The 70,665-nt window shown below is 42.8% G+C and overlaps 5 protein-coding genes and 1 pseudogene across 9 annotated transcripts; 1 reads left to right on the plus strand and 5 right to left on the minus strand.

Moving 5' to 3' along the window:
• Positions 1-1,574: 1,574 nt before the first annotated feature.
• LOC139830118 (costars family protein-like) lies at positions 1,575-4,672 on the minus strand (annotated as a pseudogene).
• Positions 4,673-5,382: 710 nt separating this feature from the next.
• LOC127293391 (costars family protein) lies at positions 5,383-8,038 on the minus strand. The gene is made up of 2 exons (XM_051322992.2): positions 7,848-8,038; positions 5,383-5,715 (listed from the first exon to the last, which is right to left on the minus strand). The coding sequence occupies exons 1-2, from the start codon at positions 7,935-7,937 to the stop codon at positions 5,533-5,535; spliced, it is 273 nt and encodes a 90-aa protein (XP_051178952.1). The 5' UTR covers positions 7,938-8,038; the 3' UTR covers positions 5,383-5,532.
• A 4,346-nt stretch (positions 8,039-12,384) lies between these two features.
• LOC127293394 (uncharacterized) lies at positions 12,385-18,319 on the plus strand. The gene is made up of 13 exons (XM_051323004.2): positions 12,385-12,890; positions 13,007-13,105; positions 13,209-13,310; positions 13,958-14,101; positions 14,257-14,351; positions 14,458-14,587; positions 14,656-14,760; positions 14,910-15,016; positions 15,104-15,155; positions 15,481-15,570; positions 15,649-15,733; positions 15,819-15,883; positions 18,110-18,319. The coding sequence occupies exons 1-13, from the start codon at positions 12,627-12,629 to the stop codon at positions 18,197-18,199; spliced, it is 1,428 nt and encodes a 475-aa protein (XP_051178964.1). The 5' UTR covers positions 12,385-12,626; the 3' UTR covers positions 18,200-18,319.
• A 562-nt stretch (positions 18,320-18,881) lies between these two features.
• LOC127293392 (plasma membrane ATPase 1) lies at positions 18,882-25,915 on the minus strand. The gene is made up of 21 exons (XM_051322994.2): positions 25,574-25,915; positions 24,602-24,721; positions 24,379-24,477; positions 24,136-24,273; positions 23,912-24,046; positions 23,640-23,819; positions 23,328-23,534; positions 23,117-23,236; positions 22,925-23,044; positions 22,722-22,844; positions 22,523-22,627; positions 22,301-22,445; positions 21,304-21,468; positions 20,995-21,233; positions 20,848-20,880; positions 20,548-20,629; positions 20,294-20,454; positions 19,934-20,119; positions 19,666-19,848; positions 19,386-19,564; positions 18,882-19,256 (listed from the first exon to the last, which is right to left on the minus strand). The coding sequence occupies exons 1-21, from the start codon at positions 25,625-25,627 to the stop codon at positions 19,160-19,162; spliced, it is 2,871 nt and encodes a 956-aa protein (XP_051178954.1). The 5' UTR covers positions 25,628-25,915; the 3' UTR covers positions 18,882-19,159.
• Positions 25,916-29,643: 3,728 nt separating this feature from the next.
• LOC139830493 (plasma membrane ATPase 1-like) lies at positions 29,644-34,105 on the minus strand. Of its 5 annotated transcripts, none has more exons than XM_071818704.1 (12): positions 33,728-34,100; positions 32,758-32,877; positions 32,535-32,633; positions 32,292-32,429; positions 32,068-32,202; positions 31,796-31,975; positions 31,484-31,690; positions 31,273-31,392; positions 31,081-31,200; positions 30,372-30,437; positions 30,225-30,274; positions 29,836-29,993 (listed from the first exon to the last, which is right to left on the minus strand). In XM_071818704.1, exons 1-12 carry the CDS (start codon positions 33,779-33,781, stop codon positions 29,969-29,971), a joined length of 1,314 nt encoding a protein of 437 aa, XP_071674805.1. In that variant the 5' UTR covers positions 33,782-34,100; the 3' UTR covers positions 29,836-29,968. The 5 variants fall into 5 exon arrangements, with proteins under 5 accessions (XP_071674801.1, XP_071674802.1, XP_071674805.1 ...); XM_071818703.1 differs by having other exon boundaries at positions 29,864-29,993; positions 30,163-30,274; XM_071818700.1 differs by having other exon boundaries at positions 29,644-29,993; positions 30,225-30,437; positions 33,728-34,105.
• A 3,876-nt stretch (positions 34,106-37,981) lies between these two features.
• Positions 37,982-40,939, minus strand: LOC127293395 (plasma membrane ATPase 1). The gene is made up of 11 exons (XM_071818705.1): positions 40,911-40,939; positions 40,688-40,786; positions 40,445-40,582; positions 40,221-40,355; positions 39,949-40,128; positions 39,637-39,843; positions 39,426-39,545; positions 39,234-39,353; positions 38,525-38,590; positions 38,378-38,427; positions 37,982-38,146 (listed from the first exon to the last, which is right to left on the minus strand). The coding sequence occupies exons 2-11, from the start codon at positions 40,754-40,756 to the stop codon at positions 38,122-38,124; spliced, it is 1,110 nt and encodes a 369-aa protein (XP_071674806.1). The 5' UTR covers positions 40,757-40,786; positions 40,911-40,939; the 3' UTR covers positions 37,982-38,121.
• Positions 40,940-70,665: the final 29,726 nt, after the last annotated feature.

A 70,665-nucleotide genomic window follows, 5' to 3' on the forward strand; every position in this document is an offset into this window, starting at 1 on the left:
GTAGGTGAGGAAGGAGAAAAAGGAACAAGAAAACAAAAATTAGAAAAAGCTAAAACGGTCTACAGAGCTAATTATCTCTAGTTACTTTTGGAATGTATGTTCAAAACTCATCTCTTCGTAATGGAGGTTAAACATCTCCTAATCTGGGTTTCACAGTGAACCTCACAGACTTCAACAACACGTTCAACACACACGCGAGGCGTGCGCGCACACACGAACATTGTGATATTGTACTGTCAACGGGGCAGATTGGGGAGTTATGTTTGTACATTTCCAACATTTAGAATTTTATCTCAGGCTTCTTTGTCAATCTCAAGTCAGAATGTCTTTGGGGTCTGCAGGGGGAGGAACTGAAGGTCCCATCATTATCTGAATGGGCTGATGAATTTATCCTGATGCCTCCCATTCTTATATGGATACACGAACTGACAATGCAAAATGCATGAAAAACTAGACTTCCAATACTAGCAATCGATCTTGAGGTGGCTTCCTTCTGCGAGAAGTATCCTCCAAGTCTCTGCATACTTTTGTTTGACCTCTGCTAGCTGGTTCCTTATACTTGGCATTCGGATGTTTATATAAGATGGGGAGAAGCCATAGAAAAAAATATGTAGCGATAAATGCCTTTCTCTTCTTCCAGAGGTGAAAAGGGTCTAGTTCATTAGACTAGCCATAATGGGAGTAACATGCAATGCTACTTAGACATTTTTATGACATAGCATACCATTGAATCAAGATAGATACGATTTATAGTAAGGGCTAGTTGTGTTAGCATAACATCACACTTTTTAATACAGAATGAGTCAGTAAGGTAATTAATGTATTCACCAATGCGTGGAGTATGCACTATAAAGGTAGTAACGCCATACTATGACTACCCTTAAGTTAGTAATACACGCGCTTGGCATGCGAGAGATCATTGGACCAATCCGCCTTGCATATATGGTTGGCAGTATATCAATTTAGTCATATAATCATATGATTAACTAAACCGATCTGATGTTAGGCAGTCCCCTTATTTGGTAAAATCAAATAATATATAACAATTCAACCAAAATTTCAGGATCATGACGAACATTTTCATTTGACCCAACTTGATTCTAACTATTGCAGTGGTATATTGTATAAATTTACCATCAGAGTTTCAACTGATCTTTAGTTTGCCCTGAATTTCTCATACAAAGGCTCTAATGCATCGAAGGTACTAGATAATGTTATAAGTAGAATCAGATATGATCTTAAATTCTACATCACCCCTATCATGTGCTATCTTGTCATGCTCTTCTTCACGTTTCTGATAACCATGCACATTACAGGGGCCCACATCACAACGTTGTGGATCGCTACAACAAGTTTATCATGCCGATTCTTACCACAAACCGACTACCCTTTGCCTGAGCAAAAATTGATGACGCTAACAAAGACTTCAGTGTCTTTTCTCGAAGGTTGTCGCTGTATATTTTCTTCCCAACATCTCCCATTCTTATGACATGAAAAAGTATGTCAAAGGGGTTCCACCCCCTCTGGTCTGACAAAAACATGAAGAAAAGCTAATCATGCAGCTATACACACAATTGCCCAAACACCAATTTCACACTTATATAATATGGTGAGAAGAAAGGAAAGAAAGTACAATAGATTTCATTGTCAAACAAGGAAGTATTTGCCCCCGCAAAAAAAAAAGCAAGTGTTTGGTACGCTCTCAATAGCTCATGGCCATTACTTCCAAGCTGGTACTCCTAACTGTGTCTTTTCCGACATACATATAAGCACTAAGTTTCCAACACAAAGATACAGGCAGCATAACAAAGCAACTGCATAGGTCAGGAGTTTATACATCACACAATAGTACTCTTCTGGGAAGACAAGATAGTTCATGGGAATTTAAGCTCAACAAATTATAAACACGCCGGCACAATGACATGATACTTTCCGGTGCTGCAATCTTCAAACAGCAGCTACAGCAGGAGGAGGGAAGAGGGTTATCTCCACATTGTCATGAACACCCTGCAGAAGCAGTTCACCTTCGTAGGTGACAAATTTCCTCTTCTTGGCGGCACGCAAGGTGCCAACTAATGCTTCAAATATGTTTGCGCATCGGTCATCATTGAAGAGGACACCAAACTTGACCTGTAAACCACGATTCTTCAATTACACAAGTTCACATTCTTGAGTATGTTCTCGAAATGCAGGAAAGCTAAACTACAAATCTACTGGTGGATAAGTTTCTTTAGTTCATGTAAGATCATAGAAATTTGTCGTTATAAGTCTAGCGATTGAACATGTTACTAATAGTATACATGCTTAGAACACACAAACACAACTCTTTTAGCAAAACAAAAACTGTATTTAGGAGTCTTAGAGTCGTCACCTACCTGTTATTTGTTATTGACAATGTTACTAATAGAATACATGTTTAGTACTCACATACACAGAACTCTTTTAGCGAAACAAAAGTGAAAATATTGCATTTAGCAAGTCTTTGAATAATCGCCTGCCAGTTGAAATGTGGTGCTTCAATAATATACCATGTCAGCATTAGCATAAACCATCAAGATTTATGCAGCTCTATGAAATATAAAATAATGATGCATGCTAAAGTATTTGTGTTCATTTGTCCACTCTGATGTCAAAACTTATTTAGAGTCAAGGCTGGAACATCACAAACATAAAAGAATGCGCGATTAAAAGGGCAAATAGTACACACAATAGGTCTCCCTCCCCAGCCCAGAAGTATGGGTGGTTTTAGCCATTTTGTCCAGAAGCATATGTCGTCTTACAGTTTCTAGGTAGCATGGGTAGTCATAGCCAATCTCAACTTGTCCAGAACTGTAGGTTGTTTTCAGGTGTTTTTCATTAAACTATTCCTGTCATAAATCCCATGGCATAGCTCTCTCTTGTTGATGTTGTTCCTTGGTGAGAGCACACAAGAATTGAGAGACAAAATAGAGCACATAGGAGTAAGAGAAGAGAATGATGATTATTGTGGATATTCCTTAACTGTTGTGACCATGGTAAGATCAAAATACATTACTGAATAGAGAGAGTACTTAGTTTAGCCTTCATTGCCAAAGAGAGGGATGGGGAAATCAAGTGACAATCCCTTTTTAAGCCACTATATGCAATTTAGAACTTTACATGTTTAAGAAACAAAAGGAATATGTGATTCAAGCTTATAACAAATAATACTTGGCAACCAGACACTTCTAGCGAAAGTGCAGCGCCCATTAGATGGCACGCTGCAGGCTATAACCATCTTCTTGAAATGGTCAACAACGGATAAACTCTACCACAATGTTAGAAAAACTGAACCACGTTATACAGAATTCTGGAAAAGAAGTGCACAGTTATGGAGATACTGTTTGTACACTCTTTTCTCATAAAATCGGAGTGGATACCTTCATTGCCAATTGGGCATTCCCCTTGCGTATCAAACTACAGTCCCATTTGTGGCGGATTGGTGGTTTCTTGATACTTGTGCGTCCAAATAGTTCAGTGGATAAAACGCAAACACATCGAACTGAATATACAGCAACCATAGAGAAAATATGAAATTTACAGTGAATTCTACCACACAGGCAAAAATGGGAAATTTTCTTTGTGATTTCGATAGGATCTGTTCATCTTATGAGTATCCAGACCATTAACCGTGTTTTAAAATGCAAGTAGATTTCATTAGCTATGATTCATGATCCTGTACTACTGGTCTGAATTGTCTGAGAATGATAAATTATGGATCTGAACTTTCACACTTCATGTAGGGAATCAAGCGATTCGTTCAGACAAACGCATCATCTCTTATGAACAACACTGATGTATAATAGGCACATCAACGAAACCACAACGGCCGGCACAGAATCCAGAAAAATGGGCAATGTCAGGAGAATCCACATCAGATGATCGGTAGCACACACCAAACCGCGAATCGGCGTGAGGCGATACAGAAAATGAAATTGAACCCCTCCCATCCCAGCTCAGGCGATAGCCCACAGGTCGAAAAATGTGTTGAAGGCAGCGGGGATGCCAGATCTGCGTTTGTTTTCCGGCAGGAAAAGGCCTAACCTTGTACGAGCCGTCGGGCTGCTGCTGGCCGAGCCTCTGGATCTACTCCTTGAGCTTCCCGACCTCCTTTTTTTTTAGATTCAAGGCTCCACCAGTCCGACTTTAAATTAATAAAGCCCACAACGGCCAGAGTTTACAAAATGCTGAAAAGCAGCTTACAGGCAACGGAAAACAATCACTAAAAAGAGAAAAGACATTGAAGCGAAGCTTGATCATCGACGCTATTGTCCCGCGCTGCGATCTGACTGAAGAGGAAGCGAGGTACTGGAAGCACGCCACGGAGGACTCGTACCATCGTCGAACACCATAGGAGAAAACACAATGCCAGTCGCTCCACCTCCGAAGAAAACCCCTATTTTCTCGCCCCGGATCGGGGGGCGCCGCACCCGTCAAGAGGGGGATCTGCTCACCTTGAGCACGCCTGGGCAAAGATATGGGATTGGGAAGACGCTGAACACCGCCGCACTGCGACATTGCCAGAGACCGCCACCGCCGCCACAGCACCCATCACCACGCCGCGACCCAAACTGCCAGAAAAGAACACACCGAAGCTGCCGGAAAGATTGTGCCACTGCCCATGGTTGGTACCCAGGTCGAGGAGGAGGTTCATGGCGCTCATAAGCTTGTGTTATCGCTTGTAATACCTTAAACTCTGAACTCGTCAATGGTAACATTACCAAAGTGTGTACAAGGTTACTGTATTGAGATTTATGTGAGCTGCTAAACATTTTGTGTTGCATCAACGAAGCCGAAAAACACAATTTGTGGCCTACCAATTAGTCTCTCCTTTACTTCTCCGCTGGTACAACTTCCAGCATCCAGCCGAGCAACCAATCACATCCTTACTTGTCAGAATCCGGAGAACCCCATGCAACGCTGAGTCTGGCATGCGAACGTTGTGGCTCGCTATAACAAAATTAGCATCTCGGCTTTTGCCACAAACTGATTGCCCTTTGCTCCACCAAAGAGGGATGATGCTAAGAAAGACTACGATGTCTCTTCTCGGTAGCAGCTGCTGGATGTTTTCTTCCCAACATCTCCCATTCTCATGGCTAACATGAAGAAAAAGAGTCACACCACATTGCCAAAACAAACTAGTCATATAGCTCTATATACACATTGCTCCTACAACTATTTGACACCTTATATAATATGGTCTGAAGAAACAAATGAAAGTACGAATAGATGTCGCTGTCAAACAAGCAAGTGTTTGGTACACTTTCACTAACACATGGCCATTACTTCCAAGCTGGAGCATGCGAGTGTGTCTTTCACGAGATAGTATATCAGCACATGTTTCGAACACAACCATGCAAGCAATAGAGCAAAGCAACAGCACGGATCATGAGTTATACATCACACAATAGTACTCTTCTGGGAATATACCAGAGTGTTTTGTAGGAATTTAAGCACAGCAAATAATAAGCACATCAACAAAATGACATGAGAGACATTTCAGAGCTGCAAACTTCAAGCAGCAGCTACAGCGGGAGGAGGGAAGAGGGTTATCTCCACATTGTCGTGAACACCCTGCAGAAGCAGTTCACCATCGTAGGTGACAAATTTCCTCTTCTTGGCGGCCCGCAAGGTGCCAACTAATGCTTCAAATATGTTCGCGCATCGGTCATCATTGAAGAGGACACCGAACTTTACCTGCAAACCACAATACTTAATTACACAAGTTTCGCATCCTTTGAGTATGTTCACGAATGCAAGAAAGCTAAACTACAAATTTACTGGTGGATAAGTGTCTTTAGTTCATGTAAAATCATAGAACTTCATCGTTATAAGTCTAGCGATTTAAAAATGTTATTAATACGATGCATGCTTAGAACACACAAACACATAACTCTTTTAGCGAAACAAGAACTGCATTTTGCGAGTCTTAGATTCATCAATTGCCTGTTGTATACCTATTGACAATGTTACTAATAGGATACATGTTTAGTACTCACATATACACAGAACTCTTTTACCTAAGCTGGAAAAACTGCATTTTGAATTATTGCCTGCCTGTTGTAATGTGGTGCTTCAAAATATACCATGTCAGCATTAGCATAAATCATCAATATTTACACCGCAATATTAACTATACAGTAATGATGCCATGCTAAAATATTTGTGTCCATTTGTCCACTGTGATGTCAACAAATTTATTTAGAGTCAAAGGATGAAGATCAGATGTATAAAAGAATATACGATTAAAAGGTCACCATAGTACACACTATAGGTCCCCCTCCCCAGTCCAGAAATATGGGTGGTTTCAACTATTTTTTCCAGAAGCGTATGTCGTCTTACAATTTCTAGGTAGCATGTGTAGTCATAGACATCTCATCTTGTCCAGTAGTGAAGGTTATTTTTAGGTATTTTCATTAAACAATTCCTGTTAAAAATCCAATAGCATGACTCTCATTGACAAGTATTTCTCCTGTTGATGTTGTTCCTTGGTGAGAGCACACAAGAATTAAGACAAAAAATAGAGCGCATAGGACAATAGTAGGAAATTGGCTATAGGTGTCACACTACTGGTAGCACGCCCAAATAGAGCTATGCTGCTGCTACTTAAGTAAGAGAGCATGCGGCCAAAGGGTGCGCTACCAGTAATACAATACCGGTAGCGTAGGCTGTAAAAGAACACCCTACTAGAATGTGGGCCCCATCCGCACACGGGGCCAGAACTTACCCACGCTACCAGTACGTGATTGTCGGTAGCGTAGGTACCACAGGAACACACTGCCAGTATTTTGGTGCCTTATCCTAACCGGCCCTGCACCCTCTCTCAGCTCACTTTCTCTCCACCGCTGGCCGCATCCGGAACTGCCACTCCCCCTCCCCCTCCCCTTCCCCATCCACATCCACATGGTCCATTGTATTGTCCCTCGACCAGCAGCACCACCTCCTGCTCCAAATCCACGAATGTGGCATCGACCGGACCCCCACCCACCTCCCCTGTCATCCTCCGCCTCATCGATGGCGGCGAGGTCGACTCGGACGCAACTTCCTCTTCACGGCCGCACGCTACAGGTAACCTAATACCACTGGCGTGATACCAGTAGCGGACCTATTTAGACACGCTGCTAATGTGGTTTTCCCTATTAGTGGGATAAGAGAAGGCAACGATAATTATTGAGGATATTTCTTAATTACCCACATTTAATTGACCATGTTTTAAAATGCAAATAGATTTGTGTCGAACTGGCGGTTTCTTAGTACTTGTGCGTCCAAATAGTTCAGTGGGTAAAATGCAAATATATCGAACTGAATATACAGTAACCATAGGGAAAATAAAATAAAAACTACAGTGAATTCTACCACACAGGCAAGAAATGGGAAATTTTCTTTGTGATTTCGATAGGATCTGTTCAGCTTATCAGTATCCAGACCATTAACCGAGTTCTAAGATGCAAATAGATTTCATCAGCTATTCATGACCCTGTACTACTGGTCTGAATTGTCTGAGAATGATAAATTATGGATCTGACCATCAAAATTATTTTTTATGGATCTGAACTTTCACACTTCATGTACGGAATCAAGCGATTCGTTCACACAAACACATTATCTCTTATGAGTTATGAACAACACTCTGCTGTATAATAGGCACATCAGCGAAACCACAACGGCCGGCACATAATCCAGCAAAATGGGCAATGACAGGAGAATCCACATCAGATGATCGACAGCACACACCAAACGGCGTATCGGCGTGGGGTAATACAGAAAAATGTGTCGAACGCGGCTGTGATGCCAGATCCGCGTTTGTTTCCGGCAGGAAAAGGCCTAACCTTGTAGGAGCCGTCGGGCTGCTGCTGGCCGAGCCTCTGGATCTCCTCTTTGAGCTTCCCGACCTCCTCCTCGACGTGGCTATTGTTCATGGCGCCTCCTCCTCAGGTCTCCGCTCTCTTGTCCCTTTTTCTTTATGTGATTTTGGATCTTGCCGCGGAGGGATAAACTTTTTTATGGGAATATTGGGGGAGATGGAGAAGAAAGAGAGTGCTTGGTTGGTTGGAGGCTCCAGTGGCAGTGGCGCCAGACGTTGCCGGCACAGCGAATGGACCGTTCGATCGGCTATGGACGCGCGAGATGGAGGAAATGGCATCCCTGCATAAGGGCATCTCCAACGGGGCGAGACCGTCTGGCACGGCGCGGTTCAAAACTACGCGTACACCCAGTCCCACCGGCTTAACACATAGTAACCGAGCTGTCAGCGAAAACGCAAATACGGGCCAAATATGTACCTTGGATGTGTCTCGGCGGACGCTGCGCGGTCGCGCCGAGTGTTCTCGTATTCTAATCTGGTCCCGCTAGTTAGGGACATCGAAATCAACCGTACGAATTTGTTTTATCTTCCCCTTATTTACTGCCCTAGTGCAATGCCGCCACCCCAACCACACCCGCTGCACCACCGTAGTACCCGCCATCTGTTCGGGCCTCGCCGCGCCGGAGAACTGGATCGGAGTCGGGATAGATTTTTGACCGCATCTGTCGCGTCTTTCGGGAGCCAAACATGTTCGATCAATTGCGCTGGTAGTTTTTTTAATTCATTTTTTGGACGCTTTTGTGGGCGACCACTGATCCGCAGTTGCTACCCACGCAGATGGACATGTGGAAGTCGCTCGAAAAGTTTCGTAGTGAGGTCACTGACTCCTCTTCCGACGACGAGTTAGAGCAGACGACGCAGAACATGACTTCAGTTGCGGCCTCCATCCTCCACGAGCACAATGCCAGCCAGACGCCGCTGCACCAAGGCTTTATGGAGGTCCGCTCAAAAAACCCTGCCGCACAACAGAGTGAAAGGGCACCTCCGGCTCCACAAGAACTACTTCGACCGCACCGATCTGGTGTACCCGGAAAAATTATTCCAGCGGCGGTACAGGATGTCAAGGGACCTATTCATGGTCATTCTATGGGGCATCAAAGACTACGACTCGTACTTCCAATCCAGGCCCGATGCCACATGTGAGCTAGGCTTCACCTCTTACCAAAAATGTTCCGCAACTATTCGCATGCTATTGTATGGAATGACTGCTGATATATTCGATGAGTATCTTCAAATGGGTGAGAGCACCTGCCTTGATGTCATGTACCGGTTTTACCGAGCCGTGATTGCCGTGTTCGGAAATTATTACTTGAGCGAGCCAACAGTTAAGGACACAAGGTGACTGTTGTCTCGAGTCTATAGGGTTTCCAGGCATGATTGACAGCATAGATCGCATGCACTAGGAGTGGAAGAACAATTCATTTGGATGGTAGGGTCAATACAACGGTCATGCGGAGAGATGCACTGTCATTCTAAAAGCAATGATATCTCAAGATTTATGGATTTGGCACTCATTCTTTGGCATGGTCGGTTCCAACAAAGACATCAATGTGTTGCATAGCTCTCCGTTTTTCAACAGACTTATGCAATGCAAAGCTCCTCAGATCTATGAAAATACATACGACAAGCCATATTTTCTTGCTAATGGCATCTATCGTGAATAGGCCACACTGGTGAAGACTGTCCGTAATCTAAACACAGAAAAAACGAAGAGGTTTGCCATGATGCAAGAATCTACCATGATAGATGTGGAGCGGGAATTTTGTGTGCTCCAACCTCGGTGGGGAATTTTCCATCACCCGGCAAGAACATGGTCGCTGAAGACTATGCATGAGATGATGACTTGTGCGTGATCATGCACCATAATCTTTGACGATGAGCGTCCTGATGGTCGCAATGAGCACATATGGAATTTCCATGACGAGTTGGTTGCGCCAATCCCTGGGGCATCAACCTGGCAGCAGTATCTGCATATGAATGTTGAAGTCAATGACAACATGTCCAAACTCCTATATAAGGATTTGATCGAGCATCGGTCGGCATTGGCTGGCCATGAAAGACAATGCATAGTCGTCAATATCATCTCATTTTCAAGACTTATAAATATTTTGATGTAATAACTAAGTACTTTGAACCTGTTTATTTTGTTATTTAAACATCTAAATTCGTGTCCGCGGGCCAAATGCGTCGGGCTACTGGGCACCCCAGACGCAAACAGACGTGCGGTAAAAAAGGACCATTTTCGTGTCCACGGGCTGACGCAAACGGACACACGCGACCATTTTGGACGTTAGATTTGTGTCATCCCGTTGGAGTTGCCCTAACGGAAACGTCATCCGACTTTTTCACTGTACAAACATAATTGTACGACGACCTGGCAAGCATGGATTAAGTCTCAGCTAATACAACGAACTCGTTCCGTCTCTCCTCTCAGCCGCCGCCTCAACCCGAGCCGCCTCCAGTTCATCCTCCTCCATAGATTGGTTCCCCCTCCTCTGGTCGGCTTCACCGGCGTCGGGAGGAGTGGAGAACCCGATCTATGCGTGGAGTTTCGAATAAAAGTACTGTTTTCATTAGATTATGTTAGGATTTTGGTAGCCGCCTTCTTGTTGGTTTTCCCTCAATGGAGATGGCATCGTCTGCAATAAGTGATCTTCGGCCTTTCGTTCGGCGACGAGATCTTCTTCCCGGCATCAATGGTGGTGTTGAACGATCACAATTTTCTAGGTATGGGCCTTCGGATCTTGCTTCGCCACATCGATTTTGGATCTTCTGTCGTTGTTGCCGCGAGTAGGATTATCCTCGCAGTTTTTGTCCTGGCTGCTACATCCTCGACAATGGTGTTTCGTACTCTCGACTCTCCATCGACAACGACAAAGCTAGTCGGTTATTATTCCCTGACATACTGGTGTTGGTACTCTTGCCGATGTTGTATGACTGCTTTAATGGTTGCGTGCGTGCACGCAGCCTTGGCATTGCGGGTCAAAAAATTATGGGAGAACTTTCGTCGGTATCTACAGATCTATGGTTCGTTATCTATCTTTGGCTGACTTCAGAAGAGTACAAGATTGTGTCCTGGAAGAAGAAAGAAATTAAATACCTCGAAGATTTGTTACTGTCTTTTAGACTTTATTTTGTAATCGTTGGAGTCAGTTCATGTATCTCTACCATGTACTATTTGTTACTATGAATATATGTGGTATTGACTGTAAAAAAAGGTCTCCATAATCATAAAACAAAAGTGGATAGGGTTGCGACTCTTTTTGAAACACCACTCTCTTTTTTTAATCAAAAACAAATGTGTACAATCAGCTCGTAAGCTATGACTAAGTAAATATGGAAGAGCATCAACCCTATCCACGTTTGGGGGACGTCGCTCTCTAGCCGCGTTTGGAGGACGTCGCTCTCTAGCCGTTCCCCAAATAAATAAAAGTGCACGAAAATAAAGATTTTCATTCAAATTTGATTATATATTATAAGTTTAAATGAAAACGGCTAGATTTTATCTAACCCTAGCCTACTGGCCGCCCGGCGGTGCGTTCGACGGTCCCGCCCCGTCGTCGCCTCCCCTCCGCCGCAGCTCCTGCTCCGCGCGCCGCCTCTCCTTGCGTAGGGTGGCGAGCAGACGCTGCTGCTCCAGCAACGTGACATCGCCTGCCCTCCCCTGCCGCGCCGCCTGGAGGGAGAGCTCGACAGCGCGGCGAATCTGCGCGTCTTCGCGGGCACGGACGTTGTCCTGGAGCTTTTTCTCCGACTCGAAGGACTCGACGAGCGCTCGTTGCGATCCGCCGCTTCGTCGGGTGCGGCCCGTCGTCGTCGGACCACTCGAAGTCGTCGTCGTCGTCCTCCTCCTCCTCCTCCGCCTCGTCCTCCTCCTCCTCCATTTGCGCCGCCAACGCATTCGCCCGCACCCCCCAGGCCGCCTCCGTTGCCGCGCGGCGCCGACTCGCGATGCTGACGCTCCTCCGCCGCCTGCCGCTGCTGACGCTACACCGCCTCCCGCCGCCGCTGCTCAATCGCCTCCATCCGTTCACGGTGCTGGAGATGCCGCTCCATGTGCAGGCGATGCCGCTCTGCACGCCACCGCTCGCCTATCTCCTCCGTCCAGCGCCGCCGCGCCTCTTCCGCCGTGGCGGCGTCGAACACCGCTATGTGCTAGGGTGTCTACTCGCCTCGAATTTCGTTGTGTCTGACGTGCCCGAAGCGTCCCCTGTGTAGCAGGGACGGGCTCGGAGCACCGTACACCGTATTTGGTCGCGCCGGATGGAAAGGGCCTTTGGCGCACGCTGAAAACGAAATTTTGTTCTGGAGATTGCTCTAATGTACTACCACCACACTCCAAATAAAAAACGGAACTCTGCCACCTCACCTTATCATCGTTTTCTACCACGCCGGTCACGTGCCGCCGGCGTCGGCATACGGCGGCCGCTGCGAGGCGCCTTGGCATGGGAAGAACCACAATCCACGAGCCGAGCCCAAAATCACTGACGCGCGGGCCGACGCAACGCAACAGACGCGCCGCCCACCCCGTGCTGTCTGTCTGACCGGCGAACCACCACGCGCGATGTGGACGTAGCCAACCCAGCGGTGGCACCACGGCAGGCACCACGCGGCCTCTCGACCCTTCCCACTCCCAAAGCTCCACACGCCCACGCGACGCCAACCCAGCTGAGCAGCCCACACCCAACCAGGACGCGAGTCACCGAGCACAGCACTGCCAAACGAGCTCGGCAGGCGGCGGCAGATGGCGGCGGAGGCGGCGGAAGCGGAGGTGAGGAGGGACATGTGGGGGCAGGAGTACCGGACGGCGTCGGCCGACTGCGCGGCGGCGCTGGACGACTACTACGCGCAGACCATGGCCTTCGGCCGCCACCGCGGCCGCGCCGTGCTCCGCGCCGCCGCCGCCGACCCGTCCTGCGCGCTCGCGTCCGCGCTCGCCGCGCACTTCGTCGCCCCGCGCGACCGCGCCAAGGCCGCCGCTTTCCTCGCCGCCGCCGCCGCCAGCCTCGTAAGCCCACCTCCTCGTCCGCTCGATCGATCTCCTCGGTTCTTTTTCCTCCTCCCAATCCCCCGTTGATTGACTCCCCTGCGCTGTGTGTTCCTTCGTTCTTCTGCTTCATCAAGGACAAAGGGACGGGGTACGAGAGGGCGGTGTTCCGGGCGCTCTCCGCGCTCGTCGGCGAGGAGAGAGACGTGGAGGTGTCAATCGAGCGGCACTTCGAGGTTGGAAACTGAAGCTCCCTGCTGTTGGATTCTGCTATCGCCCAAGAGGGCAAGAGAGTAGCAATTGACTGACGAGTAGCGTGCCCTGTATTGTGCGTGACAGTTGCTCAAGGAATTCCCCAGGGATCTCATGTCCCTCAAGAGGGCGCAGCTCATCTGCTTCTACGTGGGACGCCCGGATACGTCCCTCAAATTTGTCCAACAAGTAAGCTGAGTACAAGAGGTGTGGTTTCATGCCTATAATTTTCCCATGAACGGTGATGCTGTTTCTTTTGTTCATTGGGTGCACTTGTATTAAACAATTTTTAACAGTATCCAACAGCAGCTTTTTGGCGACAAATCAAATCAAGTAATCGCTTAGAATGCGCACGATTTTCTAACATCAGGATAGCGCAGTCAATGAAACTCAACGACAGTGTAACAGCATCTTACCATTTCCATTTGAAATCGTCTATTTGTGCCGATAGCTCGATGCACAAACTTCTTATATCAAAGCAGCTCCTCATATGAAAATACTACTGTACTAGGTACCTTTTCTTACTAATTCATGTTGCTCACTGCTGTTCATTGGGTTCACTTGTGTTACACAATTTAAACAAATATCCAACAACAACTTTGGATGGAAGCAATTGTTTCAAAGGAGTAGAATGCCTAGTTTTCTAACATTAGAGTATCTCAGTGAATGAAACCCAGCGATAACGTAATAGCATTTTACAAATTCATTCGAAATTATGGCTCTGCCTGTCGGTAACCCAATGCAGGAACTACTTCAGTCAATGCAGCTTCTCGTATGAAAATACTTCTGTCATATGTATTATGTCTTACTAATTCATTTATCTCATTACTGATCAGGTTTTGCCACAGAACCAAGATCAAAACTTTATATACGGCATGCTCGCTTTCCCTTTGCTAGAACTTGGAAGAATGGACGAAGCTGAGGTAGCTGCAAGGAAAGGCTTGGCTATAAACAAGAACGACTTCTGGTCACAGCATAATGTATGTGGATGATTTGTGATTTGGCTATATTTAGATTCAGTGATTACATATAGTTGCTGACTTGTCAGTATTATGAACCTTTCATACCTGGACACATGAGTATTCAGTAAACCAGTCAGTGGAGTCTAAGGTACATTCTCCATTCCATCTTGCAGATGTGCCATGTTTTCCAGCAGGAATGTCGCTTCAGAGAAGCTACTGAATTCATGGAATCATGTTCTCCATCATGGACAGCATGCTCATCATTTATGTATGCAGTTCCACACTTGATACCCTTTCTATGATTTCTTTGAAGATACCCTTTCTAATAATAAAAGACATGATTTCTTAGAGAATTATTTCCCTCTCCCTTGTAGGTTTACCCACAACTGGTGGCATGTGGCAGTCTGTTACTTGGAAGGTGAATCCCCTATTAGCAAAGTTCTGGAGGTATATGACCAAAACATCATGAAGGAACTCGATAGAAGTGATAGTGAGGCAGCAGAGGTATTATCGTTTGTCATTTTTCCTAGACATTGATGTCTCAGACGCTAAGTAATTTATCATGCTGTCAGGTCTATTTGAATGCTCTTGGTTTGCTACTTCGTTTATATGTACGCGGTGAGATAGGTCCAGCCAAGGAGAGGTTAAAAACATTGCTTGATGAGCTTAAGAATGAGGTACTATTTCAAATTGGAAACATTTTTTATATCCGTTAGAAGTTGTAGATTTTATTGGGATGCCTATACTGTGGAAGAGCATTTTACGCATATAAACTGAGCTATAAGAGATTCATTCTACTGACAGTTCCAGTTTGAACTTTGCTCAGTCCATTTGGCATGCGGAATGGCTCCTTGATTTACTTATATTATGGGCATTATCAACTATGAATGAAAGTAAAGCAGCAGAAAATCTGCTGGACTCGCTGAGAAAAAGGTCAGATATCTGAATGGTTCTCTTTTGTGAGAAACATAATACTCTCTTCTCATAAAGGTTCTCAATATTGGATTTTATTTCTTGCAGAGTCTCTTCGATGGAAGCAAAGAGACAGAAAGTGATGCACAAGGCAATTCAGGTGTGCTAAATTATTTTTCAAGGTCCAATGCTATTGGAGAGATACCAAATGTACAGTGTAATATCTAAGAAAACATTGACAGTACGAATTAGAAAAAGTAGTAGTATATTTTTCCAAACGTGGAGTGATCAGTTTTGGTTCCTGAATATCACTGGCAGAGTAATAGGCTCATTTGTGGTGACTTATATCGGATATGTTGCTTTCCTGTATCTCTTATTATTTTGGAATTTCCTTTACTTGCATGTGTGTCTATTGCATCATTTCACAAATTTTCACTGGGAAAGTTGATCGACTTTTCTAATGTTTGTTGCTTTCTTTGATACAGCTAGCAGATGCTGTTTCTAAATATGGAAAAGGAGAGCACAAGGCGGTGTTTGACATTTTGGGTCCAGACTTCGACGGGCTTAGCTATAAAGTAGGATCACTGAACCTAGTGTTTCCAAACAAGTAATTATGAATCTGCTCTTACTAAGCATAACAAATGTATACTTAGATGATTGGTGCATCAGATGAGCAAGTGGACGTCTTCAATGAAGTTTGGTACACTGTCCTAATAAATGCTGGAGAAGCTTCTACAGGTATTTGGTCTTCATTGCTTAATAAATTTAACTCATGTTTTATTGCCCTTTATGTGAGGAGCTAACACAAGTTGATATCACACAGCGATTGAAGTACTTGTCAAACAAATTAGCAAACGAGAGGGTGCACCTTTCTTGTGGCGCTTGCTGGTAGTGTGCTTCTACAACTGCACTGCTTTCCTTCTATTTTTACGTTGTATTCTCACCATTCTCTCTTAATTGACTTAGTAAACATTTGTAAACTGTCAACCAGAAGACAATATCTACTAACTCATCAGTTGCTACCCATACAAAAAATAACTCGGGATGCACCAAATGCATCAATTCTATACAAAGTATATGATGCCCAGCTTTAAATTAATAAAGCCACAAACAAGTTTACAGGATTACACACACGAACACAGCCTTCCACACCGGACCAGGGGCTAGCAAACTAACAACAGGACAGACGCAAGTTTAAGTTTAACCAGGCTACAACAAACACCAAAAGCACTTCAGCTGATCGAGGCCCGAGTTACAGGAGAGTAAGTCATGTTGAAGAGTTGCTTCATCATCCCGATCACCTCGTCCATTAGCTCCAGGGTCTTTACTTCCTGTGAGCGGTCGCCATTGCTGTAAAAGAAGGACAGTTTTAAACACACAATCAGCAGGTTGGTTTGGGAAAACCCCCTCTATAGAGAACTTATTTCGGATCCTCCAAAGAGCCCAACTCTGGGCAGTAAAAATAATCCAGATAAATTTTCTGGCTTTTCCCGAAAAAGAACTCAAAATCTGGAAAAACTGGGAAAAGGATGTTGGGTTCCACTGAACCTCAAGCATCAGGCGCACACCACTCTCAGAGAAATTTAGCAAGATGACATGAGAAGAACAGGTGATCAGCCGATTCCAGCAAACCACACAGCACACACAGGCCATTAGAGGGTCCATGTCTTTTAGCAAGTTGCTCATTAGTAGGGAGTCTATTTCTAGCCAGCTGCCAAGTAAAGATCTTGACCTTGAGGGGAATAGCGGCATCCCAAATATCTTTAGCGAACCGACAAGAATCACCGTGACACAGTTTCCGATACATCGAAGCGGTAGTAAACAGCCCCGAGGGTTCCAAGGCCCAAGACACTCTGTCAGGGTCGGAACCAGGGCGTAGTGTAAGGAGTTCACCCAGTAGGGTGTTCCAAAGATCGACCTCCTCTGGGCTGAAGGTGCGGCGAAATGGAATACACCATCTTCCCTCTCTCTGAAAGCCAGAGCCACCGACATCGAAGGGTTAGAGGAAGTCTCAAAGAGTCTAGGAAAATGATCACAAAACGGGGCAGTACCAGACCACCAATCTGACCAAAAAAGGATCCTATCCCTGCTTCCAAGCTGAAAACTTAGCACCCAGCTTAAAGAAATGCTTGATCTTATGAAGCTGGTGCCAAAAAGGAGATCCACCCGCTGGGGAGGCTCTAAAAAGGTTGTCCGCAGCCGGATACTTAGCTCAAATCAATTGTAGCCAAAGGTGGTTATCGCTAACATCGTTGAAAAGTCTCCAAATCCATTTGGTCATCAAGGCTATATTGAGAAACCGTGTGTTAATTATGCCAAGACCACCCAGGTCTTTAGGTCTACACACCTCAGGCCAATTGACCCAGTGGAATTTCCGTTTATCTCCCACTCCTTCCCAGAAAAAGCGTGCTAAGTGCTTGTCAAAACCAGCGTGGGTACCCTCCGCAAGCAGGAAAAGACCCATGGTAAAAGTAGGTAGGCTAGAGAGGGAGGCATTTGTAAGGGTTAATCTTGCTGCTGAGGACATTAGCCTTCCTTGCCAGGGATCAACTCTATGACCCACGACATTCACTAGTCCAGCCATGTCAGCAGGGGTCAGCTTGCTGTCAGAAATTGGGAAACCAAGGTAGGTCAAAGGGAAGGACCCAGTTTTACAATTAAGCATGTTAGCCACTCTGGCCTGTTCCTCCTGGGACCTCCCATCACAATGACTTCACTCTTTAGTAAGTTAATCTTAAGTCCAGACAGTAACCCAAAGCATAATACGAGAAACTTCACATTAATGATACTGTAGTATAAGTCCTGTCTTAAGTGACTTTCACCACCAATTCTATGAAAATAGGTTGACTCGCGTAAAAATAATTATACATTTATAAAGATTTATAACCTTTCCAGTAATAACATAAAATTGAGGTAGTTGATCCTATTAGTTTCTCACTCATACTGGCACATTCACGGATGCAGCTACCTCCATAGTTAACAGCTCTATGCTCAACAGGTTCACTTAAGTTCTGATAGACAGAGGACACTCCTTAGACGCACCTACTATTTCTATGTATTCCAGTTCCAGTAACTCTGAAACTATGAAGTGGATGTTTCTTTTGTGTTTTGCAGGAGAAAGCATACTCGGTGGAGGGCAGAGGTGTAGATGCTTCGGTGGCTTCCGAAAAGGCAAATGCTCTACAAGCTACTTATTTCCATTAGCATAGATTTCCAACTTGCTTGTGAAAGTTCATATGTACTTGTTGATATATGGTAATACACGTGTGCTGTTATGCAAGAAGAAAGTTTACTTAATAAATGATAATAACATTTCCCAAAAAAGGAGATAAGAATACCAAGTTAGCTTCTGAAAGCTTGGGCCTGCCGGTACCAGTGGGATCAGTGTGCATTGTCGGAAATCGATTTTCTGATCACACAGCTACGGCTTCACTTTTCTTAGATGATACTAGTAAGTAGTAACGGCCCTGCTGGGTCTCATGCCTTCGCAGAACAGAAATAAATTTGGATGTTTGTGCCTGCTGTGCGTAAAGTAGGACACCGGTAGAGTGGTCAGGCAAACTGGTCCTGAGATGGCTATTACCGATGCTGTAGCGGGTGATGCTCGATCAATATGTAGATCAAGCGTTGAGGAGGCGGACTGCTGCTGGCAGAGCAGATTGGGTGCAACCAGGTGTATACTATCGACACAGGGATAGCCAGCAAGTCTGCTGGATATCCGAACCTCTCGTATTTGCACCTTTCTTCATGCTTCGCGTAATTACTTCCTCCAGCAGGGAGATCCTGAACTACTCTCAAACTCACATTTTGTTTCCAATTACACGTGCATCAGATTTGAAAATTGTAGTCATTCTGAACCTTACCTGAACCGCAATGAATCAGTGACTGAGAGCAACTGAGGACCCATTTATTCCTATATTCCAAGAGAAGTCCACGAGGTACTGATGTTCGTACCATGCTTGAGTGGAACAAAATTCAAATTTTCCTCATGCCTTGGTTCATCCTGCGAATTCAGTCTCTGCCCTACCTCTAATAGCGGATTGATAGCACATGAACCCCCTTTGATTTATATAACTATATATACATTAACCACCTACCTAAGGACAGTGTTATTCCTATGCATCAACTATCAAGGATATACTCTCTTAAGGATAACTAAATCGATCACACAGTGTAAGATTGCTGAATGGTGTCAATGTCCAGTCCCTTCAGCTTCACAACCGACTCTACGTGCCCCTTGAGTGTGTGAAGCTCCCTGAGCCTGCCATGTACCATCAGTAAGTACATAGTTAGATTCATATCATCGTCGCGAAACATGGCAGATCATGGAAAACACCATATTCAGGGTTGTGTCCAAGTGCCTATTGAGGATTTTTTTTTTCCTGTATACCTTGCGATTTCAGCTCTCCGTTTTGCCTCTTCGGCCATCTGATTCAGCTCGTTGTAGCCTGCCTTCTCGGGGAACAGCTTGGCATCTGGTGGCTGCAACCCATGGAGTGTCCTCTGTGCATGTGCCCACTTGAGCTCCCTTTCTTCCTTACCGAAGTGCTTCTTCCTTGTAAATGCGACCTATAAAAAAAGAAACATCTGTCAGAAATGCATGGAATATAGTGTGCACTTGTAGTCATAGGAAGAAAATATTGGGGAAAAAATATGGTGTGTAATATTACTCTTTGGTCAATGACAAGATCCCATGCTTTCCCGCTCAGAGCATATCGAGTGAGGAACTTGAGGATATCGAGTGGGAAGTAAAAGACAAGGTTGTAGAGCCACACAATACCAGCCCAGCCCCATCCAATGCCTTTGATTGAAGTGAATCCCCAATCAGCATATACAGCTATTAGTGTAGCTATCTGCGTTTCAAAAAGGCAGACTTAATTACTGGAGATTGAGTTACATATACATGTAGTGCAACAGGGTGAGATCTTGAGAGAATACCAGCTGTGCAACCAAGAAAGCGAAGACCAGTAGAAAGCCAGGGCGTTCGAGAAATGACCAGCTTCGCGACCTTGTGACAAAGATAAGAGCTTGGCTGATGGTGCTGACTTGAAGATATACAGCAGAGGCAAGCATTTGGAAGTCATCTTGAGCTGTCTTCTCCAAGCTTTTGACATGAAAGATCCTCTGAAAAGAACATTGAACAGCAAGTGTCAATACAGGTCTGAGGATCAGATCACAAAATTATTGATCCTAATAGTTGAGAGCTTCATAAGACAATTCATATGAAGAGGTTAATTCTCTAAAGTTAACGTTTTTTGACAAAACAAATTTGAATTTGGTCACTTTGGTACTCCTTACAGGGAAAAAGTTGGTCTTATAGGCAGCCCAGAAGAAAATGACAGTCATCATTGCCAAGTATCCACCAAGCACCACCCCAGTTGTGAAGATTTCAGCCAACTTCCAGCTGTCTGGTAGTGGAGATGGTTTTACTCGATCCTTGGATATGGTCATTATGGTACCTGTCAATGCCACAGAATGGAAATGGTGATAATATTTTTCTACTCTGGTATTGTGAGGCATATGAGAAATGGAAGGAAAATAAAGTAATGTACCATCATTCAGAATTGCTATGATCAGGACCATAAATGGGGGGAAGTCAAACTCCCATATGAGGGCAAGTAGCATAAACCCAAGCTGTTAGAATAAAAAAGGAATCAGATACATAAATGTATGAAAATATCAAATAGCGGAACATCAGCGTTAACAGGAAAAGAAGTTCATTAAATGAATAGTTATAACTGCCTGCAAAATAATCACAAAACACCTAAGAAAATCATCAACTATGTAAACAGAGCATGATGCAATGCACTTGGCCACACTTTAAGTTATAGTAAAGAGTAGAGCAAACATACCACAATACGTATTGTAATTGAAACAGCATATATCTGCAAACATGAAGGTCGATCAGAATATCGGCTATGTAACACAAGCATAAGTGAAGAACTCTTCAAAATAAATGAGCGAAAAAGATCGCATCCAGTAGATTCAATCTGACATACGGTGTAGTTCTTCATCCGCTGGAAAATTGCTCGACTAGTAAGGACAGCACTTATGATGACACTTAGACCAGGTTCTGTGAGTACGATATCAGATGCACTCCTTGCAGCATCTGTCGCATCAGCAACTGCTATACCAATATCAGCTTTCTTTAGAGCTGGTGCATCATTTACACCATCACCAGTCATTCCACATATGTGCTTCCGTGCTTGCAGGCGTTTCACGATCTCATATTTGTGCTCTGAGAAAATAACAAATGTTACCATTATATTATTTTTATTCATTTAAATCTAATTAATTACAACAAATACCTGGGAATACACCAGCAAAACCATCAGCTTTCTCAATTAGATCATCAACTGGTAAATCAGCAATTAACTCATCCTTGTTCTGCCCCAACAAAGCAGATGAAGGGTACATGTTTGTACCCATTCCTAGACGACGTCCTGTTTCCTTCCCAATCGCTAGCTGGTCACCTATTAAAAACATCCACATAATCAGATGTACCAACAAATTTATTGAAAATTGAGATTATAAAACAAAACATGATATGATTCCAGTACATCATGTGCTGAGGTTAGTGTTCCAACTCTACTTATGAGTTATGGCGCATCCCTTTTAATGGATATTTACAGCACAAATAATAAAACAGATCTTGATTTCAGTAAATAAAGTAAGATTAAAAAAAGAACTAAAAACATCAGATAGATATTTCATTGGTTGCCCTTGTACGAAGGTTCTGGAAACTGGAATCAGCTCATGTTTTATTTGGCTAAAATTTGAAGACAACAAAAAATTCAAGAATTGCTGTTTGGAGCTTTTCTATGACAACAACTGCCAGACTGCTAGTCATTGAATTTAATCAGAGAAACAACAAACAATAACGAACAAATTTGAATGATGCAGTTCTGGCATCTCAGAGGAAATGGAATCCACTGTAGAACAAAATGGCAGCAGCCTTGGCAGTCCAAGAATCCAAACACTACTCTGTAGTCTTCCCCATCATGGCGACGATTGTTCCAAGATTCCGAGCAAAGACAGAGGAACAGTAGATGATTCCATTTTCTCATGATAAAATTTAAGTTTTCATTTAAGGTTCATCAAGTCCATGTATTCGTTGTTCGGATTCTCTAATTGCAACACATCATGCATAACAAATGGACACTGATTAAAGTCTCATCACCACAAAAACATAACCCCAACAGAATGATTCATTTTTGTCCTTTTTATCAGAAACAGATCAACATCCAAGACATGGTGCTCATAAAAATTAGAATTATTAATAAAGAAAACATAGTGGTAGTATACCTGTGATCATCTTCACATTTACACCAAGGTTAAGTGCCCTTTGAATTGTTTCCGCACTATCGTGCCTTGGTGGATCAAAGAGTGGCAAGAGAGCAACAAAATGCCATGGACTACCTGGACTCTCTTTCCTCCCATCCGGCACGTCCTACAAGGAAGAAAGGGATGACCACTTGCGAGATTCGGCTGCACAATGAAGGGAAGTATCCTGAGAACTCAGCTCACCTGATATGCTATACCAAGTGATCGAAGTCCACGTTCTGCGAACTTGTCAATTACAGAATGCACTTTTCGCTCGATCTCTGACTTGTTATGGGCAAGGTTGAGAATCTGCATGTTAATTTGTGTTATCACTAATATCATTATGCAAATGAAACATTCGGGTAAGGCTTTTTAAAGCTATTTGCACTAAAAAAAAGACTACCTGCTCTGGTGCACCCTTGCTAACACGGTACATCTTTCCATCACCATCAATGTATGTCAATGCAGTTCTTTTGTCAGTAGGGTTGAATGGCAGGAAATGAACCTCTTCGATACCAGCACGAGCCTGTGGGAATTATTGCCAGATGTTCATTTTAGCAAATAAACATTACAGGTGTACGTCTCATATTCAACATATCAACATACCTCTTTTGGATCACCTAGCATCCCAACTATTGCCGTATCAATAGCATCTTGATTTTCTATCCGGGATGCTCTAGCAGCCATCAGAATTACTTGGTCCTGAGTCACTCCTTTTTCAAAAACCTGGACCAAGATAGTATGTAAGAGCTTTGAGGTTAGATGTGAGATCACAATAAAACGAGTGTTCAAGTTCACCTCGATTAGGTTCTTGTCAACACTGAGCTTATTTAAAGTCAGGGTTCCAGTTTTATCACTGCAAAGAACATCCATGCCAGCCATCTCTTCAATTGCAGTCATTCTCTTTGTTATAGCTCCCTGCAGGAACGAAACAAAGGAATTAATTGTATAGTGCAAAAGTTTGGGTCTGGTCACAAACGGTTGACACTGTCCCTAAAATGATGTAAACCTGTTGAGACAAGCGATGGGACCCAATTGCCATGGTGACCGATAAGACTGTGGGCATCGCTATGGGAATGCCTCCAATGAGAAGCACCAAAAGGTTGTCGATCCCAGGACGGTATGCCCTGTGTTGAATTGGGTACATGACAATGATCTCAATAAGCATTCCCACAGCAATTGAGCAAATACAAAAGTTCCCGATGGCTGTCAGGACCTGCATCAGTTGCATAATGAACACATCAGTTCTCTAGTAATGATTTCAAAGTTCAAACTGATAACAGCGCTAGATATATAAATATGTAAAGCTTCTCGATCTTGCCTGTTGGAAATGGCCAACTTGGTTGGTGGAGTCAACAAGGTGGGCAGCCTTTCCAAAGAAAGTGTGCACACCGGTTGCTATGACAACAGCCTCAATCTCGCCCTGCTTGACTGTTGAACCAGAGTAGATGCCATCACCAGGACCTTTGGTGGCTGGCAGTGATTCTCCAGTCAGGGCAGACTATAAATAAGAGATCAAATAGTCAGTTGAGGCAACCTAAAAATCTTAAAGGAAAGCTGTAGGTGACCTGAATGCTAATAACAGAAAAGAACCTGATCAATCTTCAGAGGATCTCCGTCTAGGAGGCGGGCATCTGCAGGAATGATATCTCCAAGTTTGATACTGATGATGTCCCCAGGCACAAGGATGGCTGCCTCCTCCTCGGTCCACCGACCATCACGGAGAACCTACCCAGCAGTATTACAGTTCTACAATTCAAATGGACTCCAAAAAGGGGATACATGCAGGTACAAGGAAAAATAAAGTGAATTTGGACCTTGGCTTTTGGTGCAAGACGGGCCATAAGTGCGGCAGCAGCATTGCCGGCATTGTTTTCCTCAATAAAACTGATAGTAGAGTTTATAAGTAGCAGCGTGATGATACCGACAAAGTCCTGCCAATCTGGTGGCTTCCCCTGATGAAGGACACATCTCACATATTGATAAAAGAGCAGGACATACACTTAACTCCTCACCAAACAAAACAGGAGCACACATTTGTGATATGTGTTAGGTCTTACCCCTCCATTCGCCAATGCAATGGCCATGATTGCTGCAGCCTCCATGACCCATGACAGTGGATTCCACATGAAACCCAAGAACTTGAGGAACTTGCTCTCCTGCAGCCATCAAGACTCTCAACTTAACAAAGCCATAACATCAATGAAATGAATATTATTGTTCCACAAAGACCAGGAAGCAACAAAATCTTCCCGGCAAATAAATGGGCCAAATGAACCTGACCTCCTTCTCCTCGAGCTTGTTCGGACCAAAGATTTGCAGGCGCTGCTGCGCCTGCTCGGAAGTGAGCCCCTCATGGCTGCATCGCAGGTTCTCAAACACTTCATCTATTGGGATGTGCTCCTGAATTTTTTTCGCAACAATTGCATTTAATAATCTAAAAAAGTTCTATCAAACATGAAAACAATATGACAAGAAACCTGCAAATCTGAAACATGCAAGTATGATGCAGCCTACTTCAAGACTAGAACCGAGAAGCCAAAACAGAAAAAAGTTGCAATTTATGAAAGAACCATAAGTACATATTTGTAGTCAATTGATCTATATTGAACAGAAAATACGTGAGAAGATTAAAGAAAGAAATCAATATTATGTGTGCAGCAAAAGTAAAATGGGTCCGTGTCTGTGATCTGTCTATTTCTCGGCGGAGACGTGCATTAAGGTGTTGGGTTTTCATCCAACTGCTGTACGAAAAATTAAAAGGCATGGCAGTTATAATTGGGAGTTCTTAGAATTCATTAAACTTTGGTGAGTCCTGAAGAAAGCAAAAATATATAGGTTAACATTTTAACCTAGACTAAAATTGTGCAGTGAACTGTTTCTGAAATTGAGCAAAGAACACGAATCACTAAAGTAGGGAAAGAATTCGCATCCCCAGGATGTCACCAAGAGTTGTGGGATTCACAAACAAAGGAACTGACGCGTATTTTACCGCTGATCAGAACAGAGCAAGAGCTAGCAGCCTAGCACTAGCAGACCAATTCCGCCACCCTGCGGCGCGAAAACCCAGTAAACCCCATCCCCGTTCCGATTTCAGCCACGAGAACTCCAGGAATCATGGAAAGTTAGAAACGTCTGTAAATCCATCCACATCCAAGAACCGAGAGCACGGGGCAGCCTTCTTCCAGGAACTACGCTAGAAAACCCAAAATACTACCCCAAGAGCAGCAGGACGTGTAATAATTTAATTGTTACCAGGTCGACGGCCTCCTTGAGGACGGCGTCGAGGTTGCCCTCCTTGTCGGCCATGGAGCTAGGTAGGCGGTGCAGTCCCCTGGATCCTCCCCCAACTACTCTCTAGATCCTACTCCGTCCTTCTACTTCTTTCGGATTTATTTATACATGCGAAATATATGGGTCTTTGTTTTTGTGCGAGTGAGCAACTGATGAATCATCCGATTCTGAAGTGGATAGGCAGGGAGGTGGTGGGGCTGTGGGAGGAGGCACTGGCTTTCAACGTGTCGCTCGGGAGAAGAGGAGAAGGGCATAGAAGGTGGAAGAAATCACGAAACCAACACGGAAATGGAAGGAGCGAGAGAAAACAGGGGAAACGAAGACGGTTGGTAAACGTAAGAGCAGCCTAAAAGAGCAACGTTTATAATGGTTTCAAGTGCACAAAATCGGACTCCACAAACTGCAGCTGAAGCAAACGTCGAAGGAACCACTGACGTATTAAGCTAGACATCGCTCTAGGACGAGAAGACATCTTCGGGTGAAAGATAGCCCAGCGCCACCTCTCCCCCCTTCCTTCGGTCTTCCTCCTCCTTGTTGCCGCCGGCGCGCGAGGGCAAAGCTCGTGGTGCTCTGTGCATCGGCAGGCTACCCTTTCACGTCGCGCACGGAGGAGGCACGGAATCGACGACGGAGATCGCCGACCGGTAGCGGGGCTGGTCGTAGATCGGCGTGGTGGTGTCCTGGGCGGAATCCGAGGCGGCGGCCTCGGCCGGTGGTTCTGCGGCGCGTCACGCCTGGCTGCCCTAGCAAGGGCTGTGGCGGTTGGGTGATGCTTCGGCGATGCGACCGTCGGCGGGGTTGTCCCGACGACTAGGGATCCGATGTCTACGGCGGCGTGGTCGTGCCTAGTGGTGATTGGTGGTCCGGTGTGCCTCTCCCTCCCGGCTGCTCACGGTGGTGGCCTACTTCGGGGTTGGGGGTGGTGGAGGACGACTCATCGACGAGTCTATGGTCGGTGGCGGCCTCCTCTTCTGCCGATGAGGTCGACCGGTGGGTGGTGGCATGGGGGCCGGCCGATCTGCCTAATAAAGGTGGCTGTCCTAGGGTTCTTCTTTTGCGAAGATAGTGACCTTCCTGAGGCCGGTCCTTCTTCATCTGACCGGAGTGATGAGTTTCGGAAGGCTCGGCCGACGAATATAACAATGCACCTTATGTCTGGAGTTTGCTGGATCGGGTGGTATTCGATCATGCGCATCATGCTTTTATTCTGACTGTTTGGTTTCGGAGAGAGCGACGAAAGCTCTGATCTGTGTTGCCATGAGATGACATTCTGGTCCATGGTAAAATTAGAGGTGGAGAATATCATGAAGCCCGGATTGAAAGACTAGCAATGGAGGTTCGAGTCTCTGTGATGTTGAGGAATTTTCTTGATGTTTTGGTTTTCGCAGTAGCAAGTGGGACAACAATATATGTGAAATTCAGAGTCTTACTTTTTAGGGTGAAAATCTAAGGTCTGATCTTAATTGGTTGTGCCTGACAATAGCCTTATTGAAGGCATTGTTTTGTGAGCAAGAACTATCTTTAGGGTGAAAACTTAAGATATTTTGAACGGGCGACGACGGCGCTTATGCATTATTTCCTTTTTAAAGGCGTCTCTTTTGAAGAACCTGAAGTTCAGGTGTTGTCCTGGTGGTGGATATATTATTGCTGCTAGAACTAAAATACCGTACATAGACTTTTATTTCTTAGTTTATTATTATTATGTGCAGCCGTACTACGAGGGACGGGCCTAGCTCAAATCAAGGGTATTCAGTTAGAATACCTTTTATTTGTGCCAAAACATTTATATGCATTTAGTCTATACTGCATGCATGCTTGTATGACAAACTACATTCTATTCATGCATTCAACCCAAGATAAAAGCTAGCTCACATCATAGCTCTCTCTTCCCTACCCCACAGCCAATCTCCCTTTCCGTACCATTAGCCTAAATAAATGCCAAGTCCCGGTCAAAAAATAAGGTCTTTTAGGTTGTAAAAAGTTAGAACTGAATTTTTTGAATACCCAGACTTTAAATCCTAGGCTCGTTGGGTACTAGCATTAGGATATTGTTTTGTTGCAAATGCAGGATGTAATTGAACTTTTTTATATTAATATATTTTCTTTATCGAAAAAGAGTTTAGTCAAAACTCAAGGCTGCCAAGAGTTTGGTGTAAAATTTATAACGCCCAGTATATTGAGAAAATCGCTTATCGATGTTGACTCGGTCGGCTGACGATTAACGATTAATAGGTAAATTGGTCTATTAATCGGGCATAAATAAGTTCATCGGGCAATAGATGAGTTTATCGGCAAATCGGTGACCATCAAGTAGCGATTAATCGGCCGATTAAACGTTGAATAGAACGATTTTTTGAACACTGACGCCCACGATCTTGATCTAATCAAGAACACAAACTGATAGGTAGTGAGTACATATAGTCTCGATACAATATTCATAAGCTTCATGCAGGAACATTCACACATTCACAACTTAGCTTTGCTGGTATCTAGGAGGTTCTGAGAGGTAGGAAAATAAATACAAACAAAGTGGCAACAACATCGCATAGCTACGACTCTCTAGAAACCAATAAAACAAATCAGACCAAGTAAATTGTGTGGAAATGTTCGATCACCCATGCTATCCATGTAGTCCCGAAAGAAAATGGGTTTCCATCTGAATTTTACCAAGATATTTAGGACATTTTGAAGGGATTTGATGGATATGTTTGTTAGTTTTCAAAAAGGGGGGGCTACCGTTATGACACGATTATCCTTCTCCCAAAGAAACAGAGTGCGATTCAAATTCAGCAATACTGCTCCATTTATTTTCTCAATGTTAGTTGTAAAATATTCCCTAAAATGGTGACCAATCGTATAACTACTACCATTGTTGACACAGTGGTCAACCACTCATGCCGGGTAGACATATTTTAGGAGTGGTAATTTTACATGAAACAATACAGGAATTTGAGAGGAAGAAAAGGGATGGTGTGCTAGGTAGACTTTGAAAAAACATATGATAAAGTAAAATGGTATTTTTTGCAGCAAGCCTTGTGCATGAAAGGGCTTGATCCTAAATGGTGTGGGTGAATAAAAAACTTTGTACGTAGAGAAAGGAAATGTGGGTATTAGAGTAAACGATGAAAAAGGTTATTATTTTCAAACTCGGAAAGGTCTACATCAAGGTGAACCTTTATCTCCGATTTTGTTTAATATTGTTGTAGATATGTTAGTTCTTATAATTTTCCATGCTAAAGAAGAGGCAAGTGGTTGGAGTCATCCTCATTTATTCGATGGTGGTGTGTCCATCTTGTGATATGGGGATGATACCATAATTTTTATTGAACATGGTCTCAAAAAAGCACTTAATATTAAATTAGTATTATGCATCTTTGAATACTTACCAGGAATGAAGATAATTTTTTATAAGAGTGGTTTGGTCAAGCAAAAGAAGCAGAGGAAGAGTACACAATTCTCTTCGGGTGTGAAGCTGGTTCTCTTCCGTTAGATACTTGGGGATCCCTAATCACTTTCATCGACTTAAAAGCAATGTTCAAGAAATCGTTAATCTTAACTTATCGGTCGGCCTTAAAATGAAGATTAATCGCTTATAAGCTGATTAATCTATTTTATTGGTCAGCCATTTATCGGCTTATTTTTTGTAAATCCTAATTTTTGTCACTAAATTTTCTATAATATGCTACGTAAAAAACAATATTGGAGCATTTCTCATAAGTACTAGATGATATCCCACGCGTTGCGGCGGGAAATAGAGAAATAATTTACTGGAACTAAAGAAAATAAAGGTGATAAGCTCAAATATTGAGTGGTACATTGTAGACCAGTCACATGAAACTGCCTCTAACTGCATCTAATCAGGTCACATGTCACCAGTGCACCTGTACATTTGATTGCTTTGAACATGATTGCGGGCAAGAACAAAGATTCTTTGAAGTTGATTACGAATGACTCGAATGACTCACAGTAAGTGAATATTTTTTCTTTTACTAAGGATGAGCTCCTTTCTAATCTGTTTTTCACATATGTACATTCCGATTAAGAGCACCAAATTCACCTGAGATATTTTACAGATCAAAGAGCATGTTCTGAGATACATAAAAAAAAGAGAAAATAAAGCATCCGAAATCATGCAAAATGCATGTCTGAACCAAATTAGGACACATAAATGGGAAATGAAAGGTAACTCTCAAGATAAAAAAAAAAATATATAACACGCATCTGAATGCATGACAGATTTCAGAACTATGAGAACAATTATACAAACTGGAGTAGCTAGCGATGTCAATTGTTTACATCTCATGAGCCCAAAACATGCGGAATCTGACGCCCTTATCTCTAAAATCAGATGGTTGTTCACCACATTTCTGCACTTTCCTTCCTGAAATCACATCATCGTAGGTTTAATTAGTACAAAAAGTCTATATGAAAAAATACATTTATGAGCCAGTTAACCCGTGAAATCTGTCTTGCATAAGATTACATAACTTGTTTGGAGACCTAAAAGACGGGACCTGGCATATCTAGTTACTGTTTTTACAGCTACATACCAAGTTGCTTTGTATAGGAATGATAGCAAAATCAGATGTTCAGAAACATGGGAAGAAATAACCTCTGACATGAGTTTTTGACCCAATGCGCCACGTCCAGTATACATGGAACCTGCCGGTTCATGCAATAAGTGTGAGTTTTTTAAATTATTAACCATATAAAGTATGAATTCCGTAAATGTGGTGTGCCCTATTATTGTGTACTTAACAAAGCATGAGAATATTTGATTTCCATGTACACCGGGTTTAGATACATGCCATAATGCCAACTTGACCTGCATAGATAAACGATCTGAATTAACACTCAATGTCACTTGCACTTGCAAGTAATATGAGTAAAATCATGTAAATAATTAAATATTAATAAGCCACTGATTTAAGTATGTATATATTCATGTGCTGAAATCTGTTGGACTGCAACGATGTAATTTAACACATGGGCAAGTCCGTACCTTTCAAAAAGAGATGAGAAAGTACGCAGTACCATAAACAATTTGATCTATTCTTAATAGGGGTATACATACCTTTCAAAACTGAGATGAGAAAGTAGAAGTATACCTTCAAAACTGAGATTTTGTTACAGATATCATTATCATTACTCCATAATAGCAAATAAGGGTGTGAGACTATAATCAGTAGACAGTCGATCAGCCGACTAATTGTTTCACACATCATTTTGAAAGACTGGAGCAATATCTTCCCCAATGAAAATCAACAACACCACATGGTCGGACACCAATGGTAGAGAGAGACACGGAGCACATGCCAGGCACCAGCTCGAGGTGGTACCGCTTGGTTAACTTGTCAAGAAGGAAACTACTTGCTAGCTCTTTTTTTCTAGCAAGAATTATTGCCAGATGTTCATTTTAGCAAATAAACATTACAGGTGTACGTCTCATATTCAACATATCAACATACCTCTTTTGGATCACCTAGCATCCCAACTATTGCCGTATCAATAGCATCTTGATTTTCTATCCGGGATGCTCTAGCAGCCATCAGAATTACTTGGTCCTGAGTCACTCCTTTTTCAAAAACCTGGACCAAGATAGTATGTAAGAGCTTTGAGGTTAGATGTGAGATCACAATAAAACGAGTGTTCAAGTTCACCTCGATTAGGTTCTTGTCAACACTGAGCTTATTTAAAGTCAGGGTTCCAGTTTTATCACTGCAAAGAACATCCATGCCAGCCATCTCTTCAATTGCAGTCATTCTCTTTGTTATAGCTCCCTGCAGGAACGAAACAAAGGAATTAATTGTATAGTGCAAAAGTTTGGGTCTGGTCACAAACGGTTGACACTGTCCCTAAAATGATGTAAACCTGTTGAGACAAGCGATGGGACCCAATTGCCATGGTGACCGATAAGACTGTGGGCATCGCTATGGGAATGCCTCCAATGAGAAGCACCAAAAGGTTGTCGATCCCAGGACGGTATGCCCTGTGTTGAATTGGGTACATGACAATGATCTCAATAAGCATTCCCACAGCAATTGAGCAAATACAAAAGTTCCCGATGGCTGTCAGGACCTGCATCAGTTGCATAATGAACACATCAGTTCTCTAGTAATGATTTCAAAGTTCAAACTGATAACAGCGCTAGATATATAAATATGTAAAGCTTCTCGATCTTGCCTGTTGGAAATGGCCAACTTGGTTGGTGGAGTCAACAAGGTGGGCAGCCTTTCCAAAGAAAGTGTGCACACCGGTTGCTATGACAACAGCCTCAATCTCGCCCTGCTTGACTGTTGAACCAGAGTAGATGCCATCACCAGGACCTTTGGTGGCTGGCAGTGATTCTCCAGTCAGGGCAGACTATAAATAAGAGATCAAATAGTCAGTTGAGGCAACCTAAAAATCTTAAAGGAAAGCTGTAGGTGACCTGAATGCTAATAACAGAAAAGAACCTGATCAATCTTCAGAGGATCTCCGTCTAGGAGGCGGGCATCTGCAGGAATGATATCTCCAAGTTTGATACTGATGATGTCCCCAGGCACAAGGATGGCTGCCTCCTCCTCGGTCCACCGACCATCACGGAGAACCTACCCAGCAGTATTACAGTTCTACAATTCAAATGGACTCCAAAAAGGGGATACATGCAGGTACAAGGAAAAATAAAGTGAATTTGGACCTTGGCTTTTGGTGCAAGACGGGCCATAAGTGCGGCAGCAGCATTGCCGGCATTGTTTTCCTCAATAAAACTGATAGTAGAGTTTATAAGTAGCAGCGTGATGATACCGACAAAGTCCTGCCAATCTGGTGGCTTCCCCTGATGAAGGACACATCTCACATATTGATAAAAGAGCAGGACATACACTTAACTCCTCACCAAACAAAACAGGAGCACACATTTGTGATATGTGTTAGGTCTTACCCCTCCATTCGCCAATGCAATGGCCATGATTGCTGCAGCCTCCATGACCCATGACAGTGGATTCCACATGAAACCCAAGAACTTGAGGAACTTGCTCTCCTGCAGCCATCAAGACTCTCAACTTAACAAAGCCATAACATCAATGAAATGAATATTATTGTTCCACAAAGACCAGGAAGCAACAAAATCTTCCCGGCAAATAAATGGGCCAAATGAACCTGACCTCCTTCTCCTCGAGCTTGTTCGGACCAAAGATTTGCAGGCGCTGCTGCGCCTGCTCGGAAGTGAGCCCCTCATGGCTGCATCGCAGGTTCTCAAACACTTCATCTATTGGGATGTGCTCCTGAATTTTTTCGCAACAATTGCATTTAATAATCTAAAAAGTTCTATCAAACATGAAAACAATATGACAAGAAACCTGCAAATCTGAAACATGCAAGTATGATGCAGCCTACTTCAAGACTAGAACCGAGAAGCCAAAACAGAAAAAAGTTGCAATTTATGAAAGAACCATAAGTACATATTTGTAGTCAATTGATCTATATTGAACAGAAAATACGTGAGAAGATTAAAGAAAGAAATCAATATTATGTGTGCAGCAAAAGTAAAATGGGTCCGTGTCTGTGATCTGTCTATTTCTCGGCGGAGACGTGCATTAAGGTGTTGGGTTTTCATCCAACTGCTGTACGAAAAATTAAAAGGCATGGCAGTTATAATTGGGAGTTCTTAGAATTCATTAAACTTTGGTGAGTCCTGAAGAAAGCAAAAATATATAGGTTAACATTTTAACCTAGACTAAAATTGTGCAGTGAACTGTTTCTGAAATTGAGCAAAGAACACGAATCACTAAAGTAGGGAAAGAATTCGCATCCCCAGGATGTCACCAAGAGTTGTGGGATTCACAAACAAAGGAACTGACGCGTATTTTACCGCTGATCAGAACAGAGCAAGAGCTAGCAGCCTAGCACTAGCAGACCAATTCCGCCACCCTGCGGCGCGAAAACCCAGTAAACCCCATCCCCGTTCCGATTTCAGCCACGAGAACTCCAGGAATCATGGAAAGTTAGAAACGTCTGTAAATCCATCCACATCCAAGAACCGAGAGCACGGGGCAGCCTTCTTCCAGGAACTACGCTAGAAAACCCAAAATACTACCCCAAGAGCAGCAGGACGTGTAATAATTTAATTGTTACCAGGTCGACGGCCTCCTTGAGGACGGCGTCGAGGTTGCCCTCCTTGTCGGCCATGGAGCTAGGTAGGCGGTGCAGTCCCCTGGATCCTCCCCCAACTACTCTCTAGATCCTACTCCGTCCTTCTACTTCTTTCGGATTTATTTATACATGCGAAATATATGGGTCTTTGTTTTTGTGCGAGTGAGCAACTGATGAATCATCCGATTCTGAAGTGGATAGGCAGGGAGGTGGTGGGGCTGTGGGAGGAGGCACTGGCTTTCAACGTGTCGCTCGGGAGAAGAGGAGAAGGGCATAGAAGGTGGAAGAAATCACGAAACCAACACGGAAATGGAAGGAGCGAGAGAAAACAGGGGAAACGAAGACGGTTGGTAAACGTAAGAGCAGCCTAAAAGAGCAACGTTTATAATGGTTTCAAGTGCACAAAATCGGACTCCACAAACTGCAGCTGAAGCAAACGTCGAAGGAACCACTGACGTATTAAGCTAGACATCGCTCTAGGACGAGAAGACATCTTCGGGTGAAAGATAGCCCAGCGCCACCTCTCCCCCCTTCCTTCGGTCTTCCTCCTCCTTGTTGCCGCCGGCGCGCGAGGGCAAAGCTCGTGGTGCTCTGTGCATCGGCAGGCTACCCTTTCACGTCGCGCACGGAGGAGGCACGGAATCGACGACGGAGATCGCCGACCGGTAGCGGGGCTGGTCGTAGATCGGCGTGGTGGTGTCCTGGGCGGAATCCGAGGCGGCGGCCTCGGCCGGTGGTTCTGCGGCGCGTCACGCCTGGCTGCCCTAGCAAGGGCTGTGGCGGTTGGGTGATGCTTCGGCGATGCGACCGTCGGCGGGGTTGTCCCGACGACTAGGGATCCGATGTCTACGGCGGCGTGGTCGTGCCTAGTGGTGATTGGTGGTCCGGTGTGCCTCTCCCTCCCGGCTGCTCACGGTGGTGGCCTACTTCGGGGTTGGGGGTGGTGGAGGACGACTCATCGACGAGTCTATGGTCGGTGGCGGCCTCCTCTTCTGCCGATGAGGTCGACCGGTGGGTGGTGGCATGGGGGCCGGCCGATCTGCCTAATAAAGGTGGCTGTCCTAGGGTTCTTCTTTTGCGAAGATAGTGACCTTCCTGAGGCCGGTCCTTCTTCATCTGACCGGAGTGATGAGTTTCGGAAGGCTCGGCCGACGAATATAACAATGCACCTTATGTCTGGAGTTTGCTGGATCGGGTGGTATTCGATCATGCGCATCATGCTTTTATTACATTTGTTTGGTTTCGGAGAGAGCGACGAAAGCTCTGATCTGTGTTGCCATGAGATGACATTCTGGTCCATGGTAAAATTAGAGGTGGAGAATATCATGAAGCCCGGATTGAAAGACTAGCAATGGAGGTTCGAGTCTCTGTGATGTTGAGGAATTTTCTTGATGTTTTGGTTTTCGCAGTAGCAAGTGGGACAACAATATATGTGAAATTCAGAGTCTTACTTTTTAGGGTGAAAATCTAAGGTCTGATCTTAATTGGTTGTGCCTGACAATAGCCTTATTGAAGGCATTGTTTTGTGAGCAAGAACTATCTTTAGGGTGAAAACTTAAGATATTTTGAACGGGCGACGACGGCGCTTATGCATTATTTCCTTTTTAAAGGCGTCTCTTTTGAAGAACCTGAAGTTCAGGTGTTGTCCTGATGGTGGATATATTATTGCTGCTAGAACTAAAATACCGTACATAGACTTTTATTTCTTAGTTTATTATTATTATGTGCAGCCGTACTACGAGGGACGGGCCTAGCTCAAATCAAGGGTATTCAGTTAGAATACCTTTTATTTGTGCCAAAACATTTATATGCATTTAGTCTATACTGCATGCATGCTTGTATGACAAACTACATTCTATTCATGCATTCAACCCAAGATAAAAGCTAGCTCACATCATAGCTCTCTCTTCCCTACCCCACAGCCAATCTCCCTTTCCGTACCATTAGCCTAAATAAATGCCAAGTCCCGGTCAAAAAATAAGGTCTTTTAGGTTGTAAAAAGTTAGAACTGAATTTTTTGAATACCCAGACTTTAAATCCTAGGCTCGTTGGGTACTAGCATTAGGATATTGTTTTGTTGCAAATGCAGGATGTAATTGAACTTTTTTATATTAATATATTTTCTTTATCGAAAAAGAGTTTAGTCAAAACTCAAGGCTGCCAAGAGTTTGGTGTAAAATTTATAACGCCCAGTATATTGAGAAAATCGCTTATCGATGTTGACTCGGTCGGCTGACGATTAACGATTAATAGGTAAATTGGTCTATTAATCGGGCATAAATAAGTTCATCGGGCAATAGATGAGTTTATCGGCAAATCGGTGACCATCAAGTAGCGATTAATCGGCCGATTAAACGTTGAATAGAACGATTTTTTGAACACTGACGCCCACGATCTTGATCTAATCAAGAACACAAACTGATAGGTAGTGAGTACATATAGTCTCGATACAATATTCATAAGCTTCATGCAGGAACATTCACACATTCACAACTTAGCTTTGCTGGTATCTAGGAGGTTCTGAGAGGTAGGAAAATAAATACAAACAAAGTGGCAACAACATCGCATAGCTACGACTCTCTAGAAACCAATAAAACAAATCAGACCAAGTAAATTGTGTGGAAATGTTCGATCACCCATGCTATCCATGTAGTCCCGAAAGAAAATGGGTTTCCATCTGAATTTTACCAAGATATTTAGGACATTTTGAAGGGATTTGATGGATATGTTTGTTAGTTTTCAAAAAGGGGGGGCTACCGTTATGACACGATTATCCTTCTCCCAAAGAAACAGAGTGCGATTCAAATTCAGCAATACTGCTCCATTTATTTTCTCAATGTTAGTTGTAAAATATTCCCTAAAATGGTGACCAATCGTATAACTACTACCATTGTTGACACAGTGGTCAACCACTCATGCCGGGTAGACATATTTTAGGAGTGGTAATTTTACATGAAACAATACAGGAATTTGAGAGGAAGAAAAGGGATGGTGTGCTAGGTAGACTTTGAAAAAACATATGATAAAGTAAAATGGTATTTTTTGCAGCAAGCCTTGTGCATGAAAGGGCTTGATCCTAAATGGTGTGGGTGAATAAAAAACTTTGTACGTAGAGAAAGGAAATGTGGGTATTAGAGTAAACGATGAAAAAGGTTATTATTTTCAAACTCGGAAAGGTCTACATCAAGGTGAACCTTTATCTCCGATTTTGTTTAATATTGTTGTAGATATGTTAGTTCTTATAATTTTCCATGCTAAAGAAGAGGCAAGTGGTTGGAGTCATCCTCATTTATTCGATGGTGGTGTGTCCATCTTGTGATATGGGGATGATACCATAATTTTTATTGAACATGGTCTCAAAAAAGCACTTAATATTAAATTAGTATTATGCATCTTTGAATACTTACCAGGAATGAAGATAATTTTTTATAAGAGTGGTTTGGTCAAGCAAAAGAAGCAGAGGAAGAGTACACAATTCTCTTCGGGTGTGAAGCTGGTTCTCTTCCGTTAGATACTTGGGGATCCCTAATCACTTTCATCGACTTAAAAGCAATGTTCAAGAAATCGTTAATCTTAACTTATCGGTCGGCCTTAAAATGAAGATTAATCGCTTATAAGCTGATTAATCTATTTTATTGGTCAGCCATTTATCGGCTTATTTTTTGTAAATCCTAATTTCTGTCACTAAATTTTCTATAATATGCTACGTAAAAAACAATATTGGAGCATTTCTCATAAGTACTAGATGATATCCCACGCGTTGCGGCGGGAAATAGAGAAATAATTTACTGGAACTAAAGAAAATAAAGGTGATAAGCTCAAATATTGAGTGGTACATTGTAGACCAGTCACATGAAACTGCCTCTAACTGCATCTAATCAGGTCACATGTCACCAGTGCACCTGTACATTTGATTGCTTTGAACATGATTGCGGGCAAGAACAAAGATTCTTTGAAGTTGATTACGAATGACTCGAATGACTCACAGTAAGTGAATATTTTTTCTTTTACTAAGGATGAGCTCCTTTCTAATCTGTTTTTCACATATGTACATTCCGATTAAGAGCACCAAATTCACCTGAGATATTTTACAGATCAAAGAGCATGTTCTGAGATACATAAAAAAAAGAGAAAATAAAGCATCCGAAATCATGCAAAATGCATGTCTGAACCAAATTAGGACACATAAATGGGAAATGAAAGGTAACTCTCAAGATAAAAAAAATATATATAACACGCATCTGAATGCATGACAGATTTCAGAACTATGAGAACAATTATACAAACTGGAGTAGCTAGCGATGTCAATTGTTTACATCTCATGAGCCCAAAACATGCGGAATCTGACGCCCTTATCTCTAAAATCAGATGGTTGTTCACCACATTTCTGCACTTTCCTTCCTGAAATCACATCATCGTAGGTTTAATTAGTACAAAAAGTCTATATGAAAAAATACATTTATGAGCCAGTTAACCCGTGAAATCTGTCTTGCATAAGATTACATAACTTGTTTGGAGACCTAAAAGACGGGACCTGGCATATCTAGTTACTGTTTTTACAGCTACATACCAAGTTGCTTTGTATAGGAATGATAGCAAAATCAGATGTTCAGAAACATGGGAAGAAATAACCTCTGACATGAGTTTTTGACCCAATGCGCCACGTCCAGTATACATGGAACCTGCCGGTTCATGCAATAAGTGTGAGTTTTTTAAATTATTAACCATATAAAGTATGAATTCCGTAAATGTGGTGTGCCCTATTATTGTGTACTTAACAAAGCATGAGAATATTTGATTTCCATGTACACCGGGTTTAGATACATGCCATAATGCCAACTTGACCTGCATAGATAAACGATCTGAATTAACACTCAATGTCACTTGCACTTGCAAGTAATATGAGTAAAATCATGTAAATAATTAAATATTAATAAGCCACTGATTTAAGTATGTATATATTCATGTGCTGAAATCTGTTGGACTGCAACGATGTAATTTAACACATGGGCAAGTCCGTACCTTTCAAAAAGAGATGAGAAAGTACGCAGTACCATAAACAATTTGATCTATTCTTAATAGGGGTATACATACCTTTCAAAACTGAGATGAGAAAGTAGAAGTATACCTTCAAAACTGAGATTTTGTTACAGATATCATTATCATTACTCCATAATAGCAAATAAGGGTGTGAGACTATAATCAGTAGACAGTCGATCAGCCGACTAATTGTTTCACACATCATTTTGAAAGACTGGAGCAATATCTTCCCCAATGAAAATCAACAACACCACATGGTCGGACACCAATGGTAGAGAGAGACACGGAGCACATGCCAGGCACCAGCTCGAGGTGGTACCGCTTGGTTAACTTGTCAAGAAGGAAACTACTTGCTAGCTCTTTTTTTCTAGCAAGAATTATTGCCAGATGTTCATTTTAGCAAATAAACATTACAGGTGTACGTCTCATATTCAACATATCAACATACCTCTTTTGGATCACCTAGCATCCCAACTATTGCCGTATCAATAGCATCTTGATTTTCTATCCGGGATGCTCTAGCAGCCATCAGAATTACTTGGTCCTGAGTCACTCCTTTTTCAAAAACCTGGACCAAGATAGTATGTAAGAGCTTTGAGGTTAGATGTGAGATCACAATAAAACGAGTGTTCAAGTTCACCTCGATTAGGTTCTTGTCAACACTGAGCTTATTTAAAGTCAGGGTTCCAGTTTTATCACTGCAAAGAACATCCATGCCAGCCATCTCTTCAATTGCAGTCATTCTCTTTGTTATAGCTCCCTGCAGGAACGAAACAAAGGAATTAATTGTATAGTGCAAAAGTTTGGGTCTGGTCACAAACGGTTGACACTGTCCCTAAAATGATGTAAACCTGTTGAGACAAGCGATGGGACCCAATTGCCATGGTGACCGATAAGACTGTGGGCATTGCTATGGGAATGCCTCCAATGAGAAGCACCAAAAGGTTGTCGATCCCAGGACGGTATGCCCTGTGTTGAATTGGGTACATGACAATGATCTCAATAAGCATTCCCACAGCAATTGAGCAAATACAAAAGTTCCCGATGGCTGTCAGGACCTGCATCAGTTGCATAATGAACACATCAGTTCTCTAGTAATGATTTCAAAGTTCAAACTGATAACAGCGCTAGATATATAAATATGTAAAGCTTCTCGATCTTGCCTGTTGGAAATGGCCAACTTGGTTGGTGGAGTCAACAAGGTGGGCAGCCTTTCCAAAGAAAGTGTGCACACCGGTTGCTATGACAACAGCCTCAATCTCGCCCTGCTTGACTGTTGAACCAGAGTAGATGCCATCACCAGGACCTTTGGTGGCTGGCAGTGATTCTCCAGTCAGGGCAGACTATAAATAAGAGATCAAATAGTCAGTTGAGGCAACCTAAAAATCTTAAAGGAAAGCTGTAGGTGACCTGAATGCTAATAACAGAAAAGAACCTGATCAATCTTCAGAGGATCTCCGTCTAGGAGGCGGGCATCTGCAGGAATGATATCTCCAAGTTTGATACTGATGATGTCCCCAGGCACAAGGATGGCTGCCTCCTCCTCGGTCCACCGACCATCACGGAGAACCTACCCAGCAGTATTACAGTTCTACAATTCAAATGGACTCCAAAAAGGGGATACATGCAGGTACAAGGAAAAATAAAGTGAATTTGGACCTTGGCTTTTGGTGCAAGACGGGCCATAAGTGCGGCAGCAGCATTGCCGGCATTGTTTTCCTCAATAAAACTGATAGTAGAGTTTATAAGTAGCAGCGTGATGATACCGACAAAGTCCTGCCAATCTGGTGGCTTCCCCTGATGAAGGACACATCTCACATATTGATAAAAGAGCAGGACATACACTTAACTCCTCACCAAACAAAACAGGAGCACACATTTGTGATATGTGTTAGGTCTTACCCCTCCATTCGCCAATGCAATGGCCATGATTGCTGCAGCCTCCATGACCCATGACAGTGGATTCCACATGAAACCCAAGAACTTGAGGAACTTGCTCTCCTGCAGCCATCAAGACTCTCAACTTAACAAAGCCATAACATCAATGAAATGAATATTATTGTTCCACAAAGACCAGGAAGCAACAAAATCTTCCCGGCAAATAAATGGGCCAAATGAACCTGACCTCCTTCTCCTCGAGCTTGTAAATAATTAAATGTCACTTGCACTTGCAAGTAATATGAGTAAAATCATGTAAATAATTAAATATTAATAAGCCACTGATTTAAGTATGTATATATTCATGTGCTGAAATCTGTTGGACTGCAACGATGTAATTTAACACATGGGCAAGTCCGTACCTTTCAAAAAGAGATGAGAAAGTACGCAGTACCATAAACAATTTGATCTATTCTTAATAGGGGTATACATACCTTTCAAAACTGAGATGAGAAAGTAGAAGTATACCTTCAAAACTGAGATTTTGTTACAGATATCATTATCATTACTCCATAATAGCAAATAAGGGTGTGAGACTATAATCAGTAGACAGTCGATCAGCCGACTAATTGTTTCACACATCATTTTGAAAGACTGGAGCAATATCTTCCCCAATGAAAATCAACAACACCACATGGTCGGACACCAATGGTAGAGAGAGACACGGAGCACATGCCAGGCACCAGCTCGAGGTGGTACCGCTTGGTTAACTTGTCAAGAAGGAAACTACTTGCTAGCTCTTTTTTTCTAGCAAGAATTGCTTGATTACTTCTGAAGGGGATTAGCCGATTAGGGCAGCTGCTAATGTTGGTAAAGTCAAGGACGGGAGCAACTGGCCAGGGCCCAATAGCAAACGCAGAGGCGGAGGAGGTTACCGCTCCTGCGCTGCGCGTTTGGCCACTCCCCATAGAAACCAAACACCCTACGACAGAGGACCAATTCGGCAATCACCTGTTCCTACTCACCTGAAATAGCCATTGTCAACTGACTGTACTTTCTCTGCTTCTTCGTCGGTGGCGTGTTGTACTACTACTGAGGAGAGGCGGCTCAGAGAGGGAGCTGGGAGAGGCAGGCAACAACAGTATTTCTGCACACAGATGGTGCGCATCGAAGAATAAATAGAAAGCCGCCCGCTCGCCTTTCAATCAGTTACAGATCTGACCCATTTTACTGCGGGAAAGTAATGAGACGAAGAGAAGTATCTTTGGGGAAATAAGATGATAGGGTCACTTCAGTCTTATACTATAGATCACGGAGGCAGGCCGCACGGGCCAAGATGGAGGGGCAGCAAGAAGCGGATCGCTGCAGTGGATGCGTTACCGAAATTAGTGGGGTCTTAACTACAGGAGCTCAAATGTTTCTCTAATGCGTAGGTAAATCAATGTTGCACTAACGGGAAGGGGAAGGTGAATTAGGATGGGCAAATCAATGCCTGGAAGGGGAAATGATGTTACATGGGGACAGGGCCATGCGATCGTCAGAATTAGAACTTTTTACGATGGGTGGATGACATGGCGAATGATGGTGTAAGGCTTGCATGACTTGGCAAGTTAGGATTGGTCAAGGATGTTTGATGAGGTGGATAGGCTGCATGTGAAGAAAAATGATCACCTATTAAGAATAGAAAGATTACCTTGATTCCTTGCATTTATGGAAAATTTGAGCTAATGCATAATTCTACAAAATCATAGGACGAAAATATCGAATGACATACCAAATTTCATCGAAATTTCACTGACAATCAGCCGAAATATCGGCCATGAGAGTGAAAATCGGGCGAAATATCGGCTCTCATATAGAAAATCGGCAGAAATATCGGTGATGCAATAAACTGGCCGATATGCTGAAATCTTATCGGTTACCACCCGATTCACGATAAATCGGCCGATAAATCGGTATCTCGGCTGATTTCTTGAACAGTGCTTAAAAGTGGTAGATGGAAACTAGTAGAATATCGTTTTAAGAAAAAGCTTAGTAGGGTTGGAAAATTTCTTTCTTATGGTGACAGTTTGGTTCTTACGAGCCAACCAATGATCATGCTTTGTTTTTTAGCAATACCAAAAGGGGTACGAAAGAGACTTGATTTTTTAGATCAGATTTTTTGTGCAAAGTTATGGTCACAAGAACAAATATGGGTTGACCAAATGGAATATTATTTGTAGACCAAAAGACGGAGGTAGTTTGGGATTAGAAGTATCGGATATAAAGAACAACAAGTGGATATATAAACTTGTTAATGAAGAGGGTGTATAGCAAGAACTCTTTCATAATAAATATTTACAATTCAAACCATTATCTCAGATTTTGTCTAAACCAACTTACTCAACTTTTGGAAAGATCTAATGAATGTAAGAGATTAATTTTTCAAAAGAGGATTGGCATAGCCTAGTGGTTGGGGTCACAGTGGCGCACCCCAACGATCAGAGTTTAAATCATGTCAGAAATGAATTTTCTGGAATTCTCACGCCAAGGTCCCGCTTCTACTATATCATTTAGTGTCTAGTTCCTCCTAGCACTAATTCATTTTTTTTTTCAAAAGAGGGTCTTTTGAGAGGTCATGGAATGAATACTAGGTTTTGAGAGGATATTTGGCTTGGGAAACTCCTCTATGCGAGCAACACCCAACCTTATAGAATTTTGTTAAAAGTAAACAAGTTACGGTAGCTAAGACATAGAGATAGACTAGGACTCTAGAGATATCATCTTGTACTCCAAGTCTGCTCCCTCCTGTATTTCTATATATACCCCATGAGGGTCACCGAAATAATCAACGGAAACAAAACGAAATATTAGGATTCTATATTTTTCAATAATGTTATGCATATGCCTCTAAACATATCTTTTAGGAGGTCTTTGACAAAAAATGGCAAGATGGTTGCATTTGGTACGGAGACCGATGTTAGTTCAATTATCTGCATAGGAAGATACTTGAAGTGGAAGTTAACCAATTCAGTACTTGAAGTGGAAGTTAACCAATTCAGTATTTTTTTACGGTGAAATCATTGTATCTAGATTTTCTTAATGGACACACCATTTACCTTCAAAGGTAAGCTACCACTTAAAATAAGGATTTGTATGGAGTTCTTCATAGAAAGTGATTCTAAATAAGGATAATATTCTAAAACGAACTTGGCAAGGATGCACGAAGTGTTATTTTTGTAATCAAGATTAGACAATACAACACTTATTTATATCATTCCTATTTTCTAAGATTCTATGGAGAATATTTAATATGGCTTTCAATATTCCTCCACCAACTTATACTACAAATATGTTCGGAAATTGGTTGAATGTGGTATATAAAAAAGATAAAGGCCACAACAAAGTGGGCGTGTTATTTATTATGACTATTTGGAAGGTCTGAAATGATTTCATGCTTGACAAAACAAATTTTCCATCATTTCTACACGTTATTTCGCTGGACATGCGAACAGAAAAGCATGCACGTTTAGTTACTAAAGCTTAATTTTTCGTGCAAGTTTTTCGCAAACCACATTGTCCTTCATAAGAATGGTAGGGAACTAAGAACACCCACATGCAACCTATGGCCCCTCATCGTATTCAATGTGTTTTGATTTGTTGCAAGATACCGAGATAACATAGAAGAGTAGTGTGTTTATGGATTTTGATAAGATGAGTTGTTTTTTAAAAGAACAAATGGATCTATTTTTATCACTATTCTTCCAGGAGATAAATTAGTTAGTTTTATGTGCATATTCTAGACCAAAGCAAGAGAAAACTAAGCGTTCATATAAATTTAATATGGATCATGCACATATTGCCAGAGCATAAGTTACACTTATCTGATCACAAAAGAACCAACAAACAACTATTGCAATGATTTCAGGACAACTTGTATACTCTAGAAATTTCTATTTACTTACACCAAAGATAGAACATCATTTACTCTAGAAACCTCTATCAAGTTATAACTATATCGTATAACTTCATAACTTTTGGGCAACATGTTCAATTCTACTACATACGTATTATATAACTCATGTATTGGCATAATACATAATTGTGATTTGTCCATTTGTTTCTCGTACCAAGGAATAATTGTGTCTTTTCTTTGCACAAATGACCGGATGTTCAAGGAAGAGTTATAAGTGCCAATTAATGCCTGAAAAATAAATAACTAGTGTATCTTACCTTGCAAATATGATTAAATTTTGTGCAAGTATAGTTGTAATGACATACATTAGAAGTGTATGAAAATAGATCCTATGTTAAATTTTAGTTGCCGTATTATGTAGTTAATTTTGTTAAGTGTAATAGAAAAATATATGTGTTGAAATAGTATATTGATAGAATAAGTTATAAAAAAGTAAAAAATGTGATTAATTTTTCTAAGTGTAATGGAAAATTATATTGCAGGAAGCTAAATATGACTACAGTAAGTTATAAAGAAGTACAAAATGTATTTAATTTTGCGAAGTGTAATAGATAAATATACTAAGAGGGATCCTACATTGAATGAACGAGTTAGGAATAAATATGAAAATTTGTTGATTTTGCTAAGTTTTATATATAAATTTACTAGTTCGGACTATAATTTGATAGCTAGAATGACTTGAAATAAAAATTGTTCATGCTTCTTTGTTTAATAGAATTATTCCCTATTACAAACATATGTTAAAAACTCAAGTAATAAAGAAGTAAAAATGGTGTGCTGGGTGTGCCCAAATAACCCCTTATGTTGCAACCACCGCCACTATGTATCCACTACATTACAATAAAATAGAGGTGCTTGTTTCTCTTCTTCTGTCGAGACCAAATATATCACCATGGAATGAGAAGTCATCACGAAGTATGATGAACAAACGGCTACATCTCCATTGCAAATTCATAACTTTATTTTCGAAGGAAGTGTAGCCATAAAAGTCAACGATAATGTTGGTAGATGCTTCCTAGAAGAAAAAAAAAAGTTGAAGGCCAGGCGATCTATTATCACATGTGCTATTTAATATAGTGGTTGATATGCTTGCCACAATTATTGAGCGTGCAGAAGCTGATGGGAGGTAGTTCCTCACCTTATTGATGGTGGACTATCAATTTACGCCGATATTACTATTCTCTTTATGAACATGACTAGGAAAAAGCGAGAAATCTGACATTAATTTTGTTAACTTTCGAGCAATTATCAGGTATGGAGATTAATTTTTACAAAAGCGAGTTGTTAAGTTTCGGTGAGGCCCAAGGTGATGCCAACCTATATGTCGAACTTTTTGGCTGTGGGCTAGGTCAGTTTCTAATTAGCCATTTAGGCATTCCGATTCATTTTGGAGGCTAATAAATACTGAATATGTCCAAGTGTAAGGGTACTTTGCTTCTAAGTGTGCTTTTCGTAATTAATGACAATCCTCTATGGACTAATATTTTCATTGTGTTTATATGAAGGAATATTCCATGAGTATTTCTTGAAGTCCATATGTTGGATTCAAGTGTGGATGCCATGAATGTAATGTTATACCTTTGGTATTGGCATCAAGATCATCGATTTGAAGAGAAAAATATGATATGATCAAGAAGAAGGAATGAATATGGAGTTCTTGTGTGAAACTCAATTTAGGCATGCACTAGCTTATGTGTTAAGCAATGAATGATCAAGATATTATGATAGAGCATGAAGCGATATAAGGTTGACCAAGAATAAGAGTGAAGATTGAATTCAAGTTGGTCAACACATGAAGCATAAATATTGTACCACTTTGGACCATGTGATCTTGTGGGTGGTAAGCCTTGTCAATTATGCATCATGAGCTAACCCACTATATATGTGCATTTGTGTTGTCTATGTGGGTTAGGTATCTTGCCATGGGCATTCATCAAGAGTATGATCTCATATAGCCTATGAGAGGATGGCATCAAGCTAGCTTGAATGTCATCAAGGTTGAGAAGGGCAAGTTCAAGATGAGCATGTCGAAGATATCATGCTAGAAGCTTGCCGTCCATTTGATGATAATGGACATGTGAAGATGTGCCTTAATGGAGCTATCCCATAATGGTGTATGGGGCACAATTGTGAGTCTTCACGAAGCGACAACGATCAAGTGAGGCATTCCGGTTTGAGTGGAGATTGAATCGTTGTCGTCAAGATCAAGCGAGATGCACAAGGTAATTGTATGACCTTGCTAGGTTTTCCTTTTTTTCCCGGTCTCAAGGCGGTTGTTGGGAAACCGGGTTATAGGATAGATAGCCGCACTATCAAGAGGGGCTTTCGGTTGAGTAACTTGATCGCATCGTCTTAGGGAGCTCAATCCTTTGCATACATTGCATCCATATATTCTTGTTGCTTAATGGTGTTTCTCTGTGTGAGGTTCTTAAACTTGTTGCTAGATTTTCAACAAGCCCAAGTTCATCAAAAACATAATCTGTATGCTTCTTCTATTGCGTTTTCGAGTTTGGACGTCTTTACCGTTTCTTGACATTGTGAGGCTCCATCTCCAAAATAATCTAAAACGTTATTTGGGGAGTCTCAATATGTTGTTGGGTTCTATTCGTCGTTGTCTTTCCAACAAAATTAGTTTCATCTCAATCGGAGTCCGGATGCAAAAGTTGACACATTTTTCGTAAGGGCTATGTTGTTCTCGGTGCTAGGGTCGATGTGCCGGGTGCTGCTACCGGCTAACTCGGCTCCTGGGCTGGCTTGTCGGGCCCTATGTTGGGTAGGTCGGCACCCTAGCCGGTCCTGCCAGGCATCGCGCCGGGTGGCTCGATTTTAACTCAAACAGTCATTTTTCTTGAAGGGGTATAAAAGAGGCCTTCTTCCCCATTATTTATTAGGGTTCTTTTGCACATTTTTTACCACCATTCTTGAATCTCTTGAGCTTGCTTCCTATCATTTTCTTCCCACGATTCTTGCATGTTATTGAGGGATTTGAAAGATGAGATCTATATCTACAACCTCCACCAATCAATTTCTCCTCTAAGTGAGGGGATCTCTTGGAATCTAGATCTTTGAGTCATTTTTTGATTTTCATGATTATTCTTTCTCTATAGTTTCTCCATAGCATTTGTTGCTTTGGTGGAATTAGACTGTGAAGGATTCGACCATCTTTGGTGTTCTTGCTTTGCATCCTTGTATAGATGTTGAGCTCTCCATTACGTTCGAGTGAGAGACCGTGAGCTTGCTACTCTTGGAGGGGTTACCTCCTAGTTGGTTTCGCGGTTGGTGCTCCAGTGACCTCTCCATGGAACATTGTGAAGAGGCTCGGGCTTCTCCTTCATGAACCTTGTCGTTAAGATGTTATTAATTAAAAGCAAGGCTACGGCCCTATGTTTAGATGGTGGTGACGAACACAATACCACCTTGACAGCTTCAACAGGGCCTCGCGCGTTGTCGAGAACACAAAATCCATGCTCTGATGCGGGTTGGCACATCTTTTCACGAAGAGACGCAAGACGAAGCATTTTTCTTCGTTATCGGCTCTGCGGGCGATTTCATCACGGTGGGAGCCGGGAAGCTCTATCACATAAGGGCATCTCCAACGGCGGACGTCCAAAATATCCGCGCGCATCCGTTTGCGTCGGTCTAAATGGTCAAAATCGACCGCGCGTTTGTTTGTGTCGGGGGTGCCTCCAGCGGCACGACGCATTTTTTTCGGTTTTGCAGTTTTTCAACATAATACATAGTAAAGAAAGGAAAATATAAAATATAAAAACGAACACAACGCCGGTGCCGCCGGCGGTGGAGGTGGAGGTGGAGCAGCCCACGCGGTGCAGGTGGAGCAGCCCACGCCGGCGGTGGAGGTGGAGCCGCCCACGGATTGTACGCCGGAGGTGGAGGTGGAGTCGGAGGCAGCGGTTGTGGGGCCGAGTTCTGGAGCACCCGTCTTAGGACCTCTTCCTCCGTGAGGCCCGGCGGCATGATGTCGGTGGCGTACCGGGGCAGTAGCGGCTGCACCGATCGGTCCACCTATGAGACGAGGCCGCTGAGCCTCTCGATCTCGTCGTCAGTCATCGTCTCCGGGAACTTGAACTTCAGGCCCTCCGCCATGGCCGCGTGCCATTCGTGGACAATGCAGGCGAAGAAGTCGTCATTGTCGTCCTTGGCCTCCTCATTGTGGTAGGCCAGCACGTCGCTGTCCTCGTCGACGTCGTCATCCTATGGAGGCGCCGGTGGTTGTTGTGTTTGACGACGAGGCGGCGGTGGCCGGTCAAACAGGAAGTCCCTGTCGCCGAGGAAGCCCGTCTGCCTCCTCGGATCGTCCTCGGTCAGGTGCCAGCTGTGCCAGGTATCGGAGTCAACAGCGAAGGCGGGATAGATGCCGAGGCCCGGCGGCAGGTACCTCTGCCTGCGCCAGTTCTCAGCGCTCCTGCCTGGCTCACGCAGAGGCACGGGCGGGACAGGCACCTGGAGGTGGCTGAGTCACCGGCCGCCGCCAGACAGGTGCACGTCCCGCTAGGCGTCGCACGGCTTCCAGTTCTTGTGCATGAGCCCCGCCATCTCGACAGGTAGCGGCACCCTGTTTGTCCGCTGCGCCTTCTTGGTGCCACAGTCGGATGCCTCGAAGTCGTGCTTCTCTTTCCCATGGTTACGCGGTGGCGCGCGGCGGTGAGGGGTGGGAGTGGAGGTGTCGATGGTGTGGGCAATGGCAGGGACGATGCCAGTCGACTGTTAAGGCCGGGCACGCGCGGGACACGATGCCATTGATGGCGACGTAGAAGCCCAGACTGCGCGTGCAGAAAAGGCAGCGGCGATATTGATGACGAAGGCTGCAGCGCAGACGCAGACGCAGACGCGGAAGCGATGACCGCCGAAGCGGCGGCCGCGAAAGTGATGCGCTCGATACAGCCTTATGGCTCGCTGCCAGGCGGGCCCGATGAAAAAGCGAGCGGTCACTTGGTGCATCCGCCGCGACGTATTCCAGACGCAAATATTTGCTGCGTTTGCATCTCCACGATCGGCACAGTTAATATACGTGAGGCCGCTGGACCAGATTCCTAACGCATTTTAGGCATGTGTGGACGCAAGAACGCAGCAATTCTACCGGCTCCGGTAGGTAAAGATGTGATGACTTCATGCTAACGTTACCCATGTGTTGATTTAGTTTCCAAAAATTTGTGAAATATTTCTGAAATTTGTGAAACATGTCTGAAACTTATGAAAAATTATTTACTGTTCAAAGTATGTTTCACAAAGTTTCACATCTGTTGTTAACATGTTTATAAAACTTGTGAAATATTTTCTACTGTTTAAATTTGTTTTAATTGTGTTTCAGTTTTGTAAAAAGGGAACAAAAAGTTTCACCAATCTCAAAGCACAATGTGTGCTGGATGACACTCCTACACATACAGTTGCCTGTAAAAAGGAGTTTTCGATGTATTGCTCCTATTGAGCTACGACTGGCCTGGGAATCTACCAGGTGCTGTTTTAATCTGACTTTTCTACTCTGGTTAATGCAATCGTGGAAGGAGGTCACGACTTGGCGGACACGGGAGTACATTTTCGATACCTGCACAATGCTCCTTCATCTAGTTGGATGGATGTTGCCCCAGACTTTGTAATTGGTCTAGTTGCCAGCGATCTCGTTGTGCAGCATGTTTAAGTGGAATGCATTTTCCAGTTCAAAAAAAGAAGTCCAGCTCTACTTGGTAGACCCAAAGTATACTTAATTATATGTTTCTTTCGACAAGTGTAGCTTTATTTTCTTTAGTTCAAACACCAGAGAGTTGCGTCGCTCGATCTGCTCACACTTCAGTGACAGGTGGTCGTCCTAAAGTTGCACGTACAGAGAACTCCGGATTCCATTCCACTCTTCTAGCTATAACAATAGTTTAGGCGTGGCATTCCTTTCGCAAAAAAAAATAAAAAAAGCTAGGCGTGGTATTCGCACTATCCCAGAGTGGTCCAAATCATCGTGGTATTATCTGACACCGAAACATGTGATAAGATCCAAAGATACTATTGCGTTCTTGTTCATGTTCCTTTTTCTGTGTTGCACCAAGATATATCCAGAACAAATAAGTATGTCACCAGGAAAATAGTAAGGAATAAGACACATGTATATGGGGACAAACGCAGATGTCTATCATGGTGAAAAGGCGGGGCAGAGACAGATACGAGGCCAAATACTTGTCATCAAATGACAAATGCTTCAAAGCTGACAGTAGCCAAAACGCGGGACTCCTCTTCGGCAACTGAAGTCTGAAGTGAAAGTTGCTCTCCGTCTCTTTCTTGCTCATGGACCGTGTATAAGACGTACTCACGTGTGCTCTTTACCTTTCCAAATATACAAGAAAAAGGAAAGCAGAAATGTTGTTCAGAATAGGCAAATGGTTACCTCAATGTTTTTCTTCCTCGATGGAATCATCAAATTGGTGAGCAACATTTGTAACTTTGTTTGTGCAAGATCTATCACTAGTCCCCTTGGTATACTGGTGGGTGATCCTTATTTTTAGTCACTCTTACCTAAAATCGGCCTCCTTCCCTTGGCATAAGGGCATCTCCAGCGGCGCGACGGAAACGGACGCTGAGCGACCGTTTTCGTCCGCCGTGACCGGAAATGCGTCTAGGGCCTGCTCCAGCGAGGCGACGCAAAGTGACTGGGCCGTCCGCGGAGACGCAAACCTGGCTCAAATATGCGCCAGGTTTGCGTCTCCGCGGACGCTCGGCGGTCGCGGAATGTGTCCGCGTTGGGTACATTCGGGCCCGGTCGGCAGTGACTAGGTAAGCAAAAGATTTTTTTCATTACTATTGATTGGCCAAAAGGACCATCTTTACAGAGATGGTTAGTCGAGTTAACCTAAAACTACAAGCGCCGTACCTACACGCCGTCGCGCGGCCTACACCAGCCTCGGTTACTCGCAGTCGCGCGCCCTACTATCGGCTGCCGGAAGGGCCGGCGGCGTCGTCGCGGGAGCGCTTCGCGCACTCCGCGCGCCGCGCACGCCGGCGACTGGACATCTCGTCCTGCCACCTGCGGCGTTCGACGGCCTCGGCCAGGGCGTTGTCCCATAGGGATGTCGCCAGGGCCTCCTCCGCCGCCGCCCGGGCCTCCTCCTCCTCCGCCGCCGCCTGGACCGCCGCCTCCGCCGCCCGGGCCTGGACCGCCGCCGCCGCGTCCTCGTTCGCCTGGACCCCCGCCATGTCGGCGATGAAGCGGGCCTGTCCCTAGCCGTCGCCGCCACCGCTTCGTCCCTGGCGGCGATGGCGGCCTCCAGCTCGCTGTTCTCCTGCTCGACCCGCGCGGGAGAAGGGCCCCTACGCTGGAGCGAGTCCAGGTCGGAGCACATTAACCCCCGAGCCATGGCCATCGCATAGCTGTGGGCTTCCTCCTCCACCCAAGCCTGACGGCGCTGGGCGTCCCCAGCCAGGGACTCGAAGGACGCGAGCAGAATCCGCTGCTCGCTAGCGCACTCGAAGCGCATGGGCACGGGGACGTCGTCGTCCGCGATGTCGTGGATGATGGCGTCGGCCGGAGGGGCCGCGATGGCCGCCCGCGCCTCCGCGAGCTCGGCCCTGGCGTCGGCGAGCTCGGCCATGGCGTTGGCGATCTCCGCCCTGGTCGCCGCGAGGCGCCCTTCCGCGCGCTCTGCCGCCTCCGCCTCCACCGCCGCCACCTCCAGGTCCAGCTGCTGGGCCTCAACGCTGGCGGCGGCTACGTCCTCCTCCTCCGGGTGGAGCTGGCGGCACATGTGAACAACGTGCTCCCAATTCATGTGGTCGGCCATGGATGGATGGTAGCTTGAGGTGTACCCGTCGCCCCCGCCGGTGTCCACCATATATAGCCACGGCGGGGCGGGAAACGGCGTTGGCGTTTAGGGCGTTTCCCGCGCGCGCGAAACGCCGGCGAAACTTGCCAATGTATTGGGCAAGCGCGGGAACGATCGTCGTCGCGCGGGAACAGTTAATCGCTGGCAGCAGTCCTCGACGGGACGTAAAACGCCATTAGCGTGCTTGACGCTTGGCACCGCTGGAGGTACCCAAGACGCAAACGGTCGCCCTGGGCCACATCGCGTCCGCGTGCCGATGCAAACGGATATTTCGGACGTCCGAAATGCGTCGTCCTGCTGGAGATGCCCTATAAACCACATATGGGGCAGACTTTTACAGGCCCACGGGAGGTGTGCGAGTTAGTGGATCTGCTAGAGATGATCTAGTTACATCTCTCTTGACCACGAGAATTCTGAAAAGGTCAAACATTTACACAACATATATTTGTGTTGTCCGAGAATTTTGTCCTAAATTAAGAAAATGACAAAAACAAAACCACGACATATGAGACCGGCTTAACGCGTGGAACCACCATCTTTGGGCTTTTCGACAGATAAATGCCACTTTTCGGGAGGGGTCACGACGTGGAGCACCAATTTCTTCTCATCGTTAGCCGTTTAAACAAGTTACTGACCAGTCTAGCCTACGCTGTCAGGCACATGTGGCAAGGGTGGACGGCGGGTGACTCACGGCTGTTAGGGCTCGTTCGTACAACTGGTATAAAAAAGGAAGTAGCCGTTTTGTATCACTCAACTCTCACTCCACTCCCGTCGTTCCCGTTCAAATGTGTCGCCGCCGCCTTTGAAGCTCCCTTTGTCGCCTCTGTCGTCGCCGCGGTAGGAGGTGCCATGGTTTTCCTAGGGTGATGGTGAAGAATCATCAACAGATGTCAACTCGGTGAGTAATTTTGTTATTTGAGATATAGTGTTACGATAGGGTTTGTAGTTGGATATTTTGGAGTTCAGCGCCGTTTCCTCTGATTTGGCATGTAATCCAATTGCTAGGACCTCAATGGCATCTATGACTCCAATTTTTGTGGGTTAGACGATGGAAATGCACCTACACGTTGTAACCATCGATCTGTAGCCGGAAAATATGTAGCTTTTGAAGGATGGTGCACAGGAAGGAGGTTCCTAGGATGTGCAGTGGAGGCGTGTGAATTTATTTGATATTATTCTTTTTAGTTGTTCAATAGATAGGTGTGAATATGCAGCATGTAGGAAGTAACATATCCATGTATTTATCACATCTCTAGGAAGGAGAACGTTGTGCTTATGTGAAATTGGTAGACCCAAAATGGCCACCAACCATGCAGACTGCAATTGCAAAACTTTGGAAAATGTATGGAGAAGTGAAGAGAGGCAGAGTTAGTGATATTGTGATAGTCTTGACTACGTGGAGAAGAAGTTTCAATTGTTAGATGAGAAAAGAGAAGTTGCACATGGATCTTAGGAATGCTCAAGATGAACTTAAGAGGGTTGTGGAGGAGAATCAGTTGACACTAGCTCTTAAGGCAAAAGCAGAATAATCCCTTCTTGATGCAAGAGGTGCCTGGAGCAGAAGAAACTAACTGATGCTTGACATCCAAATATGCAAAAGGTGACGAGAATTAAGGAAGAGAAGTACAGAGACAAGTTCAAGGAAGCAAAGAGAAATCTAGAGTTCATGATTGTTGAGACGGAAGACACAATCAGAAAGATGAGGAAGATGAGAGAGCTTTCTCCGGAGTAGTTGAGTGCTGATGAAGTGGTAGTATGCAATATTATACTATGTAATAGGTTGGGTTGGAGATCTCCTAGTGTTTTTGAGACTTCAATAATTTGTGTTGAACTATTTGATGTAATATGTTAAATGATGTGTTGAACTATTTTTTTATAATATGGTGAATGCTTAGCTTAATTTTATAATGATGTGTTAAAAGTTTAGACATTTAAGGTCTCGATATCGAGACGAGACGATGTCGAGACATTAAATGTTACCTTTGATACGTTTAAGGTCTCGACATCGAGATGAGATTATCTCGAGAAATTTAAGGTTTAGGTTTATACATTTAAGGTCTCGACATCGAGACGGCATGATGTAGAGATATTTAAGGTTTAGGTTTACACATTTAAGGTCTCGATGTCGAGGCGAGACGATGTCGAGACATTACATGTTACCATTGTGGTATTTAAGGTCTCGACATCGAGACATGACGAGACGATGTCAAGAAATTTAAGGTTTAGGGTTTAGGTATTTGAGACATTGAAGAGACATAGTAGCTTGCAAACAAAAGGAACGGGTTTTGTTCAACATCACAAAGCTTGTTCAACATCACAAAGCTTGTTCGACATCACAGGTTCCAAATTTAAAGGTTATTAGGTTCAACATAGTAAACAAACAAAAGGACCAGGTTCAACATCACATAACCATGTTCAACAACACAAACAAAATGACCAGGTTCAACGACAGACAAATAAAAGGACCATCTTCAACATCACATAATCAGGTTCATCTCTATCTCCCATCCAAAGAACCTTGGTTTGCATATCTACCTACCTGCAGATGCATTTGCCCTAGATGTAAAGTAGCCCATGACACCTCATGCTCCAACATTTGAAGAAGAAGGTGTTATTCTTGGATCATCTGGTCTAGAAGAAGAAGGTGTTGTGCTTGGGGAATTTCCTCTCAAAGAAGACAGTGCACCACTTGTACGCGCTTCAACAGGAATGGACCTATTTGCCTGAAGAAATCGAATTTCAAAAATTTCATCATCGAATAAGCTTTGGATGAAATTCATAGATCATATTTTCAGTAATATTACCTTGTGGTTATTTTTTGTAAGTGCAAGGTCTGGTCTCAGAGGTTGTGAGAAACTAGTGTACTTGTGCTCTTGCAATTTGCAGTTGTTGCATGTTATAGTGGCCATCCTTGAAGATTCATTTTGTTTAGGGGTACTTCATATTTCCCTTTACTCCTCTTTCCATGCCTTCTTCCCTTGTGGTGATCTTTGAAACCTGGGGGCATTATGTCTTTAGTGTCAGTTTTGGTCCAGCCATGCTGTTGTGGCATGGGATCGAAAACTGTTCCATAGTTGTTCAAATACGTGGATTTTTTGAAGAAGTCAGAAAAAATCATCTAGATGCTTCTGTGCTTTATAGATGGCACTAACAATATGATTTCAAAACAATCCACACAAATCCCATTTTCTACAAGAACAACTTCTATTCTCCAAGCTAATCTCATAAGTGTGATCATCACTTGCCACTTGCAAGAGGCCAGCATCTGCTCCTTTGGGTAAACAAGGCCTTGCAAAAAAAATCATCATTTCAAGCTTCTCTACATAAAAGAGTGTGATTTCGCAACCTCCTGTTTGTCCTCTATCCCTTTTACCATCAAATTTGACCATTTGCTTGTCATAAATCCCAACAAACATTGTGACTACCGGTTTGTTTCTCATATCTATGATGTACCTGTTGAATACTTCACTCAAATTGTTATTCACATATTAGTTTTGCAGATGGTATCCATGGCCCACCTTGCACATGTCTGCACGGGAATTTTTGACAGCTACTCCCAAGCTAGCTCACATTGACTCTCTTTTTTGATTGCCAGGTCATATCCATGCTTGCTATAAGAATAGGCTGCATTGTCCATGCATTTCTTCATGTCATCTCCCCTGAAACCTGAAGTCTGGAAATTGACATCAATGTGCCAGAGGCAAAATCTCGGGGGACAATTAGGAAACATAGTGCTAACGACTTTTATTAGCCCATTATACATATCAGACATTATGTTGTAATACCCAAACTGCCCTTGTTCTCCAGAAGAGCTTTCTTCAATTGTTATAGAAAGCACTGCCAATTTGTTGTATCCTCTTTAGCAACAATAGCCCAGGAAATTGGATAAATATTGTTGTTGTCATCTCTGTCATTTGTTGCAAGAATTTGACCTCCATTTGTCAATTTTATGAAGCAACCATCCAAACCTATGAAGGACCTAAATCCTTCAAGAAAACTCTACCTTATAGCATTAACACAGAAGAAAAGTCAATGAAATCTTGGTTTGTCACTAATGAATACTTGTTGCCCTCTCTGCATTGCTCATGATTTTCTTCTGTGGGACCAATGACAGTGGTGACACTGCACCAAGACCCTGGATTTTTATCTATGACAGTTTGTAAGTAATCTGTAATTCTCTGATATTGTTTCTTGTGATCACCCAAGACCAATTCCATGGCTCTATTCTTTGTCCTGTAGGCCATCCTCTTGGGCACATCAACACCAAAGTCCTTTTTAGCCTTTTCAACTGAAGATGTGATGCATGTGTTAGCATCTGACATGAACTTGTCCACATAAACATTGCTAAGCCAATTTCTATTCACTGAGTGCTCCAAATGCATTTTCTTAATGCAGAAGGTTTTCTCATGCTTTATCTTGGAAGCTGACATGTAGAACTGACATTTGTACTTCTCCTTCTTCTCTGGCAGACAGCAGACTATGATCCTGTTTGCAGTCCTGTGATAATGGAAATTTCTCACTTGTACAATGTGTAGTCTACAAAGTGTCTACCAAAACTGATATACATCCTTGAAATGGAGCTTGAGCTGGTTTGGGTTTTCCCTATCTTCATCATACCAAACCCTCTCTGGTTGCTTCTTTGCTCTCCTCTTTCCACCTAGAGACCACGAGAAAGAGGAAGAGATCACGAGAAAGTGCCACACTGGGTCGAGGTCGCCACTGCTAGCGATGACAAGGCTAGATTAGGCCTAAGGCAATGTCGACGCAACTACCCGTGCCAATCGTAAACTCCGGTTATATGCAAAAAAAATTCAAGAGGTTTGGGAAGTGTTGTTTTATTGTACATTTGATCGGTTGTTTCGTTGCATCCAAGATCCTTTTTGACCGATAGGTACGATGGTTGTTGCATGCATGGCTGAGCGCGAGTTTCTCACATATATCATGATTTGTAAGGTCCTGCTTCTACTATCAAGGCAAGTCCTCCGTTCTAACGTCACCGTTGTAGAATCCGACCCTTCGTTCACCTCTAGTAGAATGGACTTTTTTTCCAGGGGCTGACATTTGCTTTCTTCGAGGGTTTGAAGTATTCAATACTTTAATTTTTTTAGAAACGTACTGAAGTATTTCTGGAATATTTTAAAAAATACTGAGCTGCCAAACGAGGGCTTAGTTTTATCTAGACCAGATGTACCACACAACCATTTCAAAGGAAGGGTATATTTTAATTTCCACAGATGATTTGCACTAAAATGTGTAAACTTTTTAAGGGATATACTACTGTCTAGGGCAAAATATGCACACGTAATTAGTAGCTCGTACTTTTTAGCGCAGGTTTTACTGATATGACATGGTCGTGCAGCCTAAGGTCCCTCATAGCAGTCAAGGTGTTTGTATTTGTTTAATCAACACAAGGATCCATTTGATATGATAAGTTGGCTAACTGGTTTTAAGCAGCTCACGTGGAAAAGGAAGTCACTGTTCTTCGAGGGGTTGAGTCACATAGTTTTAGGGGTGTAAACGGGTCAGATCGAATTTTGCCTCTACAATATCCTTTACCACATTTGTCTCCCCAATTCTGAGCGGAGCGGATAATAGTTAGTTGCGGATGTAAATGTGGATACATCGGATCGCGGAGTTGAATCGGAAATAGGATGGAGTCGGCCCAGAAAGAAAATTAATCCCAAAATACTTTCAAGTGTAGAGATTTATAATTCTAGCAAAAGTATAGAGGATTTAACTTTTCAACCCTACAATAGTCAATGAATTAAGACAATAGAGACACAATTTAGACTAAAATCCAAGCATTCACGTGATGGGGTAAATATAAATTGAATAGTCATGGTACAAAAATTTACTCGGTAGCTCACTAACTGATGATTGTACAAGATTGACATTTCATTTTGAGTAGAAAATCCTCAGCTAATCCGGTTCGGATAATTCTAATTAAGTTTTGGATATACCATATCGTACATCATATCCGGACATTATTTTCAGATTCCGATATCTTTATCCATTGGATTCTCGACAATTGGATATGGATTTTTTTTAAATGGATTCGGCGTTGGATTTGGTGCGGAAATAATTCTATCTGTTTACACCCCTACATAGTTTTGTATCAAAGCAAGAGAAAACCATACAGTCAAACACTGACTAAATAAGGATCATGCACACGTTGCCAGAGCATAAATTACACTTAGTCAATCTGAAAGGAACCAAGGCTGCGATTTCACAAAAGCTATTTTGGCTCATAGGTGCAGATGCACCCATTGCCAAAAAAAAAATATTTTAAAATGTCAAAAGAAATTGAAAAAAGATTCTAGTGTACATTCGAACCGTATACGTCCGCACACAAAGTCTCGTGAAAAAATGATATTTTATGTGACTTGTGCAAAAAAGGAAAATTTCAGTGCACCTTTTTGTCAATTTTACACAGCCCAAAAAATTGTTTTCCCCCAGAATTTTGTGTGCGAAGATAGCATGTCTGGTAATCATCTTTATAATAGACGTATTTAGACCTTTAGAATGCATTTTTACACAGCCCAAAAAATTGTTTTCCCCCACAATTTTTTACATTTTAAAAGACATTTAGAATGCATTTTTATAATAGACGTATTTAGACCTTCGAGCAAAAACACAATATCTGTGATTTTAGGACAACTCGTATACTCCAGAATTTTCTATCTACTTACACCCAAGCTAATCAATCATGTACTCTAGAACCCGTCTATAAAGTTATTATTAGTTCATATAGTTCAGAACTCTTGGCCTATATATTTAAGTATGCTAGAGAATGAATGCAGCCACACAAACAAATATATATTGTATTATGCACCTAGATTCATAAATTAGAATTGCGATTTGTCCATTTCATTGTCATATCATTAGTGTTAGTCTGTTTTCACACGAATGACAAATGATAGGAGCGCTCGTTGAAGAAACACTTCCAATTAAGTGGCAACTTCACAAAAACCAATATCTATTGTAACTTGCCTTGCAAAATGTGATTAAAATCCATGTAAGTATATAGATGTAATGACAGAGGAAAGAACTGTACGACAACGAAAGTATTACATTAGTAATTACACTATTAATTAGATATATTGGTTGAAATAGTATATTGACAGAATAAGTTATAAAGAAGTATAAAATGTGATAAATTTTCTAGGTGAATAATTTTCCTAGGTGTAATGGAAATATATGTTATAAATAACACTAAAAGGTGATTAATTATGGTATGTGGAGTTGTATCAGATAACATTGTACTCTTATAAACTGGGTTATAATGAAATAAAATATTGATAAATGCCATATATGGTTTTTCTTGTTACGATCATATCTTGACAGTCCAAGTTATATAGGTAAATATGAGGTTCTATTAAGCGTGCACCCAACACAACTTCCATGGAGTCATCGACTTATTTTATGGAGGCCACAACCATCACAGTGGAATGAGAAGGCATCAGAAGAACTAGGATGAAGAAATACTCTAGCTTGGGTACACACTCAAGGCTAAGGCATAGAGGTCTCTCTTCCTAACAGAAATCTCTTAGGATCTAAAATTTTGGAATTGTTACTCCAACAACCCCATTTGGTTTCACAAACAATGAGCACCGCCAATATTAGACCAAAGGAGTAACAACTTCATTCTCTTTTTACCTAAAAAACTAGAGTATAACATATGGTTCCTATATCACACCATTTCTGACCAAACTCCTGCGGAGCCCCTCGCGTCGTTCCCTAGGGCGATGCCAAGGTGAAACCATAGCACCGCCAGCCTTCCCTCCCGTGTCCTCCCCCCCTTCACCGCTGCCGTCGACGCCGGCCACGATGGCAGCGGGCCCCGGCGCCAAAGGTGCTTGGTAGATGGTGGTGGCGGCGATCTGTGGTGGCAGCTGGAGTGGCTTCTGCAGGGTAGGCGTGCACAACATTTAGGGTGGAGTCCCCTGGATGTGCGGCGGCGACTGCTCCCTCCATGGCCTGCACCAGCGATGCGAGGTGGCGGCGGCTGTGGATCTAGTTCCCACCAAGATCCTCCGCCGGCATGTTCAGTTGGCGGCGCGAGGAGGGGCGGTGACCTTGCGTGGCGTGGCGGCGAGGCTTCGACGGCATCCTCCGATAGGCCCGATCTGGGACGCGAGGCTCATTTCTAGGTTGTGCGGGCTTGATCTGGGTCGCGTGGGTCTCGCATGTTGTTTGTCCACCGATTACTCCTTCGTTGTCATTGGCCGGCGGATGGCGGCGTGGAGGGCTGCTCGTCTGCATCGTAGAATAAAGATGGTGGTCCTAGGGTTTCTCTTGTGCGAAGATGGAGACCTTCCTAATGTCGGCCCTTCTTGATCTGGCCGGAGTTGTCAGTTCCGGAAGGCTCCGCCGGCGAATGTAACAACACACCTTATGCGTGGAGTTTACTAGAAAGGGTGGTATTCGGTCATACGCATTCATGCTTTTATTCCAGCCGTTTGGTTCTGGAGGGAGCAGTGCGAAGCTCTGGAGACATTTCGCTCCATGGTGAAGTTAGAGGCGGAGAATACCATGAAATGCCGGATTGGAGTACTAGCAATGGAGGTTGAAGTCTTTGCGCTGTTGAAGAACTTGCTTGGTTTTTGGGTTTTGCAGCAGCAATATGTAAGTGGGGGCGGCAACACAGGTGAAGTTCAGAGTCTTACCTTTCACGGTGAAAATCCAAGATCTGGTATTAACTTGTTGTGCGTGGAAATAGCCTTGTTGGAGGCATTGTTTTGATAGGGGGACAATCTTCAGGGTGGAAACCTAAGATTTTTGATCGAGCGACGACATGCGTGTGCATTGTTTTCTTCTTGGAGGCGTCGCTTTTGGAGAGACTGGAGTTTAGGTATTGTCTTGGTGGTGGATGTATTGTTACTACTAAGGCTGAAGTACGATTGCGGGACTTTTTCTTTTCTTAGTTTCATTTTTCTTTTTTTGGCTGTGTGCATCCCTGTGATACGTCTCAAACGTATCTATAATTTCTTATGTTTCATTCTAGTTTTATGACAATACTCACATGTTTTATATACACTTTATATCATTTTGATGCATTTTCCGGCACTAACCTATTAACAAGATGCCGAAGCGCCAGTTCCTGTTTTCTGCTGTTTTTGGTTTCAGAAATCCTACATAGGAAATATTCTCGGAATTGGACGAAACAAAAGCCCACGGTCTTATTTTCCACGGAGCCTTCCAGAAGACCGAAGAAGAGACGAAGAGGGGCGACGAGGCGGCCACACCATAGGGGGGCGCGGCCCCACCCCTGGCCGCGCCGCCTTATGGGGTGGGCCCCTCGAGCGTCCCCCGACTCTGCCCCTTCGCCTATATAATCTCTCCGTCGCGAAAACCCTAGTACCGAGAGCCACGATACGAGAAAACATACTGAGACGCCGCCACCGTCAATCCCATCTTGGGGGATTCTGAAGATCGCCTCCGGCACCCTGCCGGAGAGGGGAATCATCACCGGAGGTCTCTACATCACCATGCCTGATGACCCACAAGTATAGGGGGTGTATCGTAGTATCTTCGATAAGTAAGAATGTCGATCCCAACGAGGAGCAAAAGGTGTTGACAAGCAGTTTCGATGAAGGATTCACTGTAAATGCTCACAGACAAATATTCAGGGGGTTTTGATGTAACAGATGAATAAAGTACGAGTAAGTAAAGTGCGAGAGTAACAATTACAGCGAGTGGCCCAATCCTTTTTAGCACAAAGGACAAGCCGGTTTGTTTACTTATAATGACCAAACGTTCCTGAGGACACACGGGATTTTAGTCTAGTGCTTTCGCTACATACGGCTAATTAATCTTCATTGTTTTGATAAGTGTTGTGTGGGTGAACCTGTGCTAATGTACCACCCTTTCTAGGACTAATACATACTTGTGATTATACCCCTTGCAAGCATCCGCAACTACAAGAAAGTAATTAAGATAAATCTACCACAGCCTTAAACTCTGAGATCCTGCTATCCCTCCTGCATCGATATACCAATGGGGGTTCAGGTTTCTGTCACTCCGGCAACCCCGCAATTGGCAAACGAGTACAAGATGCATTCCCCTAGGCCCATAAAGGTGAAGTGTTGTGTAGTCGATGTTCACACGACACCACTAGAAGAATAATACCACAACTTAAATATCATAACATTGAATATTACTCAACCATACTTCACTACTAACATTTAGACTTCACCCATGTCCTCAAGAACTAAACGAACTACTCACGAGACATCATATGGAACATGATCATAGGTGATATGATGGTGAATAACAATCTGAACATAAACCTTGGTCCAACGGTTTCACTCAATAGCATCAATAACAAGTAGAAATCAACACCGGGAGAGTTTCCCCTATCAAACAATCAAGATCAAACCCAAATTGTTACAGCGGTGGCGATGTGCAGCGGTGGAGACGGCGGTGATGATGATGGAGATGATGATGATGGTGATGAAGATGATGCCCAACTTGATGGCGGTGACGATGGCGTCGATTTCCCCCTCCGGGAGGGAATTTCCCCGGCGGATCTCAGCCTGCCGGAGAGCTCTTTTCTCTCTGGTGTTCTCCGCCCCCCAGAGGCGGCTGTGACTCCTCGCGACTTATCCCCTGGAGCTTAGGTTTTCGGGACGAAGACGTTCGCGAAGAAAAGGAGGCGAGAGGGGGCTGTGGGCCCCCTCCTCACAGGGCGGCGCGGCCAGGCCTTGGGCCGCGCCGGCCTATGAGGTGGGCCCACCTCGGGTCCCCCTTCTGGCTCCCTTCGTCTTCTGGAAAAATAGGATTTTTCATATAATTTCCATCAACTGTTGATCTTCCGAAATATTGCATTCTGACGGCGCTTTTTCCAGCAGAATCCTGACTCCGGTGCGCGATCCTCCAATAATCATGAATCATGCAAAATAGATGAAATAACATAAGTATCATCTCCAAATACGAAATATATCAATGAATAACAGCAAATTATGATATAAAATAGTGATGCAAATTGGACGTATCAATTCCCCCCAAGCTTAGACTTCGCTTGTCCCCAAGCGAAACTGAACTCGGTAAACATGACCACATGTTTATGGAGTGAAGACTCGATAAATAAAATACGGACAATAAGCATCATATTCATTCACACAAGACATTCTAGTAAACAACTTCCTCATATAATTAAACTTGAAACAAGTATAAGGTAATCACAAATAAAGGTGCATAAGAAATCTTAGTTGGTGATGGCAAACTTCGTTCTTGGTCAAAGAACAGTTAACAGGTTATACTTATCTATCGAGCAGCGCTCTTATGTTAAAGTTTGTATGGCACAACTTGCATACTCAATCATAATAATCTCCTCATGATCATTGATAACTTTCAAAGCTATATTCATTCAGATAAAACTTGTACTAAACAAGGAAGAGTAAAAGACATGATGAGGTAAATCACAATATAGTAGTTTGATCACAACAACTCAAATGCTTGCTTAAGATGGAGGGAAATAGGTTTACTGACTCAACATAAAGTAAAAGACGGGCCCTTCGCAGAGGGAAGCAGGGATTAAATCATGTGCTAGAGCTTTTTCAGTTTTGAAATCATATAAAGAGAATGAAAGTAACATTTTGAGAGGTGTTTGTTGTTGTCAACGACTGGTAGCGGGTACTCTAACCCCCTTGCCAAACAAACCTTCAAAGAGCGGCTCCCATTTTATTTTTATTTTTGTGTGGCACTACTTCCAACCTTTCTTTCACAAAGCATGGCTAACCGAATCCTCGGGTGCCTGCCAACAATCTCATACCATGAAGGAGTGCCTTTTTATTTTAGTTTTATTATGATGACACTCCCCCCCACCTTTGCTTTCTCAAGCCATGGCTAACCGAATCCTTCGGGTGCCGTCCATCAATCACATACCATGGAGGAGTGTCTATTTAGGTTAATTAATTTGGGACTGGGAATCCCATTGCCAGCTCTTTTTGCAAAATTATTGGATAAGCGGATGAAGCCACTAGTCCATTGGTGAAAGTTGCCCAACAAGATTGAAAGATAAAACACCACATACTTCCTCATGAGCTATAAAACATTGACACAAATAAGAGATAGTAAATTTTGAATTTTTTAAAGGTAGCACACGAAGTATTTACTTGGAATGGCAGGAAATACCATGTAGTAGGTAGTTATGGTGGACACAAATGGCGTAGGTTTGGGTTGAGGTTTGGATGCACGAGAAGCATTCCTTCTCGGTACAGGTTTTTGGCTAGCAAGGTTAATTAGCAAGCATAAGAGTCGAGGGAAACAAACAAATATACATGTGATAGAAACAATCATGCATCTTTCTTGTAAGCACAAACAGTTTTAACTTCAGAATAATAAGCTATGAGCTAACAATAAAGAAAGATAATGGAACAACTACATGTATTTCTCTTTTCTACTTAAACCTCAAAGTGTTGTTGCTATTGACCAATGCTAAGTTTGCCAAAACCAAATAAATTTATTCAATGCTCCCAAAGTGATACCAATACTAATAACAAGATCAATCATATAATAAGGATTGCAAACTAAAATAAGATGTGCAATATGTAAATGATAAGACTTCTCATTAATATTCCATAACGATAACTCACACCAAGGGATACATAGACAACCAACTAAAGGAGAGATACTTCCACACTGCAACCCATCTTATATGATAACTTCCCTACTCATGATATGACACTACTTGATAGTAAAAAGTAAAAGATAGTGATGATGTGATACCGCGGCACTCCCCCAAGCTTGGAACAAACCAAGGGGATGCCAATACCGATGATGAATTACTCCTTCGGCGATGGTGGTGATGAATTCTCGACAAGCTTCTCAACAAGCTCCTGAAGCTCATCAATCTTGTACATAAGGTTGCGGATCATCTCCGAATTGTGCTCGACGCGATTAAGAAGTATGTCCGACGGCGAGTCCCAATTCTTGGAGTTATTTCCCCACCCTTCAACTTCAGGCTTCATCCTTCCTGCAGTGTTAGAGCGATCTATATCCCAATTGCTAGGCAATGCTGCCTTGGGAGTCTTTTCAATTTGACTATTGTAAATTAGATTGCGGAAGGGGTGGTGAGTGCCTGAAGAAGATGTCTTTGGAGCTAGATAATGACGTGGGACCCTTCCTCCGGTGCGAATTCTTGCGCTCCTGTTTGCACTAAGAGGGTTATCCACCACCTCGATGCTTGCGATGGTGGCACGCGGGTGTACGCACGAGTCTTCCTCCACTTCTTCTTCATCTTCTTTCTTGACGCTCTCGTCCACCTCTTCCCACTCGGGATCTTGAATATCCTCATCCGAAAGCCCCTTGCCCTTGTTCTTGGAGACCATGGTGCTTCTAGATTGAAAACAAATCCTGGCAGAAACAGCTCGAAACAAAACACGTCGAGAAAACGATATACGGACCTCCAGGGGTCCGGGGGATTATATAGCAGGAATTTGTATGTCATAAGGAAAGTACCAGGTCGAACCAGAGTCGGAGAGAGGCGACGAGTTGGCCAGCTCATAGGGCGGCGCGGCCAGGCTGGGGCCGGCGCCGGCCTATGGGGGCACGCCCTCGTGCGTCTCCTCCACTCCGTTTCGATCTCGTAATTTTTCATATTTTCCAAAAATACCAAAAACATTGTTCGGAAAGTAAATTGTGAATTTTTTATTACCAGTACTGTTACCTATTCAAAGTCAAGTTCTGGCGGACTGTCAATTTGTCCTTTGATGAAAGCCTCCGGTGTTTCCACTCGAATAACATCAACATCTACATTGTAAGAATCACCTGAGATATAATGCTTGAGTCTTTGTCCATTCACCACTTGTGTGGCATTGCCTTGGAGAGAGCTAATTTTAATTGCTCCTGAACGATACACCTCCTCAACAACATATGGTCCTTCCCATTTCGAGAGTAATTTCCCTGCAAAGAATCTGAGACGAGACCGATACAATAGGACTTTATCCCCAATGTTAAATTCTCTTTTGATAATCCTTCTATCATGCCATTTTTTAACTTTCTCTTTAAAGAGTTTAGCATTTTCATAAGCTTCACTTCTCCATTCATCTAGAGAACTCAATTGCAGCAACCTCTTCTTATCGGCTAGTTTAGGATCTTTATTTAGTTCTCTAACAGCCCAATAAGCTTTGTGCTCTAGTTCTAAAGGTAAATGACAAGCTTTTCCATAAACCATTTTATAAGGTGACATTCCCATGGGATTTTTATAAGCAGTTCTATAAGCCCATAGTGCTTCCTTCAATTTACTAGCCCAATTATTTCTAGTTTTATTAACAGTCTTTTGCAAGATAGCTTTAATTTCTCTATTTGATAGTTCTACTTGCCCACTAGTTTGAGGATGATAAGCGGAAGCAATTCTATGATTAATACCATATTTAGCAAGAGTTTTTCTAAAACCACCATGAATAAAATGAGAACCTCCATCAGTCATAATATATCTAGGAACTCCAAATCGAGGAAAAATAATATCTAAAAGCATTCTTAAAGAGGTCTCACCATCAGCACTTTTTGTAGGTATGGCTTCCACCCATTTAGTAACATAATCAACAGCAACAAGTATGTGAGTGTTACCTTCTGAAGAGGGAAAAGGTCCCATGAAGTCAAATCCCCAACAATGAAACGGTTCAATAACAAGAGTATAATTCATAGGCATTTCATTGCGTCTGGAGATATTACCAACCCTTTGGCATTCATCACAAGATAAAATAAACTTCCTTGCATCTTTGAAGAGAGTTGGCCAATAAAAACCTGATTGTAGAGCCTTTTGCGCGGTTCTTTCTCCAGCGTGATGTCCTCCATAAGCACTACCATGACATTTACTCAATATCTCTTGTTGTTCATATTCGGGAACACATCTTCGCAGAATACCATCCACTCCTTCTTTATATAAGTGTGGGTCATCCCAGAAATAATGCCTCAAGTCATAAAAGAATTTCCTCCTTTGCTGAGCTGAAAAGGTTGGAGGCAAGTACTTGGAAACAATAAAGTTAGCATAATCAGCATACCAAGGACTGTCTCGCGAGCTCACCTTTATTACAGCCAATTGTTCATTTGGAAAACTATCATTAACAGGAACAGGATCATAAGCAATATTTTCCAATCTAGACAAATTATCAGCAACAGGATTATCAGCACCTTTCCTATCTACAATATGTAAATCAAACTCTTGCAACAGAAGTACCCATCTAATAAGCCTTGGCTTAGCATCTTTCTTTTGCATAAGGTATCTGATTGTAGCATGATCAGTATGTATAGTAACTTTTGAATCAACAATATAGGACCTAAACTTATCACAAGCAAAGACTACAGCTAACAATTCTTTTTCAGTAGTAGCATAATTTCTTTGAGCAGCATCAAGGGTTTTACTAGCATAATGAATAACATTCAATTTTTTATTTACTCGCTGTCCAAGAACAGCGCCTACAGCAAAATCACTAGCATCACACATAATTTCAAAAGGTAAGTTCCAATCAGGAGGTTCGACTATAGGAGCAGTTGTTAAGGCTTTGTTTAGAGTTTCAAAAGCTTCCTTACAATCATCATCAAAAACAAAAGATACATCTTTTTGAAGAAGATTAGTAAGAGGCTTTGAAATCTTGGAGAAGTCTTTAATAAGCCTCCTATAAAACCCAGCATGACCAAGAACACTACGAATACCTTTAACATCCCTAGGATAGGGCATCTTCTCAATTGCTTCAACTTTTGCTATATCAACTTCAATACCTCTCTCGGAAATTTTATGTCCCAATACAATTCCTTCATTAACCATAAAGTGGCATTTCTCCCAATTAAGAACAAGGTTAGTTTCTTCACATCTCTGCAAAACTTTATCAAGGTTCCGCAAGCAATTATCAAAAGAATTCCCATAGACAGAAAAATCATCCATGAATACCTCTACAATACTCTCGCAAAAACCATGAAAAATAGCAGACATGCATCTTTGAAAAGTAGCAGGGGCATTACATAAACCAAAAGGCATACGTCTATAAGCATAAGTTCCATAGGGACAAGTGAAAGTGGTTTTCTCTTGATCCTTAGCTTTAACAGCAATTTGTGAAAACCCAGAATAACCATCAAGAAAGCAAAAGTGAGTATTCTTAGACAACCTTTCTAACATTTGATCAATAAAAGGTAAAGGGTAATGATCTTTCTTAGTAACTTTATTAACTTTTCGATAATCAATGCACATTCTATACCCTACAACTACTCTTTGAGGTATGAGCTCATCATTATCATTAGGCACAACAGTCATTCCTCCTTTCTTAGGAACACAATGCACAGGACTAACCCATCTACTATCAGCAATAGGATATATAATACCAGCTTCAAGAAGTCTTAATACCTCATTTCTTACCACATCCTTCATCTTAGGAATTAGACGACGCTGAGGTTCAACAACAGGCTTTGCATCATCTTCCATATTAATGGCATGTTGGCAAATAGAGGGAGAAATCCCCTTCAAGTCATCAAGAGTGTAGCCAATAGCACCTCGGTGTTTCTTCAATATTTCCAATAACCTTTCTTCTTCAAACTCTGGAAGCTTAGAACTAATAATAACAGGATATATTTTCTTATCATCAATATGAGCATATTTAAGATTATCAGGCAATGGTTTTAAATCAAAGACAGGATCTTCCTTTGGTGGCGGTGTTGTACCCAGATCTTCTACCGGTAAATCATGCTTAAGAATAGGTTGACGAAGGAAAATTTCATCAAGCTCATCTCTTTCTTCCCTAAAAACTTCACTCTCACTATTCTCCAAATGTTGCTGCAAAGGATTATTAGGAGCAAGAGCAATAGATGCGCACTGTTCAACTCTAAAATCATTATTAGGCAAATCAGCTTTATAAGGAGTTTTGGAAAATTTAGAGAAGTTAAACTCATAAGATTCACCAGCAAATTTAGTTAAAATTTTCTCTTTCTTGCAATCTATAATAGCTCCACAAGTATTTAGAAAAGGTCTACCAAAAATGATAGGACAGTATTTACTAGCAGCAGAACCAAGTACCAAAAAGTCAGCAGGATATTTAATCTTACCGCATAGAACTTCCACATCTCGAACAATACCAATTGGAGAGATAGTTTCTCTATTAGCCAGCCGAATAACCACATCAATATCTTCAAGTTCACAAGAACCAATTTCGTGCATAATCTCCGTGTAAAGCTCATAAGGAATAGCACTAATACTTGCACCAATATCACATAAACCATAATAACAATGATCTCCAATTCTAACAGATAACATAGGAACACTAGCTTTCTTAGACTTATTAGGATGTGAAACAATATTAGAAGCATCTTCACAGAAAATAATATGACCATCCTCCACATTTTCAGTCACAAGATCTTTAACTATTGCAATAGCAGGTTCAACTTTTATTTGTTCTTCAGGTTCTATAGGTTTCTTTTCACTTTTATGAACCGCACTATTTATAACAGAGTACTCCTTCATTTTAGCAGGGAAAGGAGTTTTTTCAATATAAGCTTCAGGAATAACATGATCAACAGTTTTAACAACAACACATTTATTAATAGATGAATCAATTTTATCTTTATACGGTTCATGATACTTATCAAAATTCTTCTTAGGCAATTCATAATGAGAGGCAAAAGCTTTATAAAGATTTGCAGCAATTTGAGAATCAAGACCATAAGTAGCACTCATATTACGAAATTTATCAGTATCCATAAAAGCTTCAATGCATTTATAATCATAATTTATACCTGATTCTCTATCTTTGTCGTTCTCCCATCCTTCAGTATTTTCCTGGATCCGATTAAGAAGGTCCCTTTTAAACTCTTCTTTGTTGCGCGTAAATGATCCAGAACAAGAAGTATCCAGCAAGGTCTTGTCTTGAAAAGAAAGTCTTGCATAGAAATTATCAATAATAACATTACCAGGAAGCTCATGAATGGGGCATTTGAGCATTAAAGACTTCAATCTCCCCCACGCTTGGGCAATACTCTCTCCATCATGAGGCCAAAAATTATATATGCGGTTCCGATCCTTGTGAATTTCACTTGGAGGATAGAACTTAGAATAAAACCGGGGCACAATATCATTCCATTCAAGAGAATCCCCATTATCCAGTAATTTATACCAATGCGCCGCTTTACCAGATAGCGATATAGAGAATAGTTTCTTCCTCACTTCATCCATAGCAATACCTGCACACTTGAATAAACCGCATAATTCATGTAAGAACAGTAAATGATCTCCAGGG

The sequence above is a fragment of the Lolium perenne genome, chromosome 4 (genome assembly GCF_019359855.2).
Source record: "Lolium perenne isolate Kyuss_39 chromosome 4, Kyuss_2.0, whole genome shotgun sequence".
Lineage (NCBI taxonomy): Eukaryota > Viridiplantae > Streptophyta > Magnoliopsida > Poales > Poaceae > Lolium > Lolium perenne.

Bases quoted from the DNA above. Each gene is read 5' to 3' on its own strand.
- LOC127293391 (XM_051322992.2), bottom strand. From the start codon at position 7,937: ATGAACAATAGCCACGTCGAGGAGGAGGTCGGGAAGCTCAAAGAGGAG. The intron at 5,716-7,847 runs GTTAGGCCTTTT...TGTGGTTTGCAG, and splicing joins AGCCCGACGGCTCCTACAAG to GTAAAGTTCGGTGTCCTCTT.
- LOC127293394 (XM_051323004.2), top strand. From the start codon at position 12,627: ATGGCGGCGGAGGCGGCGGAAGCGGAGGTGAGGAGGGACATGTGGGGG. The intron at 14,588-14,655 runs GTATTATCGTTT...TCATGCTGTCAG, and splicing joins GTGATAGTGAGGCAGCAGAG to GTCTATTTGAATGCTCTTGG. The intron at 15,884-18,109 runs GTAGTGTGCTTC...TGTGTTTTGCAG, and splicing joins CTTTCTTGTGGCGCTTGCTG to GAGAAAGCATACTCGGTGGA.
- LOC127293395 (XM_071818705.1), bottom strand. From the start codon at position 40,756: ATGTGGAATCCACTGTCATGGGTCATGGAGGCTGCAGCAATCATGGCC. The intron at 40,129-40,220 runs GTTCTTTTCTGT...TCTTATTTATAG, and splicing joins ATCCTCTGAAGATTGATCAG to TCTGCCCTGACTGGAGAATC. The intron at 38,428-38,524 runs GTTAAGTACACA...ATGAACCGGCAG, and splicing joins ATCAAATATTCTCATGCTTT to GTTCCATGTATACTGGACGT.
- LOC127293392 (XM_051322994.2), bottom strand. From the start codon at position 25,627: ATGGCCGACAAGGAGGGCAACCTCGACGCCGTCCTCAAGGAGGCCGTC. The intron at 24,478-24,601 runs GTCAGGTTCATT...TGATGGCTGCAG, and splicing joins ACAAGCTCGAGGAGAAGGAG to GAGAGCAAGTTCCTCAAGTT. The intron at 20,881-20,994 runs GTATGTCAGATT...TCATGTTTGCAG, and splicing joins AGCGGATGAAGAACTACACC to ATATATGCTGTTTCAATTAC.
- LOC139830493 (XM_071818700.1), bottom strand. From the start codon at position 33,781: ATGGCCGACAAGGAGGGCAACCTCGACGCCGTCCTCAAGGAGGCCGTC. The intron at 31,691-31,795 runs GCAAGATCGAGA...CAACTGATGCAG, and splicing joins AAGTTGGCCATTTCCAACAG to GTCCTGACAGCCATCGGGAA. The intron at 29,994-30,224 runs GTTATTTCTTCC...ATGTGATTTCAG, and splicing joins GTCAAAAACTCATGTCAGAG to GAAGGAAAGTGCAGAAATGT.